Genomic DNA, 72089 nt, shown 5'->3' on the forward strand with positions numbered 1-72089 from the left:
ATAAAAAGAAATCCCATAATCAAATTATGTGGCCGCCTTTTTTTCTATATGGAAATTATTGTTGTGTTATTCTCGATTATAAAAAAATAATGTATTTTAATTTAGTATGGAAGTAATCACAAATCGGAGAATTTCATTTGTATATTTAAAACATTTTTTAATACTAAAAACACAAATGTAAAGATAGATTTTGTGTTTTAAAAATTTTAAAAAATTAAACTTCACAAATTGGAGGGTAGATTTTATATTACTTTATAAATTAGAGGATAAATTTTGTGTCAGTTCCACAAATTAAAAGGTAAATTTTACATTTTAAAAATTAAAATAAATTAAACTTTACAATTGAAGAATCAAATTTGTGATCTTCATATAAAAAACACACCAAATTTTACACATTATTAAAAAATCCTACTATAAATCTGATATCAAAATTAAAAACTAGAATTATTATATATAATAGTTTCTGGTATTTATAAACAAAACATTTAGGGATTATTTCCTTGCGACGGGAAAAACATTAAATTAAAAATTAATAAATAAAAGGGCTCAGAATTCGCTTCACTGTAGCTGCCCCTGTCTATAAAATGTTCGAGCAGCACCCTCAGTTACATTTCAAACCCTAAAGCACCACCTTCCTTCACTGCGACTGCGGGTGTTCCTCCGCCACCATGGGTATTCTCTCTCTCTCTCTCTCTCTCTCCGCTGTTGTGTTCTTAGGATTCAACGACCGTTTCGCATTGATCCCCTCGTGACGTTTTAGTCTATTCTCATTGTTAATATTGTCATGCATGATGTTTAGTTTTCATGGAAATTGTTTCCGTAGTGATGGACATTGGTATGTCATATAGCTTGAGATATTTCGGTTTCAGTTGATAACAGTCTGTTCCACTTGTTTTGTGCTTTCGATTTCCTTGACCGAAGTGTGCTTAGCATTTTACTTGTATCGTTTCTTCGTTTGTGTGAAGAGAAATTAATGGTTGTTATATGATTTGGTATTTATCTTGCGTTGTGTTGTGTTGGGTATGAATACTTGAATAGGTGCTTATAAGTATGTTTCGGAGCTCTGGCGCAAGAAGCAATCGGATGTAATGAGATTCTTGCAGAGGGTAAGGTGCTGGGAGTATCGTCAGCAGCCTTCCATTGTCCGTGTCACTAGGCCAACCCGCCCCGACAAGGCTCGTCGCTTGGGTTACAAGGCCAAACAGGTCAATTTCCGTTTATGTGATGGTTTTATTGCGTTATATTTTGGTATTGAACTATTTATGTTGTGTTTTTCTTTGGTAGAATTTATCTTGGAAGTGTGCCAACAATCAATTACCAAGTAATAAGAATGATAAATTCTTTCGTTGTGACATAGTTGTTTGGTACACTGTCTGGATTGTGATGTAATAAATCATGGTGATGTTTCTTTGATTGAGTGACCCTTTGTGTATTTTACCATGATTATGATGAGATGCTGGTTATGCGGTGTCCTGAAGCATATGCATTTCCCCCTTTTGGGTTTTTTCATGTGCAATGATTGGATGCTTCCTGAGACCAGCTATAGTGAAATAAACAGTCGGTCAATACCAGGCATTCTTTTTCCCTTAATACAGAATTTGCATTTGTCAAGATCCGACACATTTTTTGTTACTGCGATAATATATATTGTTTAGGAGATCTTGAAATAGCTTGTGGGTGAAGCGGGTGTTTTGATTCATATGCAATCTCTCTTGTAGAGTTGCATATATGCAACAATTAGACCCCTTGTGAAGCCAGCTATAGCAAACTAAGCAGCCAATCATCTGACCAAGCAAATTTCTTTATTACAAAATTTGCTTTTGTCAAGATCTGGCACAATGGCTATGCATTCAATACTATCTAATTTTGACTGTTTTGTAATATTCCAGGGATATGTGGTCTACCGTGTTCGTGTGCGAAGGGGTGGCCGCAAGAGACCTGTTCCCAAGGGTATTGTTTATGGCAAGCCCACGAACCAGGGTGTTACTCAACTGAAATTTCAGCGAAGCAAGAGGTCTGTTGCTGAGGAGAGGGCTGGACGGAAGCTAGGTGGCCTCAGGGTCCTCAATTCTTACTGGGTGAATGAGGTTTGTTAATTTCTCACATTTTTTAAGTGAAACATGATTACACACCAGTCTTGTTCATATAGTGCAATTGTTTCATGCTTACAGGACTCGACATACAAATACTTTGAGATCATTATGGTGGATGTTGCGCACACAGCTATTAGAAATGATCCAAGGATCAATTGGCTCTGCAATCCAGTCCATAAACACAGGGAACTTCGCGGCCTCACCTCTGCTGGGAAGTCTAACAGGGGTTTACGTGGCAAGGGACATCTTTACCACAAAAATCGTCCTTCCCGCAGGGCAACCTGGAAGAGAAACAATACCCTTTCCCTCCGCCGTTACCGTTGATTTCACTTGTTATTTTATGGTGCTTCATTACTTTTTGGAATGCATTATATGTTGATGGTGTTTTTATGACTTGGATATTGATGAGTTTTGAACCAGTAGGTCATCTTTCTCCGGAACCTCATTAGTAGTAAAGTAGTGGAGACCAATATTGTAAGGTTTGTTATATGCCAGAAATTTTTTCTTGTGTTGCTTTCGTAAGTTCTTTCTCATGGCAAATCTCGTGCTATGGTAATTTTGGGGTATATACTAGACTTGTAATTTTGAGTCATGGAGTTTAGATTCACGTGAGAACAAGAGATGAATGTAAACAATGAAATAAAGCGCCTTTTAAGGAATTCAGGAAAAAAGAATAATTTATCCAACTGCACTGAATGAAATTATTGCAGGTGAGCTTTCACTACTAGTAAGCCGAAGTTGATCATTTGCAAGTTTCATGATTTAGATTGATGTTAGAACTTAGAAATCTTAAAAAGTCAAATATCGTATGTAAATATGTAATTGAGAGGCCAAGTAACTCGGATTTTTGCGGATTTAAGAGCCATGTATAGACATTACTACATTAGAAGCCACAATATATCCCGGAAATTATCAAGCAATGAGAACTGAAAAAGTACCAAACTAATAACAAAAGGACTTTTTTTTTGTCTCTAGCGGCTGAGTTTTCCGCGGTTATTGATTTGGATGATCTTAATCAAGTATATTGCACAATCAATTATATTAACCTACAATTATATGAGTAAATAAAATCGAATAATATCTGTTGGCCAAAGAAGCCCACTATTTCTGAAATAATATATAGTCAATTATTAACATTTCAGTTTTCCTGAAAGTATATTGCATGAGGTACGAGCTAAATTTGGCGAAGTACTAAAACATGGCATCTGGGTGGAAGGAATGTAATATTCACAAAGTATTCAAGTACTTCTATTTACGTATTGATAGTAGACATATCAAATTTTAACCTTATCCATAACTTCCTCAATAGTAACAAATCTTCCATATTCTATGGAGAGCTGTGCTGCAACTCCCATTGCAACAGATATCAATCCATCTTGCAAATCTACAGCAGGACCCTTTTCACCTTTGGTCCTTATTGCAGTTAAGAAGTTAAGGTGTTCCACATAGCTGGACCCATGGTGCAACCCATCATATCTGTAGATGCATACAAAATACATGAATAAATGATTATATTCACAGATGATAGCTCATGATCATATACATCAGCAACAACTACAAAGTGATATCCCACTTGGATCAAACTACATTAAAGTGCTTTGTCTTAAATTATATCTTTGTTTAGCTCAATTATATTAAAAAATCTTAATTTCTTCCAAGACTTTGTTGGGTCTCCCTCTATGTATATAGCTATAGAACTATACTCCAACTGATCCATTTTAAATTCATTTAAGCAACTTAAATCTTATACTGATAATGATGAACTAGTTAACAGATAGAGAAGCCACCAACTTTATTCTGGGATCTTCAGCCTTTAAAGTCTGAACACCATCTCTCCCTGCTTGACGTGTACCAAAGCGCACGATACTTTCAGGAACATAAGCCTCTCCCTGTTAAAAATATTTTGAATTCAGATGCAAAGAATACTAATAACCATCTTGACATGAATAATGGATGAAACTTTCTTTTCTAGCCTTAAATGAACTATATCAGTGAAAGAGATCAAACTGCAGCATAATTGATTGGCTTCAAACAGTCAAATTTGTTGTTGTCTTAAACAGGTTACCATAAATTAAGTACATTAAGTGGTGAAAGGAAGAGTAATTTACCTTTCCAACATCACCAACAACAGATATTTCTTGCTCATTTTTACTTCCTTCAGCAAACATACAAAGATCAAGCATTCCTCTAGAACCATTATCAAATTCGACAATAACATAAGCATTGTCAATGATATCTGGCACCTGTCCAAAATAATTTTTTTCAAGTAATTACAATATAAAAGGACATTGCATGAAGCAAAAACCTGATGCTAATTGCAGTTTTTAAAACACAATCACATCATTCAGTTGGAAGTTAGAACTGTGACAATAAGAACTTAAGTTCTTAAATCTGAACCTGGTAAAACAAAATATATCTCAACATAGCAAAAAACCAGTCAGCAGTATTTTACCAACAAAGCAAAAACACCAGGGAACTTCAACTCTGTTTAATCAAGGCTTCATGTTAATCACATATTTAATCACTAATGTCTCTCTAACATACCTGCCATGGGTGCATAAGATTAGGATATTTCAATTTAGCATTCTCAGATTATTACATTCATTATTCAGAAAGACTTTTGCTCAGTCCTATAAAAAGGTTATCTATTATACATTTAGTTCACTATCATTTGAAAACTTTAATTTGTTCAATATATCATGGAACTTAAGTCAGCTTAGTGCAATTTCTATTTCTGCATTGAAGAATGATTTTAGATATTATAATAAGTCAGTAGTAGTAAATCATATAGGCCACTAATAATATTGTGATTAAAAGTTTGGTATCACTGTAACTAAAAATGCAGCATCAGATCTACCTTCCCATCATATATTTCATCCTTGTGATTAACATCAATAGCTCCAGAAGCCATCACACGGACAGGATTTGCACCAACAAACAGCCTCATCAAATCAAAGAAGTGGCAACACTTCTCTACTAGAGTTCCCCCAGAGTTAATATTGAACCGATTCCAATTGTTCACCTATGACCAGTATCAGCATTTCAGCTTACTAGCTATGAAAACCAAAACATGTAGTCTTAGTTCTGAAAGACTAACCTTCACCAAGAAAGGGAAACGGTGCTCACGAATTGCTACCATTCTGACCTGTCCAAGGCTTCCTTCCTTAACTATTTCTATCAATTTTGCAACAGGTGGCATGTATCTATATTCCAATCCAACTTGTACCAATATATCTGGTCTCTTTCTAGCAGCTTCAACAACCTAATCCAAAGACATAGGAAAACAGATTAGTGCATTTCCAAATAATCAAAGGAAATATAAACAGCATTATTTAACATCTGCAACTAACGCTTCAAATCATCATCAAAAGATGCATCGTACCACATTCAGAAATGATATACCCTCCTAAACTCCATCCTAATTTCTAAACAAGATAAAAAGTTAAATGTACTTAGTCTCTTGAAAACATAAAATACACTCACTATCTTCATTTTGAAACCAGGGTGACAATTTAGGAGTATGTATCATCATTTATCCAAATATTCTGCGTGTTGAATTAAGAGAGATGAGAATGCTAACTGTATTACACCTGTAACTGTAACCATGGCATCTACTCATTTGCCAAAGGAAAAATGTTTACGACATTTATGTAGCATGTTTCATTGGTTTACATACTACTACAATTTATACCAAAACTCTACTACCGATAATACTAACTTCAATGGTAAAAGTATAGTTGATATCTCCGATCTTGATTGAGAGACCAACCAAGAAGATAACAGTCTACAAAATCTTTTTTTACTAGTCTGTCCTTAATGTAAAAGTACATCAAAAGAGTAAAGCTTCATTCTGGTCTTCGAGATTCTTGCAATTGTTTGAATTGGTCATCAAGATTTTAAAAATATCAATTTGATCCCTAAAGTTACACTTTGTGATTCACTTTGATCTTTCTGTCAATGAGCATTACTAAATGTGAGAGGCGTCACTTTGTACCTTCTGTATCACAAAGTGACACATAATACCGTTAGTGAAGTACTTCAATGCAAAGACCAAATTGAATAGAGGAGTGTAACTTCAAGGACTAAATTGCTATTTCAATATCTCGAGGACCAATTTGAATCTTCGGGTCTAGGACCAGATTGAACCTTTACTCATAATCATAACCCAGTTGACCTGTTAGCAGAGACAAATCCATAGAATGAAGATCAAACCTCTTTGCAGTGAGAGACAGTGGTGCACAGTGGCTTTTCTACAAGTACATGATGGGGTTTAGGATAATTGATTATGTCCATTAGAATTCTGTAATGGGTCATGTTAGGTGTGGATACCACCAATACATCACACAGTTCACTTTCCAACAACTCCTTGTGACCTGAGAAAACCTTCACAGCTTTCAATGTCATTCACCTTATAAACAGCAAAATATGATTCATGAAGAGTTGATTTTTCCAGATAATTGCAGCAAGAAATTTTCAAACGGAACTTCATACAATAAATTTCACCATTCGAAGTAAAGATATTATTATTAATATTATCACCAGTGTCCAAGTTTATCAAAAAGAATTCCTCAGCTGGTAAGATTTTTATGCTTTGGGACCTAAACTTGTAAACCCTAAAAATGATGAATAATTCAAAAGAATGATTGATGATACCTTGAGAGGCCAACTAAAGGAATGTGCTAATTCAAGGGAGAGTTGCTGCGACGGAACATGAGGATCAGCAACCGCCACAACCGCCACGCCTTCGTCGCGAAGATGGTGTAAGTTCATCAGATGCTCCCTTCCCATCATTCCCACACCTATGATCCCATACTTCACTATAGCAGCCATGGATTCTGAATTTCTGAAACCACTAACTGTTCGGAAAACTAAAAACTCCACACCTAAGTTGTTGTTTATGGAGTGAGTAATCTGACAGTCATAAATAATCTGACAGTCATAAAGGAGACATGGAAATTGAATTCCATTTATTGGTTGTTCGGTATCCGACAATATTACAAGTCAGCATTAACCAACTGTTTGACATCTTTCACTTCTCAGCAGGGTTTACATGGCTCGGTCCCGTATGAAGACTTATTCGAAGCATTTTTTTACATGTTGGTTCGGATTTGAAGTGGCCTGAATTTAATTCGATAAAAAAAAAAAAAAAAACAATATTTTGAAGAATACTTCAACTGAATTCGGGCCATATTTCGGATCATTCGATTTGGTGAGAATACATATTCTAAAATTATTGTTTTGTGTTTAAGAATTAAGTATAAAATTTTAGACTAATATATAATATTGTGTTATTTGTACGTGATTTACATATTTGATATTATTAATATTAATTCATGATTATGCTTTAATTTTAAAATTTGGTTAGTATTTATTATATTTTTTTAAGTAAATTTTGTCATATAAAATAATTGTTGGAGATTTTGAGCTTCTCTTGTACTAGCATTCAAGAAGATAATACTTTTTGTCTTGAACTTATGTTTTCTAACTAATATTGTTTAATATTAATTATAAATTAATCTATTTATTTTTAATAAAAATAATTGTGAAACTAGGAAAGAAATACTAATGCGAAGTTTCGCAACACCACAATTCAGCAAGTACATCGTATCGTATTAAGTAATATCACGGGAGTAGGTTATCGTTCCCACGAGGATTAACAGACTGAACACGCAAGAGTTAATCGATTATTCTAATTACACAATAGCAAATTAGAGTTTTAGAAATATCCAGTAACACAACAGAGAGTAAACTGAAGGCAAATTGTAAACAGTTAAGGAAGTAGTATGAATAAAGAAACATTAAGATTTCAGAGATGCTTAAAACTTCAGGAAGAATGCTTTTCACTATCTACTTTGATTATGCAAAGATGTATCTTACGACGAACCCTAATTAATCAAATCTCAATTTCTTGGTAATCCGATTTCTCTTAACTTAACAAACCGTCAATTCCTTGATCAATTAATTATGATAAGAGGTGAAGCACATATATTGATTCAAAAACCACACAGTTCTCAATACTTAAACCTAGTTGATTTAATGTCACCTATCAAGTCAAGTTCAAAACTTAAAGAATTGAGCGAAGAGTTTTCAAGTTTAATTCTAACAAACAACTTTTTCAAGATGAATATAGAATTCAATTCAGATTTAAACTATTTCCTAATAGATTCAAACCCTTGTGATGAAGAACAAAAATTTAATTCTTAAGAAAATATCAATACGTTAATCAAAAGTAGAAAAGTAATAACATTAGCCCATAATAATAAACAAAACTTTTAACATTAACAAAGGAGATTAGTTGTTCATAGTGCAAAAACAAAAGCTCTGAATTGTGAAAACGGCCGGAAGAAGAAAGCCATGTGAGTGTCTCTCCTTTTTAAAATAATAACCCTAATTTAAGATTCAAAACAAATCAAAATTAAAAAATAATCAAATCTAAACTAATTAATATTTTTCAAATAGTTTTTCATTCTAAGTTAAGCTGTAGATAATTATTCATAAGTGTCAATCAATACTTCAAATCATGGGCCTTGTGCTCAAGTTTTAATCATCAACTCAAGTGCTTTAAAGAATTGGAGATTAAGAGAGATTTAGCAAGGAGTCACAAGCTCTGGGAGTGGCCCATGATGGTGCGTGAGGCGCATGAATCCTTAAGTGAAGCGCAAGCCCAACAAAGAGGAATTGGTGGCCTCTGTTTGGTAGTGTGAAGCGCACCAACACATGTGTGAAGCGCAAGCTTGGAGGACAGCCCCTGGAGGTGAGATTGGGGCCTGCGCGAGGCGCATAGAGGAGTACGTAAAGCGCATGGGATGATGGTGGCCCTAGGAGAGTACTTGGATGTTGCGTGAGGCGCATGTAGGGCTGGCCATGGAGGATACTTGGAGGCTTTCTGATGAACAAAACTCCTCTGCTTAGCTCCTTCTATCCATGTCTTGCTTGTTCTTCTTTTTTTTTATTTGTGCTTGATTTCTTTCAAAATCTCCTCTAACAAAAGAAATTTACACACCCAAGGTAATATGCACTAAACTATGAATTGATTACTTAAAATAACAAGAATCATTAGTTTATGGATTGAAATTAAGAAGAAAAAACTACTAAAGATGCAGATGCATCAGATATAAAGATGCATGAAATTATGATTAAAGGCCTGGTTTTTACACGGTTTTTACCGATTTTTACCCGGTATAATTGTGGCCCAAATGTGTATAAATTTCATCGGGTCTAGAATCGGGTTAGAATCTAAAAAATAGACCTGGTATATATCTAAGGCCGAATTTGAGTTAGGACAAACGCGATTTCACCTGACCCATGTGCACTCCTACTTCTTAGCTTCTAGCGTGAAACTAAAATATCATCTTTTACTTTGTATTGGAAAAAATTTATACACTAACATTAAAAATCGAATGTGATTTGCACCGCTATTGATTCACTGGTCTTGGAATTTAATTAATTTAATACTAATTCAATCAAAATAATCAAATTATAATAAAATAGTTTATACAATCATAAATAAATACATAAAAATACAAATATTTATATTAAAGAGTAAAGTATCATTTTTGTCCCTAACGTTTGGGGTAAGTCTTATTTGTGTCCCTAACGTTTAAACCGTCCTATTTGTATCCTTAACGTTTATAAAAGTGATTCAATGTTATCCTACTATCAATTATACTAACAAATCAGATTATATTTTTCAATTATTCTCACTTGGATGTATTCATTCTGAATTAGGTCTCACTTGGATGTGTTCGATTTTAATATTATACCCACTATTTGCATTTAGATTCAATTATGTCCCTAGAAAAATGAATTATGTAAATGTTGTAGGAATTAGTTTCTGTTAGAGAATCAATATAATCAATTTAGATCAATTAGCATCGTCTATATTTATATAGCATATCTGTACATTAATTGTAGGATTCTATGTCTTTATTACTTTGATTCATTTAGCACCTATAAATACCCCTTGTATATTGTACCTCAATACACAACTGAATAATACACTTTTCATATTGTTCTCTCAGTCTCTTGTTCCTAACATGGTATCAGAGCTTATGTCTTTTTTTTTTTCAATGAATATTAGTTCATAGCCCCATTATTTTTCCTTTTCGGCAGTGTTCTTTGGCCTTCTTTTTCGTTCTCTTTTCGACGCTTTGGTTCGTCACCCCCATAACCATCTTGTTCGTGTTGTCTCCGTGATTCCAAAGCAACCAGAACTGCCGCCATCCGCCGCTAGACGCGCCTCCACGCACCGCCGAAAGACGCTGTCACGACCAGGTTGCTCTTCCTTCCAGCTTCCACCCGTGCCTCTTTGCTCGCCTTTTTCGACCTGTTTCTGACGCTTTGGTTCATCACCTCCTGCACCGTTGTGATCCTCTCGTCGTCAGCTTTCCAACGCTGCCGAGATTGCCGCCAGATGCCCCCGGACGCGCCTCCACGCGCCGTTGGAAGCTCGCTGTCCACCTCCATTGATCCTCCCCCGAGATGCTTCAGTAGCCGTTGGATCTTGCTGTTGATCCCACGATCCTGAAGCCGCCACGTGTCACGCCACCAGCCTTCCCTGCGACCCGCGCACCCTCTCCTGACCCGACCCGGCCCGCGCGTTGACCCGAACGCCACCTCGACGCCAGCTCGTCCTTCTCATCCTCTCACGGGCTGCCACGTGTCTCCGTTGCCCTGACGTGGCGCTGACGTCACTGCTGACGTGGCGGTGACGTGGCTGACAAGCGGGACCCTCCCTAAGATTTTTTGGTGAGCTCTTTCCGATTCCGCGCTCCGTTTTCTCATTTTCTGCTTCAAAATTGCAGTTTTCTCTCCTCTCTTTGATTTGTGTGACTACTGTTATGGAAAAGTCAGATGTTTTTGTTGCCACAGACAGAAAGGATACATTCTGTTGAAACTGCAACCGTTTTGGGCACCTTTTCTCCGTTTGCCCCTTTGTTGAATGTCGGACATGCCACCAGAAAGGGCATATTAGCTACCATTGTTCATAGTTGCTCTGCCGTTATTGCAAGCTCTCGGGACATTTGATTACTACCTGTCCTACTCGTCCACCACGTCCTGCGCCTGCTTCTACTGTTGCTGCTACTACTGAACCTACCCCCTCTGCACCTTTCAACCCGTCTCCTGTCTCTCTATCTGATATTGCATCTCTTCTACGGCGTCTTCTCTCTGTTTCTGGTAATACTCCTGCTGCTTTATCAACCCCTCCAGGTGATTCTAAATGGTACTTTGACTCGGGTTGCTTTAATCACATATCTCCGTTGCGTAATATTTTCTCGTTCATGTCTACAACTACAAATGGACCTTCTGTCAATACTGCAAATGGCTCCCTCTTGCACGCAACACACAAGGGTTCTATATCCCAATCATCTCTTAATCTTCCAGATACTTACTACATTCCCAAATTACACTTCAATCTTATTTCTGTTGGTCAACTTGTTGATTTGGGTTTTGACGTCACCTTTTCTATTTCTGGTTGTCGTGTACAGGATCCTCGGACGGGACAAATCATCGGGACTGGACGTAAGGTCGGAAGGTTGTTTGAACTCGAAAGTCTTCATATTCCTCCTGTACCAAATCTCTGTGCTGCTTCTTCTCCCTCTACCCTTCACTTATGGCATCAACGTCTTGCCCACACCTCCTTAGGAAAACTGCGTCCTCTTGTGTCTCAAGGTGTTTTAGGTCAGGTTCCAAATGAATCTTTTGATTGCATTTCTTGCCAAACTGCCAAACAACCTGCTTTATCTTTTCACAATAATTCATCTCTTGCTTGCTCTCCTTTTGATATCATTCACTCTGATGTTTGGGGCCCCGCTCCCACTGCCTCTATGGGCGGAGCTCGATACTTTGTCGTTTTCATTGATGATTATTCCCATTTTACTTGGGTTTATTTGATGACTAATCGCCATGAGTTACCTCAGATCTATATCAACTTTGCTACTATGATTAAAACTCAGTTTTCCAAGGTCATTAAGGTTTTCCGACGTGATAATGCTATGGAATACCGTGATTCCAAACTCTTAGCCTTTCTTGCAGAACAGGGTACTCTGTCTGAGTTTTCTTGTCCTGGTACGTCTCAACAAAATGGTAGAGCTGAACGCAAACACCGTCACATTCTTGACTCCGTCCGTGCAATGCTCCTTTCTTCTTCTTCGTGTCCTGAGCGTACTTGGGGTGAAGCTGTTCTTACTGCTGTTCATGTTATCAATAGACTCCCTTCCTCTGTTCTTAGTAATGTTACTCCCTTTGAGCGTCTTTATCATACCCCCCAGATTATAGTTCTCTTCGAGTTTTTGGTTGTGTATGTTTTGTTCTTCTTCAGCCTCATGAACATAGTAAACTTGAACCTCGGGCTCGTATGTGTTGTTTTCTTGGTTATGGCACTGAACACAAGGGTTATCGTTGTTGGGATCCTCTCTCTAAACGTATTCGTATATCTCGTCATGTTGTCTTCTGGGAGTACCACATGTTTTCTCGGTTCTCATCCTTTGAGTCGATTCCTACTACTCAGTCACCTTTGTTCACTAACCCCAATGTTGATCTTTTTCCTAGTGATGATTCTACAGGTTCTATCTCGAGTGACCCTCCACAGCCTCCTGTTCCTCCGCCTTCTCCATCTCCCGATGATTCCAGACCGGATGATGATCCTGCTTCTACCGTCATGCCTCCTCCTCCCGCTCGTTCTTCTAGGGTAAGGAATCCACCTCCTCATCTTCTTGATTACCATTGCTTTTCTACTATTCTTCATCAACATGAACCTAAGACATTCAGAGAAGCCTCCTCAAACCCAAATTGGCAACAAGCAATGCAAGAAGAATTACAGGCACTTGAAAAGGCACACACCTGGGATTTGGTTGATCCTCCTTCTGATCAGGAAGTTGTGGGCAGTAGATGGATCTACAAGATCAAGACTCGCTCTAATGGCTCTATTGACCGTTATAAGGCCCGGTTGGTTGCTCAAGGTTGTACGCAAGAGTATGGTATTGATTATGAAGAGACTTTTGCCCCTGTCGCTCGTCTTACGTCTGTTAGAGCTCTTCTTGCCATCGCCGCGGTTAAAAAATGGTCTCTCAGTCAGATGGATGTGAAGAATGCATTTCTTAATGGGGATTTGAAAAAGACTGTCTATATGAAACCACCTCCGGGATATCCTTGTCCTTCTAATAAGGTTTGTCTCCTTCGCAAGGCACTTTATGGACTTAAGCAAGCTCCTCGTGAATGGTTTGACAAGTTCAGCACTACCATATGCAGTCTTGGTTTTACTTCTAGCCCTCATGAGAATGCGCTCTTCATTTGTAAAAGCGAACGTGGAGTTGTTCTTCTACTTCTGTATGTTGATGACATGATAATTACTGGGGATGATGTTGATGGTATCTCTAATCTCAAGGCCTCACTTCACCGTACCTTTGAGATGAAAGATCTTGGTTCTCTCAGCTATTTTCTTGGTCTCGAGGTCATCTCCACCGATGATGGCATCTATCTCTCTCAGGCTAAGTATGCTTCAGATCTTCTTGCTCGCGCTGGGATTACAGATAGTCGCACTGAGTCTACTCCTCTTGAGCCTAATGTTCGATTTATCCCTATGGATGGAACTGTTTTGGATAATCCGACTCTTTATCGCCAGTTAGTTGGAGGTCTCGTCTACTTGACTGTCACCCGACTAGACATTGCCTATCCGGTTCATGTCCTCAGCCAGTTCTTGTCAGCTCCTCGTACTACTCACTATGCGGCAGTTCTTCGCATTCTTCGGTATGTCAAAGGCACTCTATTTCATGGCCTTTATTTTTCTGCCCATTCCTCTTTGACCCTTCAGGCATACTCTGATGCTGATTGGGCTGGTGATCCCACTGATCGTCGTTCTACTACTGGTTACTGTTTGTTTCTTGGCGACACTCTCATCTCTTGGCGTGCTAAGAAGCAAACATTCATTGCTCGCTCAAGCACAGAAGCTGAGTACCGTGCCCTCGCTGACACCACTGCTGAGGTTATCTCGGTTTGCTGGTTTCTCAAAGATCTGGGTGCTCCTCAGTCGTCTCCTACTGATGTTTTTTGTGATAACTGCAGTGCTATTCAGATTGCCCATAATGATGTGTCTCATGAACGCACCAAACATATTGAGATTGATTGTTACTTTGTTCGACAACGTATCCTTATTGATGCTGTTCGTCTCATTGCCGTTGGGACACTGGATCAGACTGCTGATATCTTCACGAAAGCTCATCACCCGACTCGCTTTCGGACTCTGTTATCCAAACTCAAGTTGGTATCCTTAGCTCCCACTTGAGTTTGAGGGGGGATGTTAGAGAATCAATATAATCAATTTAGATCAATTAGCATCGTTTATATTTATATAGCATATCTGTACATTAATTGTAGGATTCTATGTCTTTATTACTTTGATTCATTTAGCACCTATAAATACCCCTTGTATATTGTACCTCAATACACAACTGAATAATACACTTTTCATATTGTTCTCTCAGTCTCTTGTTCCTAACAGTTTCAACATTTGATGAATTATTTTTCGGAGTAGATCATCGATTCTATCCCAAACATTTGTATTCTAACATCAAGAAGAGATTTTTAAATCTCAAACTAAAGCGTTCATGATGTGTAATTGATGGCAGGATAACATTGAATCACTTTTATAAACGTTAAGGATACAAATAGGACGATTTAAACGTTAGGGACACAAATAGGATTTACCCTAAACGTTGGGGACAAAAATAATACTTTACTCTATATTAAATTATATTTTATTATATTAAAATTAATATTAATATGTTAAATTATAATCTTTCGACTAAAATTTTTATATTAGTAGTGTACTATATAATCATTTGATTAAAATCTTTTGGTGATTTGTATTTTTTGAATTTGCAGTAGATTTATTAAGAATTTAAAAATTTTAATCATTTTAAAATTATTTTGACCTTTTGAACACAATATATTTTTAACATATTTTTTAAAATTATATGTATTATAATTTATCTATTTAGTATTTTAAATATAGTTATGACTTATGATTAAAAAAATAAATTAAATAAATGTTACCCCAAACGGAAAAAAATCTCAATAAAAAAGAGAAAAATATTTGTTGAACCTAAAAAATGACTAATTTATATTTCTATTAGTCTATTATAAGAGTAAAATATAAATTCAAATGTATCACTTCTTACTCTCTTGTATTATACTAACAACACAATACCATAAAAGATGACTAAATTTCTAAAGTAATCTCTTAAATTTATGATTTTTATTATTTTATCTTTTCAAATTCAAAATTTACAATACTGATTTCTCATATTTAATTTTGGATATTATATTACTCTTTGAACCTTTTCTAGTACCAAATCAGTAAAGGAAGAGTCACCAAATAAAAAAAAAAAAGTATTGAGTTGACTTTAACTTACCACACTAGATACGAGACTAAACAACATCATTTTGTTTTAACAGTTAAACAAAACAAAATCAAGAAAACGAAGAAGAATTTATATGATATACAAGCTATTTTATCTTTTTTTTTTTAACTTTTCTCTTTTTGTTCTTCACTTCCTAACGATCTTTTTGCTTTTTTGGTGTATACACCATTTTTATTTTGGAAAAATGTAAAATACTGTTCAGATTTTAGTTCCGATTGATTTACCAATTCTCGAATTGTTTTACAGTTCACTACTAGTTTAAGAATTGGATGATTTTGTCTAAGGTTTGAACTGGATTGGCTATCGATTTCTAGTCGAATAGTTTGACTAAACGATTCAATTCAATTTCCAAAACCATTATTAAGATATTTAATTTTTTAAAGGCAATTGCGCTCTCTGCTTGATGCCTTTATCCGAATTCATTAAAATTCACCCAAATTAATATTAAAAGAATATCTAAATTACACAAATGACTTTTAGAACTCGTTTGAGAGGTAGCAAAAGGTTTTTTTTTTTTTTTTTTTTGTACTTTTGAATTATGAAAAATCATGTATTTGATATCATTTTTGAGAAATACTTTTAATTTTTCAAAAAGTTAATTCAAAGTATTTGAAAAAATAGAAAAATATGACTTTTTTTCTTCTCAAAAGTTATTTTATCACTTTCATTAAAAAATTTTGACTTTAAAATAAAAGAGACATTTCATCTATTAAAAGTATTGTCTCTCTACCACTATTTTCACACAATGTTCCATCTGTACCAACGGTTTTTTTTTATCATTTTATCACTCTATTTGTATTATTAAATTTATATTTAACATTGTGTAGTATAGAATCTCAGTTTCATTTTTATTTTTTTCACGTGATTTTGATAATTGTTACAGCAAATTCTTGACCCGATAAAGGCAGAGAGAATTCTAGGGAAAAACCGAAAGCGCTAGAAAAATGGAACTAATAAGGGAACAAATAAAGAATCAATTGCATAATCGATTGTAATCTTAGTAATTACTAATTAGATTATGTAAAATCGACATTCAATATTGGAAGGTCTTCGTTATCATGTTTATTTTAAGCGATAAGTACTATTTTGGTCCCTAAAATTTATGGTCAAAATCAAATTCGTCCCCAACGTTATTTTGGATTTAAAATTGTCCCCAACGTTTCATTTAGTATTAAAATTGTCATTTTTAATAAAATTTTTTTTAGATGACAAAAATGCCCCTTTTTCACCAGTTCCAACAAAATTCAAAACTACAAATTCTTCTACAAATTGAGGGGGAGGGCATCGACAACCTCTCTCTCTGGGACGATTTTAATACCAAATAAAACGTTGAGAACGATTTAAGGACCAAAACAGTACTTCTCCCTTATTTTAATATCTCCATTCTCTTGTGTAAACAAATTGTATTTTTTCAGTCATTTATCCAAATGCTACAACTTTGAAACAAGTACTTATAACTAAAAATCTAAACACAAAATAACTTATTTATAAATTGTTATTAATAAAAGTCTTTATATTTTAAGAGCTTATTTAAGTTTTTACCCAAACTGAACCCTAGTCAAATACTAATAAAAAAAGATAAACAATTAATCATGTCTTATAGATAAATTATACAAGATCTAACAAATAATTCTGATTGGATGATTGTGCAAAAATTAACAATTAATCGTCTTATAGATAAATTATACAAGATCTAACGCATAATTCTGATTGGATGATTGTGCAAAAATTATTATTAATGAATCAAAATTAAACTAAAACATAATAACCTGTAATGATAATGTTTTAATTCTAATAATGTTTAAACCATTTAAAATGTGATTAAATCAAACATAATAAAATGTAATAATAATGTTTTAATGCATTCACCCTTACAATTGTTATCAAGAAACATATGATAAAGGGATAATCATGCCGTAATCAGTTCTATTCATCATTACAAATGTCCTCAAATTGTTATGTGCATGCGATGTTTTCAGCAACATTGGACAGACAATCTTTACTTTTAACCATAACTTTTACGAACTATAAATGACAACAAATGAAATTGTTGTAAATATTCTTAGAACATGCGCTAAGCATGCAAATATTCCTCCTTACCTGCCTCCAAAATCTTATTGCACATTAATGGAGTATTTAGATTTTAGATAGATCACGAGTTGATGTGCACGTGCTCCGTCCATTTATACAGCGACATTTCAAATAAAAATGTAGATTTTATCACAATATAATACTCATATGTCAGTTTATAAAATAAATGAAGTAAAATCCACCTAAATACTTCATGAAAATGCAATAATTTACCAGCCAATGCTCTACAGCCAAGAGATAGCTTTCATATTTCATTAGCTCTTCAACAACTCCTTGATGTGTATCCACATTGAAACTCATTGCAAGCAGTCCAGTTTACCAAGGAAACGATTTTTGCCCAGTTTACATGTTTTAATGCATAACATTGGTAAAACATGCTCCTAGAAATGAATTATCAGAACTTATTTATACATTGCAAAGACACTATACCATTAACTAAGACAAGTTTCCAGCTTTATTAGAGCAGAGATGTTATGTTACTAACATTTCCCATTCTCACGGTTACACAGAATAACCATTCACCCAGCTACCCTCATGAACCATGGTTCTGAACTTCTGATAACCTAAGGGTGTACTTGTGAATTGGGAATCTGGAGAGAAAGAGGGAGGGAAAAAAAGGGAATCTTAACAGTAAACAGACTTGGCTTTACTTATCAAGAAGCCATTCCCTTCCCTTCTTTTCCTCCAAGATCCCAAGGATTGGATAAAAAAGTTCCCATTTCCTAAATTTAAAAGATAACTTCCAGAGGCAAGTTCCATTGCCTAATAATGATAAATCCACAATCCTTCACGTGAAAGAACCTCAAATGATCAACTATCAAACCAGCAAGAGCTTGTGTCTTTATTCTTACTATTTTGTGAAAAGAAAATACAGAAATCATGTCCAAAAAAACCTATGCCAACCATGGTACACAAAATGTAAAAATATGAATTTAAACAGTGCCGAACTGCCGATAGATGAGTTCATAGTACGCGGAAAACAACCACTTGAGATATGGTAAGTTGGTAACTAAATGCATTTACTGATTTACATTTGAAGCAATAGTAGTGATGGTTAAATTTGCTAAAAATCTTCTAATCTAATAGTAAATAATCAATCACCTCCTCCAAGCATATCCAACAAATACAAATCCACTAAGCTAGATCAAAGAGCTCTCATATCATTATCATCACAACCATCATCATCATCAATGTCACCAATATCATACCTCTCTATATCAAAACCTTGCTCCTGAAACAGCAACAACGCACGGCACATCAAGATCTCATTATCTCTCAATATCCCTATATTTCAATCTACTACCCTACCATTTGATTAAGCATTCACACAAAACAAAAAATAAAATAATAAGAAATAAGAAAATAAAAATACAAAGAAAGTAAAAGAAATTCATCGTCTACTTGATCTTCTGAGTAGCCACCGGCATTTTAAGCAATTTAGTTACGCGATTTATGAATGTAACGAATCATTTCCAGATCCAAGTAAGCAAATAGAAATTTCGGTACAAAAAATTGAAAACTAAAAGAAGAAAAAAGAAAAAAAAAAAAAGAAAAAGAAAAGCACACCTACGTCTGTTTGGAATATGAAGAAGAGGAAGGTACGCGCTTGTTTCGGAACATCATGTAACCCACCGGAAGCACAACTCCGATCATCATCACGGCGGCTCCGATCAGGTACCTCAGTGGGCTTGGCGGCTCCACCTCCACCAACGTCCTTACCTGCACCATTATCGCAAATCACAACCCACAATCGACAATGACCACAACGTTCCGATCCCAAATAAATGAATAAGAAAGACGAAGACTGAGAAGTGAGAACAGTAAACCCTAAAGGAAAACGACATCGTTCAACTCGATCTGGTTCCCAATTAGATCGACTTACAGGCATATCGAGAAATCTGTGGAAGAGAACAAGTTCCTACTGCTCAGTGTCGTTTCCAAAAGGAAGCTTCTTCTCCTCCTTTTTTTTTTTTCTCATTTAACTGAAATCACTTGGATGAAATCAATTCTCACTTATTTTTTATTGTTTATGGCCCCTTATTTTTGTGTAAATTTCATTTTAGCCGCTTATTATTATTTTTCTTGTACACTTATTTTATTTTATTTAAATTGCCGGTGGATCTCTTTCTTTTTGGTGGGTCCATTATGTTGGATTCGGCCTTATTCACTCTAGCGCAGTTTTGAGGGGGTAATTTACCTGATCCCAAAAGAAAAAAAAACAAAAAATTTACTATTTTTTGTTATGAACTAGTGTATGAATTCGTGCTTAGTACAAAAAAAATTTATATGTTTGGATATTTCAAAAAAAAAATATAAAATAATTATTATGTTAAGAAATTTATAAAATTATTATCAAAATTAAAGTTTAACTTAAAAATAATGAGTAATAATTATTTTATATTTTTAAGTAAAATAATTTAAAATAAAATTAAAATATTTATATTAAAATCCTTTTTTTTTCAATTTACCAAAAAAAAAAATCCTAATTTTTTAAAGACTTTTCTATAAACAACATTGATGGTTGAATTTGCAGATATTCCTATGTGATTCATAAGTTAAACTTTTAAACCTCTGTTACTCTTAACTCTTGAAAGTGCCACATATAGTTGGTCATGTGTAAAAACTGGTTTGGGCAAGTACACTCCAACATGAGATAAAGTGTGTTCCTGAGACTTATTAATTGTCATGGAAAACGATACTATTATGAAAAATTGTCTTTGTTGGAATCTAACTGGGACGGTTTCATTTGTTGGTACCATATTCATTCTTGGAATCAAAGCAGTTACCCGTTAAGACTTCACATTCTATGACATGATTTTCAAGTTTCCTAACTTGTAGCCTTGTACCATTACAAAGACCACTGGATTGGTCAATATTCCTCAGTAACATCACCGGAACACCAACCTTGAGTATTAATTTATGTGAAGGCAAACCAGAGTAATTTATGCTATTCAGTAATTCAGGATCATAGAGATCTAGTTGAATCTTCATATTTCCTTCATCCATACAAATCGAATCCGAACTAAGATATAATTTTTTCCCTCCAGGAATGATAGCCATCAGATGGTTGTTGACCTCTTCAACGATGTCCAGCGTGGGAGTCAGTATAGTTCTTGCTTTGAAAAAAATCCTTTGAGGATATGTTATCCAAAATATTTGGATAAGTAAAATGAACCAACTCATCAAATGTCTGGTCCGAAAAAGGAATAACAATATCTCCTGGAAGACATATCTCAGATTCACCATCCATATTGTCACATATTAGACCTTCACAAACTTTCAATAACCACTCACTAAATTGCTCTGTCTCATCTTAATCTGAAGTAGTCGTCCCTACAGAGAGTCTCATGTTTTTTTGTTAGTTTGAGCACTTGACAAAACTTCCAAAGGTAAGACGAATTCACGGTTAAATGAATGATATCTTGTCTCGATCCTCGTGAAATGACAGAAAGAATTTGTCTAAAGTCTCCACCTAGTACAATCACTTTTTCTCCAAAGGGCAAATCTTTGTTATATATTGGAGAAAACCTCATGATATCACATAAGCATTTATCAAGCGTTTCATAGCAGTACCTACTAACCATTGGAGCCTCATCCCAAATTATAAGTTTGGCTTTCAACAGCAGCATTGCTTGAGGGGAACCAGGTTTGATGTTACATACAGAATCCTCAGTTATATTCAGCGGTATTTTGAACCTTGAGTGTTCCGTTCTTCCATTGGGAAGAAGTAAAGATGCAATACCACTTGAAACAATATTTAACACAATATCACCCCTTGAATGAATCTCAACAGACATAAAGTTCCAGAGAAATGTTTTTCCAGTACCCCCATGACCATATACAAAGAAAAAACCCCTTTATCATAATACACAGCTGTAACAATTTTATCGAATGCATATTTCTGTTCAGGTGTTGCGATGGCTACCATGTCTGAGGCATTTTTCTTTAAACATCCCTGTTAAAGTTTAGCTCTTCCCTGATAACCCTTTCGGTTAACAAAGAACTATCAACTTCAGTTGCTAAAGGCATATGAGGATAGTCTTTCAAGGTTTTACCATAGGAATGTAAGATATTGTCTATATCCATTAAGCACAACTAATTAATCTCATCATCTGACATGGTTAACTCTGTATATTATACCATACTGTAAAAATTCAATCAAACTAAAAATGATAAAAAATGAAGAACTTTTATAATTGCAATTATAAAAACTCACCCCTCATGTTCATCACGGTTCTCTGTTGATACAAAATATCATCTGAGAGTTCATGCCAACATCTATCCCAGACATGTTCTGGTCTTGAGATATTGTTGGATGTTAATAGAATGACAAATAACCTTCTAACATATGATCCTGAGGCCCATAAGCTTACTTCCTTAATTGCATCCATGAATTCTCTACCATCTTGCAAGAGTCCAAGGACGAAGCATGCAACTCTATACGTAGCATAAATTGTTCCTCCTACTGTTCTTATATCTCAAAATTTTATACATCCTCTTTGAGTATTCAAGAGAAGTCATTGGTAATATTCTTCAGTATTTGCTGCAAAAAACTTGGTTAAAATCCCACTTTTAAATCGCTAAATGGATTAGGCTACGCGATTTCAATTATTATGTAGCTACACATCCGCATAAGATTAATTTTTCTAAAAAATATAGAATAATTCTAAAATTGTATAATCTACAGATTATAACTGCTGAAAGTTATTTGAACATTTGTTTTCTAGTGTATGGATGTGGGGTACATGCTGTTAAGATTTTAAATTTAAATCATCAAATAAATAAGATCAAATTGAATATAAACTCATCATTACCAACAGGTACAAGAGTAAACCTTCCAATTGCGAAGCCTTGCTTTCGAGAAAACCACTTTGAAGCATCGTCCTTCTAAACAAACTTGGTTGGAAACTCAGCATAAGTCAAACTTCGAGCATATGGATATGACATGTTCGCCGCCATCCATCCCAAAAACATGGACTTGAGATATTGCTCTTTCGACGATATCATTTACATTAGATGTTTCACTACAAACCACAGGTTGCTCATCCTCCAAATGGAATGGAAGTCTAATCACAAATGGTTCTTTCTCTTGGATTTCGTATCCAAATAAACCAGACTGCCTCACATGCCGAAATATACCTACAATCGTAGTAATTCCTAATTTCGTCAACAACTTGTGTGGCTTCTAACGGATCACCAGCGTTGTATAGGATAGTTGTTACGCGGTTATTGCCCTTGTGTACATACTTAAACAGATACTTAATAGAACTTGTTTGGCATGTGTATTCCACATTTATGTGGCACCCGAACTTGAGCAACAATTCTGGATTATAAGGAACAATGAACTTATTGTCTAGTACACATTCCCTTTTCTTCACTATTCGACCGTTATCAGTATGCCTATATTTGGGAAATCCAACTTCATCAATTAGTGTTCGCTGTCTAAACTCTTTAGGATAAAACTTTGAATAGGATCCATTCTTCATGCAAGGTGAATTCTTGTTGTACGGACCACATGGACCATGTACCATGTAATTTTGAACAGCTCCATGTAGATTTGGCCTTTCATTTTCATCAGGAATCTCAGCTATTATATGTTTGTCTATGTCATCTGGTGTTTGTGTGCATGGAATTTAACTTCGCACAACTGAAACAGCAAGTGCACTGGGTCGTCCAAGTAATATCTGAGGTGAGTCAGGGTAGATCCCACGAGGATTGTCGGCTTGGATCAAACAGTGGTTATCTTGTAAATCTTTGTCAGGCGGATAGAAAAGTTGTGTAGTTGTTTAAATGCATAAAAGCAACTAAAGATAACGTTACTCAGTAATTGTGAATTCAATGATAAGAAGATGGTTAAGGCTTCAGAGATGCTTTGTTCTTCTGGATCAATACTTTCTTACTGTCTACTCCAACTGTGAATGATTTCTTCTATAGCAGGCTATATGTGATCAACGTTGGTTGAGAGGCCGCCAATCTTCCTCTAGGATGAACACCATGTTTAGTGCACATCCAGTCTGAATGAGGGTGAAGCTCTTGCAGTCCATCCCCTTGGTGATCCTACTCAAAACGCCATAGACAAGGTCGAATCTTCCGGATCAGAGAATACTGCGCTTTTATTCTAGCCTTTACCACAAAGACCCTAATCTCCCCATACATCAGCTAAACTGATGTCTCGAGAAGTCCCCAACGAAGTCATGGATTAGCCGTCTAAGAGATGTATCCTCAAGCTAGTGGTTCATTGATATCTGATGAAAGACGCTCGCTAAACCCATGTAGAATAGAGATAGCTTGTGATGGTTCAACTCATTCCTAAGGTTGAAGAACGAGGATACATCTTAGGAGAGAATCAAACACGAATTGAAATATAACAGTAGTGCTTTTATTAATCCATAAAACTCAGCAGAGCTCCTGACCTTAACCTAGGAGGTTTAGTGGCTCATATTGTACAATGAAACTCGAAAATATGAAAATAATGTTCTATGGTGGTCGAAGATCCTAAAACAAGAGTGATCTTCTCCTATATATACTAATCTAATAACTAAGGATTACAGAAATATGATAGGTTTAGGCTTATAGTGCAAAAATCCACTTTCGAGGCCCACTTGGTGAGTGTTTGGGCTAAGCTAAGGGTGTCCCCACGTGCTAGTAGGGCTCTTAGGCGTGGAACGCCCCCTTTGGACTCCCCTTTGGGTGTTGGACGCCAGCTGCTCCCTTTTGAATGGGGTAGATGGCTGGCGTTGAACGCCAGTTTTGAGCGTTCATCTCCAAAAACAAGTATAAAATATTATATATTGCTGGAAAGCCCTGGATGTTAGACATTGAAAAAGCTCCATTTGGATATCTGTAGCTCCAGAAATGCTTGCTTGAATGCACGGAGGTCAGATCTTGATAACATCTACTACGCTTTCCTTGCCTCTGAATCAGACTTTGTCAAAACTCTCAGATTTTAGCCAGAAAATACCTGAAATCACCATAAAATACAACAACTCATAGTAGAATCCAAAAATGTGAATTTTACACCAAAACCTAAGAAAACATAATAAAACTTAAACAAAACATGGTAAAAACTATATGAAAATGATGTCAAAAAGCATATAAAATATCCGCTCATCACAACACCAAAATTAAACTGTTGCTTGTCCCCAAGCAACTAAAAATAAAGTAGGATAAAAGGAAGAGTAAGATACAATAAATCTCAGAGTTTTCAATGAAGTTCAATTTCAATTAGATGAGCGGGACTTAGTAGCTTTTTGCATCTGAATAGTTTTGGCATCTCACTATCCATTGAAGTTCAGAAGTGTTGGCATCCTTAGGAAATTAGAATCCAGATGATATTATTGACTCTCCTAGTTTAGTTCTTTTTTATTCTTAAACACAGTTTTTAGAGTCTTGGCCGTGGCCCTAAGCACTTTGTTTTTCAGTATTACCACCGGATACATAAATGCCATAGACATTTAACTAGGTGAACCCTTTTGGATTGTGATTCAACTTTGCTAGAATCCCCAGATAGAGGTGTCCAGGTTTCTTAAGCACACTCTTTTTGCTTTGGATCACGACTTTAACTGCTCAGTCTCAACCTTTTTACTTGACACCTTCACACCACAAGCATATAGTTAGGGACACTGTTCCTTTGGAGTGCTTAGGCCAGGATTTTGTTTCTTTTAGGCCTCCTAACCATTGATGCTCAACGTCTTGGATCCTTTTGCCCTTGCCTTTTGGTTTAAAGGGTTATTGACTTTTTGCTCTTGCCTTTTGGTTTTATGAGCTATTGGCTTTTTCTGCTTTTTATTTCTTTTTCAGCTTGCTTTTTCTTTATTTTTTTTTGCATAAAAGTTTTTTCTTTTAATGCTTTTTGCTGCTTTTTCTTACTTCAAGAATCAATTTTTGGATTTTTCAAATTATCAATAATACTTCTCCTTTTTCATCATTCTTTTAAGAGCCAACATTCTTAATTCCAATTTCAAATATGCACTGTTCATTCATACATTCAGAAAACAAAAGCAATGCCACCATATCAAGATAATTGAACTATTCTTAAGGTAAAACTTGAAATTCATGCATCTTAATTTTATTTTTCAAATAAAATTTTCTTTTCAGCAAGGTGAGAGATATACGGAACATTTTATAACTTTAAGGCATAGATAGAAATGATTATGCAATAAGAACATGAGAACAGATAACAAAACATAATGAAAAACAGAAAAATGATATAAAAGCAAGGGGTGATGGAACGGGACCACCTTTGTGACGGCGGCTACCACTTCGTCTAGAGAATCCAATAGAGCGCTTGATGTCTTCAATGTCACGCCCTTGTCTCTGTTGTTCATCCCTCATAGCTCTTTGATCTTCTCTAATTTTATTGAGGATAGTGGAATGCTCTTGATGCTCCATCCTCAGCTGATTCATGTTAGAGCTTAATTCTCCCACAGAAGTATGCCTGTGATCCCAATAGCTTTGGGGAGGAAAATACACCCCTTGACGTATCTCAGGGATCTCATGTTGAGGTGGCTCCACATGCTCATGTTGTGGTTCATGTGCTGTCTCTCTAGTATGCTCCATCCTTCTTTTAGTGATGGGCTTGTCCTCCTCAATTGGAATGTCACCTTCTATGACAATTCCAGCTAAATTGGATAGGTGACAGATAAGATGAGGGAAAGCTAACTTTGCTTGGGTGGAGGGCTTGTCTGCCACTTTGTACAACTCTTGAGGTATCACCTCATGTACTTCCACCTCGTTTTCGAGCATGATGTAATGGATCATGATGGCTCAGTCTATGGTCGCTTTGGACCGGTTGCTAGTAGGGATGATAGAGCGTTGGATGAATTCCAACCATCCTCTAGCTATGGGCTTGAGGTCAAGCCTTCTTAGTTGGATAGGCTTGCCTTGGGAATCTCTTTTCCACTGTGCTCCTTCCACACAGATGTATGAGAGCACTTGATCTAGCATTTGATCAAAATTGACTCTTCTAGTGTAAGGATGTGGGTCTCCTTGCATCAGAGGCAAGTTAAATGCAAACCTCACACTTTCTGAACTAAAGTATAAGATTCTCTCTCGGACCATGGTGCTCCAATTTTTAGGATGTGGGTTCACACTAATGTCATGATTTTTCGTGACCCATGCATTAGCATAGAACTCTTGCACCATTAAGATCCCAACCTCTTAGATGGGATTGGTTAGGACTTCCCAACCTCTTCTCCGGATTTCATGTCGGATCTCTGGATACTCATTCTTCTTAGGCTTAAAAGGGATCTTAGGGATCACCTTTTTCTTTGCCACTACTTCATAGAAGTGGTCTTGGTGGACTTTAGTGATGAATCTCTCAATCTTCCAAGATTTAGAGGTGGCGGCTACGTCCTTTTCTTTCCTTTTTCTAGAGGGTTCTCTGACCTTAGGTGCCATAAGTAGGAATGAAAAGAAAAAAGTAAGGCTTTTCCAACACCAAACTTAAAACTTTGCTTGTTCTCGAGCAAAAATAAACAAAAGAGAGGAATAGAGTAGAAGGAGAAGAAAATAGATGGAGATGGAGGGGGAAGATCAATTCGTCTAAGTGAGGGCTAAAGGTGTATGAGTAGTGTGTGGGATAAGTAGAATGAGGGGGGTTATTTATAGGGAGGGTATGGTTAAGGTTTCGAATTAATGAGGGGGGGGATATGGGTGGGAAAATTTGAATTTTAGTGTGTGGGGGTTGGTGGGAGTTATGATGGTATGGGGAAGAGGTATGGATGTGATTGGTTGAGGGTTTATAGGGAAGTGTGTGTAGGAAAGTGTAAAAAGAAGAGAGAAGAAGGTGGGGTAGGTGAAGATGCTGTGGGACCTACTGGTCTTGAGAGGCTAGGGAATTCAAATTCCCTACCTCCCTTATGCGCGTTGAACGCCCAGCTTATGCTCCAAAGCTGGCGTTCAACGCCAGCTTGCTGTTCCACTCAGGGCGTTGAACGCCTAGGAGGGACCTGCTTCCTGGCGTTCAACGCTAGGTCTTCTTCTTCTTTTGGGCGTTGAATGCCCAGCCTTTGCTCCCTGGCTGGCGTTCAATGCCAGTAATGTTACCCTTTGTGGGTGTTGAACGCCCACTCTTGCCTTCTTGTCTAGCATTCAATGCCAACAAGACATGTACTCCAGGGTATTTTGTTTCCACTTCTGAACGTTTCTATCTCTGTTCTGACATGATCATGAACCTAAAGAAAATAACTAAGAAAAACAAATTCAAAGAAAAACACAAATAATAACTATGGTTGGATTGTCTCTCAACAAGCGCTTCTTTAACGTCACTTGCTTGACGGTTAGCTCCTTACGGAGATGGATATGGGCTCAGATTTTTGCCCCTTACAGTGAACTTTCCTCTTGTCTTCTCATGGACAAGCTCTACAAGCTTTAGAGACAGGATACGACTAACTGTATGTGGTATGACTGATTTCTTGGTGAAGACAACTCTCATGCCAGGTGAGAGGCCTTCAGTGGGGATCTTTTTGTTCCTCCTGCCTTTAAGTACTTTCTTCTTAGTACCTTTGGTCTCAGCACTTGTTGATGGCTGGCTAACACCAAACCTAGAATTGGAGTCTGGGGGCTTAGTAAAGCTCTGCACTGAGAGAGATGGTTGGAACACTAAGTGTTGCACCTTTATCTCTTTTTTCTCAGAGGGAGAGTTGGGGTGAGGCATCTTGAACAAGATGTGCTCCTTCCCTAGTTGTAAAATCAATTCTCCCTTTGCTACATCAATGATAGCATTGGTAGTGGCTAGAAAATATCTTCCAAGGATGATGGATTCATCCTCATCTTCTCCAGTATCTAAGATTATGAAGTTTGCAGGGATGTAAAGGTCTTCAATCTTCACCAAGACATTCTCTACTAAGCCATATGCTTTTTTCATTGACTTGTCTGCCATCTCCAGTAAGATATTTGTAGCTTGTACCTCAAAGATTCCCAACCTCTCCATCACAGAGAGTGGCATGAGATTTTATACTTGATCGTAGGTCACATAGAGCTTTCTCAAAGGTCATGGTGCCTATGGTGCAAGGAATTAGGAAGCGTCCGGGATCTGGAAGCTTTTGAGGCAGCTTCTGCTGAACCAAAGCATCGAGTTCTTTGGTAAGCACTAGAGGTTCTTCCTCCAATGTCCTTACTCCGAGTAACTTGGCGTTTAGCTTCATAATAGCTCTTAGGTATCGAGAAATTTGCTCTTTCCTAGTTTCCTCATCCTCATCAGAGGATGAGTATTCATCAGAACTTACGCATTGTAAGAGTGCATGCAAGGGGACCTCTATGGTCTCTACATGAGCCTTGACTTCCTTTAATTCTTGGATAGAGACTTCATCAGTGGGTGTTGAATAGTCAGTAAGAACACCCTTACTGGCGTTCAACTGCATCTCTTGTGGCTTTTTGGGTGTTGAACGCTCAATGGGGACATCTTTACTGGCATTCAATGCCAACTTCTCTGCCAATTTAGGTGTTGAACGCCTAGTAAGGTCCTCCGTACTGGCGTTCAATGCCAGCTCTTATGCCAGTTTGGGCGTTGAACGCCCAATAAGGTCTTCCTTACTGGCGTTCAACGCCATTAAAGGTGTAGCATTGGGCGTTGAACACCCAGTAAGGACTTCCTTGCTGGTGTTCAACGCCAGAAATGGCATATCATTGGGCGTTAAACACCCATTAGGGATCTCATCATTGGTGTTCAACACCAGATTACTCCCTTCAGATTAGGCGTCAGCTTCAGTAGTGATTGCCTTGAACTCTTCTCTTGAGTTTACTTCAGTGTTACTAGGAAGAGTGTTAGGAAGAGTCTCAGGGATTCTCTTGCTCAGTTGACCAACTTGTACCTCCAAATTTCTGATGGAAGATCTTGTTTCAGTTATGAAACTATGAGTGGTCTTAGAGAGGTTGGAGACTATAGTGACTAAGTCAGAAAGGCTTTGCCTAGGGGTCTCCATATGTTCCTGAGAAGATGGGAATGGTGGCCTGTTGTTGAACCTATTCTGGGTTCTTCCACCTTGATTATTATTGAAGCCTTGCTGATGCTTTTGTTGATCCTTCTATGAAAGGTTAAGATGATTCCTCCATGAGGGGTAGTAGGTATTTCCATAGGATTCTCCCATGTAATTCACCTCCTCCATCATGGGTTGGTCAGGATCATAAGCTTCTACTTTAGAGGAAGCTTCTTGGGTGCTACCACCTGCAGCTTGCATTCCTGTCAAATGCTGAGAGATCATATTGACCTGTTGGGTCAAGATCTTGTTCTGAGCCAATATAGTATTCAAAGTGTCTACTTCAAGAACTCCTTTCTTCTAAGCAGCCCTATTATTCACAGGGTTTCTCTCAGAGGTGTACATGAATTAGTTGTTTGCAACCATCTCAATGAGTTCTTTTGCCTTTTCATGCATTTTTTTCAAGTAGAGTGATCCACCTGCAGAGCTATCCAACAATATTTTGGACATCTCAGAAAAACCATCATAGAATATACCTAGGATAGACCATTCTGAGAGCATGTCAGGAGGACATCTCGTGATCAGTTGCTGTATCTTTCCCAGGCTTCCTAGAGGGATTCACCTTCTTTTTGTCTGAAGATTTAAACTTTCACTCTGATTTTGCTCATCTTCTGAGGTGGAAAGAACTTGGCCAAGAAAGCATTGACCAATTTTCCCCAAGACTCTAGGCTTTCCTTAGGTTGAGAGTCCAACCATATGCTAGCTCTGTCTCTAACCGCAAAGGGAAAGAGCATAAGTCTGTAGACCTCAGGATCCACTCCATTGGTCTTAACAGTGTCACAGATTTGCAAGAATTCAGATAGAAACTGAAGTGGATCTTCCAGTGGAAGTCCATGGAATTTGCAATTCTGTTGCATTAGAGACACTAATTGAGACTTAAGCTCAAAGTTGTTTGCTCTAATGGCAGGTATGGAGATACTTCTTCCATAGAATTCATAAGTTGGTATGGTGTATTCACCAAGAACCTTTTTTGCATCTCCTTCATTATTAGGCTCGGCTGCCATATTTTTAGCTTCTTGTTCGAAAATCTCTGTGAGGTTTCTTCCGGAGTGTTGTGCTTTAGCTTGTTGTAAATGCCTCCTTAGAGTCCTCTCAGATTCAGGATCAGGATTTAAGAGGGGTTCTTTATCCCGGTTCCTACTCATAAACAAGAAAAAAAAAGCAAAGAAAGAAAGAAGAATGTGAGCTCTATGTTTAAGAACAGAGAACTCCCTGTGAGATGTGAAGAAGAAAGAAGAATGGAGATAGAGAAAGGAGAAGAAGAATTCAGCTATGAGGAGTAGAGATTTCGAAAATTAAGAAGAGAAAGGAAGTTATAATTAAGATATTTTTGTTTTTATTTTTATTTATTAATTAAATTTGAAAATAGAAGCTTAATTAATTAAAAAGATTTGAAAATTGAATGATGAATTTCGAAAAAGAGGAGAGAGAAGAATTAGTTAGGAAGTTTTGAAAAAGAAGAAAGAGAAAACAAGTAACTACTTAAGAAAAATTTAAAATTAAGATAAGATAGAAGATTAGAAAAGATTTGAATTTAAAATTTAAAATTAGAAAAGATAAGATAGAAATTGAAAAGATTTGCAAAAGATTTGATTTTGAAATTTGAAATTAGAAAAGATAAGATAAGATTTTGAAAAGATTTGAAAGAGATACGGTTTGAAATTTGATTTTTGAAAAGATTTGATTTTGAAACTTGAAATTTGAAGTTTTAAATTTTAAATTTTGAAATTGAATTTTAAAATTTGAATAAGATAAGATAAAATTTTTGAATTTTAAGGAAAGATAAAAAGATAAGATAGTGATTTGTAAAAGATATGATTTTTGAAAAGATTTGAAATTAAGATAAGATAAGATAATAATTTTGAAATTAAAATTTGAAATTTTTGTTGCAATTTTCGAAAATTAAAGTAAAAAGATAGAAAAGAAATTTTTTATTTTTTTGAATTAATGAAGAAAGAGAAAAATAACTAAATGACACCAAACTTAAAATTTTTAGATCTAAGATACTAAGTTTCGAAAATCTTAGAGAAAAACACTTAAAGACACCAAACTTAAAATTTTAAAGATCAAAACAAGAAGAAAAACAAGAACAACTTGAAGACTAAGAAGAACACTAAGAACAAACTCGAAAAATTCAAAGTAATTAAAGAACATGCAATGGACACCAAACTTAAGATTTGACACTAGACTCAAACAAAAGACACTATTTTTGAAAATTTTTGGAAAAAGACTCAAGAAAGTTTGAACTCTAACAAGAACAAGAACAAAAGACTCAAACAAAAGATAAAGATTATTAAAGAAGGGAAAATATTTTTGAAATTTTTTTTATTTTTTTGATTTTTTTCGAAAAAGAAAATAAAAGACTCAAATAAAGTTAAAAATAATACCTAATCTAAGCAACAAGATAATCCATTAGTTTGTTCAAACTCGAACAATCCCCGGCAACGGCGCCAAAAACTTGGTGTGCAAAATTTAACTTTGCACAACTGAACCAACAAGTGCATTGGGTCGTCCAAGTAATACCTGAGGTGAGTCAGGGTCGATCCCACGAGGATTGTTGGCTTGGATCAAATAGTGGTTATCTTGTAAATCTTAGTCAGGGGAAAAGAAAAGTTGTGTAGTTGTTTAAACGCATAAAAGAAAAATAAAGATAACGTTACTCAGTAATTATGAATTCAATGATAAGAAGATGGTTAAGGCTTCGGAGATGTTTTGTTCTTTTGGATCAATACTTTCTTACTGTCTACTCCAACTGTGAATAATTTCTTCTATAGCAGGTTGTATGTGATCAACGCCGATTGAGAGGCCGCCAATCTTCCTCTTGGCTGAATACTAGGTTTAGTGCGCATCCAGTCTGAATGAGGGTGAAGCTCCTGTAGTCCATCCCCTTGGTGATCCTACTCAAAACGCCACAGACAAGGTCGAATCTTTCGGATAAGAGAATGCTGCACCTTGATTCTAGCCTTTACCACAAAGACCCTAATCTCCCCAAACCTCAGCTGAACTGATGTCTCGAGAAGTCCCCAACGAAGTCATGGATTAGCCGTCTAAGAGATGTATCAAGCTAGTAGTTCATTGATATCTGATGAAAGACACTTGCTGAACCCTTGTAGAATAGAGATAACTTGTGACGGTTCAACTCATTCATAAGGTTGAAGAACGAGGATACATCTTAGGAGAGAATCAAACACGAATTGAAATAGAATAGTAATGCTTTTATTAATCCATAAAACTTAGCAGAGCTTCTAACCTTAACCTAAGAGGTTTAGTGGCTCATATTATACAATAAAACTCAAAAATATGAAAATAATGTTCTATGGTGGTCGAAGATCCTAAAACAAGAGTGATCTTCTCCTATATAAACTAATCTAATAACTAAGGATTACAGAAATATGATAGGTTTAGGCTTGTAGTGCAAAAATCTACTTTCGGGGCCCACTTGGTGAGTGTTTGGGCTGAGCTAAGGGTGTCTCCACGTGCTATTAAGGCTCTTGGGCATTGAACGCCCCCTTTGGACTCCCCTTTGGGCGTTGGATGTTAGCTGCTTCCTTTTGGGCGTCCAACGCCAGGAAGGGGGTAGATGGCTGGCGTTGAACACCAGTTTTGGGCCTTCATCTTCAAAAACAAGTATAGACTATTATATATTGCTGGAAAGCCCTGGATGTTAGCTTTCCATATCCATTGAGAATGCTCCATTTGAATATCTATAGATCCAGAAATGCTTTCTTGAATGCACAGAGGTCAGATTCTGGCAACATCTGCTACGCTTTCCTTGCTTCTGAATCAGACTTTGTCAAAACTCTCAGATTTCAGCCAAAAAATATTTGAAATCACCATAAAACATAGCAACTCATATTAGAATCCAAAAATGTGAATTTTATACCAAAACCTATGAAAACATAATAAAATTTAAACAAAACATGCTAAAAACTATATGAAAATGATGTCAAAAAGCATATAAAATATCCGCTCATCAAGCTTGAACTCGTTAATCATGAATAAAACAATATGTGCATGTGGAAGCCCTCTCTTTTGAAACTTTAGAGTGCAAACATCTGAAAATTGGAAAAGACAAATGAGCAAAACATTACAACATAAAATTTTAATAAGGTGTTGCATAAACACAGACTTACATCCCAAAATTTTGCCAAAGATTTTTCTCCCTTTTAGGTCATCAATCAAACCATTAAGTTTGATCTTGAAAACTTGACACAATATATCAGGGAGGTCTTCGGCCTTCAATCCAATGGGAGTCACTTTTGTTTTTATCTCATCCCATTCAGGATTACAAGTCATAGTGATAAAATTGGTAAGATATCCTGCATATCTGCAAATTGTAAATGCATCTTTACAATTATTCATCATGTACTTAGGTCCACCAGTAAAAGTACTAGGAAGAATGATTCTTTTGCCAAGCCTTGCAGCATCTACATCCCCGTTTATAAGACTTTCATGCAGACATTTGTATTTATCAACCCTCAACTGTGGTTGTTTACACCTAAAGAATTTTAACCTCTTTGATTTCACCATTGTGTAGGCATCTACCAGAAACTGTTGGAATAATCTCTTTGATCTCAGAATTAACGGAGATTCACCCGTCCTTTTCTGTACGTAGTTGAAAAGCAAAAAATTATCGCAAAGTGATTGTTTTATTTTTCTTTGTAGGCCTAGTGGAGATAAAATCTGATGTTGCAATACCCAAATGAAATCCATCCTCCCCATACAGAAATAACAATGGATATTGCAAGGCTAAATAAGATGGGTAAAAAACATCAATCTGTTGGAGCTTTCTAATTTGACTCTCTATAATAATATCTCTATCTTTGCTTAGTTGTTCGACATCGCCAACAATCAATGCAGCCACTTCAGATGCAGATGGCAAGTTGTATGTCTTGCCATCTGTAGTCTTTTTACTAATCAACTTAAGCTTTATGTTTGTGCAATTTTCCTATTGGTACCCACCTCTTGCATAGTGAAAACTCTTTGCCAAACTATTATATTTGTCTAGCATGTTTCTTAGTATTGCACAATTTTCTTATCCTGCTCATTTATAGCTTCATTGGAACTGCACAAAAAAAAACACAATAAATTTTATGTTATTTTCTCTCATAGATAAAAATAACTAAAATATTTGACTGGTTGCATGAAAATTACCGAAGTGTGCCTATCCGATTATCAATCTCATTTTTTTGTGTCATAGATATATAGCTAGAAAAATGTTGGTCGCAGACTATCTAGAGGAAGTAAGCTACCAATGCTTTGGTAGTTTTGACCTCTAGGCATGGTTCTGAAAACCGGACCGAACTGGCCGGTCAAACCGGTCAAACCGTGAACTGGCAGTATTAACGATCTGGTTAACAATGTAAAACCGCTAATAAAAAAACCGCTAGCAAACTGTTGAACCGGCTGAGAACCGGTCGGTCAGACCAGAACTGGAACCGGCCGGTTTGGATGAAACTGTGTCGTTTTGGTTCCCGCACAGATGACCTCTCTTCCCTTTGCCTTCAGTCTTCATTCCAAACCCCTAATCTAACAGCTTCTCCCCAAATCAAAAGAGGAAGTTGAAATAGGAAACCCTAGCTTCTCCACCACCGCCGCAAGGACTGCCGCCGTCTGTCGCGCTCAGGCACTACCATCGTCGTCTGGTCGTCCGTGGTTCTTCCTCCTTCAAGAATCGCAGCTTCTTCTTCCTCGAGCTTGGTGCGTCAGTCCCTGGTATTCATCTGCTCCGTCGCGCTCCTGCCGCCGTCCATCGTGCTCCTGCCGCCGTCCATCGCGCGCTCAGGCACCATCATCTTCGTCTGGTCGCCACAGGTTCTTTCAACCCACCACCATCTTCTGAGTTGTGTTCATTGCCTGGCCTCTGTCTCCGTCACGATTCTGCCCTTCTTCTCAGACTTCTCAGAAGAAAAACCCTTCTCCATTCCAATTTCCTTCTTTTGAGTTTAGAGAGAAGAAACTTAACAAAGAAAAAAACCCTAGGCTTCGAAGGTCAGTTCACTACTAACTTCTTCTGCGTTTTTTATTTATGCCATGTTCAATGATTATTTGATTACTGATTATTTGAATGTTTCCTGTTTTAGTTTTTTATTGAATGATTATTTGATTACTAATGAGCTCTAGTTCTGTTGTGTTGCTATTTTTTTGTGTTGTGATTTTTTATTGAATGAGCTCTGATTCTGCAGTATTGCTGTTTTGTGTGTTGCTGTGATGCTGTTTTGTGTCTTCTTTATTTTGTATTGACATGTATCTGAGTGATATCACCACTGTAAGTTAACTACTTGCTCTGTTGATCTATTTTTGATTTCTGAATGTCATGTCACTTGTTATGTTGCTGCTGCTGTTTTAGTATTTTTTAACTTTTGAATCTGCTGCTTTTTGAATTTTTGTTGATAGATTTATTGATTTTAGGATTTAGGGTGATTATTTGTTACTTTTTTTTAATTTTAGTTGCTGATTATTATAGGTTTTTGGCTTTGTTTAGTATGTTGTACTGATTGTTCTTTATTTCTGGCTCTATGAGTGTTGTTATGTTTTTGGTCTGTATTTGATCTTGTTCAAATTTCATGATTTTGTTATTGGCTCCTAAAAGTTAGGTTTCTTTTTCTAATGTGCTTAACATCAGAAAGATTTGGAAAATTTTGTTACTCTTTGTTAAGAATATGCTGAAACTTTATTAACATTTGGCTGAAACTTTGTTAGATAGATGGGATATGCCAAACTGAAACTTGAACTGTGAAGGATAACCTGTATTCTAATGCTACTTTACTTTATATATTATTGTTTCTCATTCTTGGTGTTTTTGAAGTCCCTTATACCCTTGAAGCCACTTCCTCCATCATGGACATCTGAGGTGAGGTTGATCTCCCTCTTGTTCTGTGAAGACTTGTCTGTGAAATCAATCCCCAAGCTGTTCAACAAGTTTTGGATTCTTCATCTGATTCAATGATGACTTGGTATCTTGCCCTTGAGACTGGACAATTTCTAGTTACATTATTGGCTGCTGGTGATGCAGAATAGTCATGTTGGATTTATGTTGTCATGCTATTAGTAGATGACCAAATATTTGTTATTGATTTGGTTAATTCAATGTTTTTATTTTGTAACTATCTTAATGAGTTCAATAGTGATATAATGACTAATGAATGATAAATTATTAATAATGATGAAATTAAAGGTTATATTAGATTTTGGTTGATGAGGTATTTTATATTTGGAAGATATTTTAAATTTTATGTTAGACTATATTTATTTATAATTTATTTATTATTTTATTATAAAACGGTTTTTCCGGTTAGACCACGGTTAAACTGGTTAGACTAGTAAACCAGTGAACCAGTGATTAAAACGGTTCAATGACCGGTCCGGTTTTTAAAACCTTGCCTCTAGTCTTAAAAATTGGAGGAGTAGTTCCATTGTTCACCCCATGGTCAATTTTTTTGGCCATTGATGTAAAACAAAACATTGAATTAAATGCCATTATATTTTTTAGAAAATGAATACTTCTTTGATCTCCTCCAGTATGAAGCTGAATGAGCTCATCAGGAGGCACAGAGAGTAGAGGAAGCTCGATCTTTCCTTCCATACAATATAATGAAAACTTTGGTTGGGACGACTGTTTGAATTTAGCAAGCCTTTCTTCAGACCACATCTATGCTTTACAGTGTTGATATTGATAAATAGGATTTTCTATATCCCACACATCTACCGAATGAACTCTCTTTAGATACTCAGTTGTCATACTAATACAATTTAGTCCATGATGTACACAAAGATGTAAATAATCATACAGATAAAATTTTTACGTACCGTCTAAAGTTTCTGAGGATAGTATAAAATTATCTTCTATATTCACATCCAACATTGAATCATCATAACCATTCAAATGGTTTCAACAGCAGAAACCACATATATTCAACTCTTTTACCATCTCAGTACAGGTCCATCCGAATAGAGTTGTGGCCTCCTTATGGAACACAACAAAAGTTGTTGTAGCAGTACCATCAAAAACCAACAAATTCAACCTATACCTGCTTTTTTTATTCAAAAATATCAATTAACACTTGGCCTGTCACCCTTTAGTTACAATAAAATCATAAAAATTATATTCAACATAATTTAAATGCTCAAATACTTTGGTATAAAATTGTTGTAGGTATATAAATTTTTTCTATGCACTCTATCTTATTTTGCCAATTTTTTGTGTGGATAGACAATATTTTCGTCCATCAAATCAGTTTTTGTTTTTAATAAATTGTTCTCTTATTGTCTACTAATTGTTGGTATTAAGCTAGATATAGCTAAATAAATTAAAAAGAGACATAATCAATTACATAACTATATTGCTTTTTTATGAAAAGATTGCACAAATAAGTCCAATTAGAGTCGTACCTATCAACCACATTATTCACATCCCTATTACAGCCATCGCAGAAGTATGTATTCGCATTAGCTTCTACCTTCACGCTGCAAATACAAGATTTATACCACCAACTTAGAATGGGTTCAACATCAAGAACAGTAGCCAGAACAACATAGAATCCAACCTACATAGGAACAGTTTGAAAGTCAAAAAAATAAACAATGAACCAAACATAAAAAAGTATTTTTCTATACGGCACTCACATCCGCAGCCGCACGTAACTCCTTTATTGTCTTCCTCTTAGTGGAATATAAAACTTCATCTTCATTAACATACGCCGGTTTGCCAGAAAAGCACAGACAGACACTACGATATCTCTCTATAGTAAACGCTACTTATCAATCATAACGCCATAAAGATATAGTCAATATGCACAACTATAAATAATTTACAATGTTGGTACAATACCTTTTTCGAAGCATCACAGCCTCAGGAACATCTGAATTTATCAAGAGTCTGGTACCATACATAATGTTCTGTAAAATATTGGTACCTATGTACAATAATCATTGCTTAAATGAGTTATACAATTATATATGACAGAAAAATTATCAAATGGAAAGTAACTAAAAGTGTCCTTAGATTTAAAAAAAACAACTATAATCTACTGTGAACCTAATTAATTAGTAAAATTTTTTATTTTAGCAATGAGCTATACAAAAAATATTTATTGCAAATATAAAATAATAAAAAGTATTATATGATAACAAAAATATAGCTTGAAATTATATATTGATTAATTAATTGTTGAGTAATTCAACATTGAATTTACAATAAAATAAATAAAAAACTCGTAATACAATTTATCCACGTGTATATAATAATATTTTTTATCACTTCAAATTTTAATTTCTAGAACGCCAGTCATTTGCCAGAATTGTTATTACTGTTTTCTATAATTTCACTTGTAATTTCACATGATCAAAAGTATTAAAACACAAAACACAATATTTATAATTTTGCTTCCATGACATGTAGTATCACACTCTAAAATTTAAAAATAAAAAAATTACTATTATATATATGATAAACCGCTATTTTACGGTTTATTTTGTATTGAATTGAGTAGATTTTATCCATTATTCTCACATTTATGCATATAATTCGCATGTTTTACATTTTGCCTTCCTAATTTTGTGCTATAATTGAAAACATGCTTCTTTGGCCTTAAATTTGCTAATTTTAATCCCTTCTTCTTACCATTCGATGCCATGATATGTTTGTTAAGGGTTTTCATGGTTTATAGGGTAGGAATGACTTAGAGGATGGAAAGGAAGCATGCAAAAGTGGAAGGAACACAAGAAATTGAAGTTTTGAGAAGCTGGCAGCGACGCGTACGCGTGACTGGTGCAGCAGACATATGACGCGCACGCGTGGCCGACACATACACGTGGCCCTATGTAAAGTCCAGCAACGCGTACGCATGGCTGATGCGTACGCGTGACGAGCGTCATGTGCTGCAATTTACAGAAAATGCTGTGGACGATTTTTGGGCTGCTTTTGACCCAGTTTCAGGCCCGAAAATACTGATTAGAGGCTGCAAAGTGAAGCTGGAAGGGGGAGGAATCATTGATACTTTCATTCATACACTTTAGGTTTAGATGTAGGTTTGGTTTAGGATTTCTTCTTTCAATTTCTCTTTAGGTTCAGGTTCAATCTTCCTTTAATTTAGTTTTTGTCTTACTTTTATTTGTTTAAGCACTTTAGTTCATCTTTTTCTCTTGTTAATTTCCCTTTTTTGCCATTTTTATGTTTATGAGCTCTTATTACATTTGATTTCTGTTAATGTAATTTATGTTTTTCATGTTTATTGTTACTCTCTTTAATTGTTAGTGATTGATGCTTATAATTGGTTGTTTAGATTTAATATTCTTTATTAATTTTATCATGCTTTTATTTTGTGCCTACCAAGTATTTGATAAAATACATGGGTGGATTTTAATTTAGTTTTTTACGTTCTTGACTTGAATTGATTATTTAGAGACTCTTGAGTTATCAAAAGTCTTTTGTTAATTGGTGATTGAAGATTGCCGGTTAGCTTGAACTTCACCAAAGCTAGTCTCTCACTATGAGTTGACTAGGACTTGTGAACTCAAGTTGGTTGTATGCACTTGACCTTCCTCCATTGGTTAGAGGTTAACTAAGTGAAGGCAATTCACATTTACCATCATAATTGACAATGATAATAAGGATAGGACTTCTAATTCTCTTCCCTTGCTAAGAGCTTTTGTAGTTATTACATAATTCTCTTGCCATTTTTACTTTTGTGTCTCGTATTTCAAAAACCCTGAAAATATATTTTTCCCATAACCAATAGTAAGTACACTTTCCTGCAATTCCTTGAGAGACGACCCGAGGTTTGAATACTTTGGTTAATTTTATTGGGTTTGTATTTTGTGACAAACAATCTAAACGTTGATTGAGGTTTAATTGTCGATTTAGAACTATACTTACAACGAGATTTCATTGAGAAAATCTTTACCAACATTTTTCCTCCGTCAATATAACATCACACCATAAAATTTTAAAACAAAAAATATCTATTGAATCACATCCTAATAATTAGTAGAAATAGCTACAATAAGATATAACCATTTGATAATGGTCAAATCCTCACATACCTCGAAAATTATTTACTCTTACAACTTGAAAAATAACTACTGGTAGCTGTTGCTCACCCGCTGCCACAAGACCATTGATCCGGTCCACCATCTCTCCAAGAACAGCAATATTAAGCTTTAAACTGCAGAAAAAATGTAAATTATTTAGAAAATAAAAAATTGCTTATATAAACATATTAAGTGCTGAGTAAGGGCATCGAAAAAATGCACCTGTTATTCTCAATATGAATGACCAATATGTCAATAAGTTTATCATCATTCATATATTTTCTCTCACCCTCTACACCGGTCATAACTCCAGCAATGTCTAAAATAAATATCAAACAGAAGATTGTGCAGAAATCACCCGTCTTAGTGATATTTTGTCATAAAAACAAAAGAAAAATCAACTTATGTACTTGCCATAAATCATACACTTACCAACCAAGAAAGGATGTTGAGGAGAGTATCCCATAATTTTCCTAAAAGGAACCAACTTAATACCATATAATGGTATTGCATCATAGAAAGAGGGTAAGACAGTAGTTCTTTTTTGAAAAAAAAATCAAAAATGATGTGATGTTGTGCGGTACAACCCACAGTTGTTGCTAACTCTAAAGTATGTAAAAACATACACAACCCCCTCCGATATCAATGATTCAAACACAGATATCAGATCCTTACCTATAGAAGCATGCATAGTTGTTCCCTATTTTTTCACAAAGTAAAATATTTTATTATTCACTTTCTACACATAGTACCAATAAGGTCCAACTAAATAAACAAACAAAATTTATATAAAATATTTCTTTCAACAAAAATAACTGAATAAATTAAAAATATGATTTAATTCCAAAATTTTAAGTATTAAGTATTAACTAACGGATTTAATTCACCCAAAAGGAAGAATATACATATAATGGATTCAAATATTTAATACTTTAATGTATACTATCATTATATTTTACACAAAAATTTAATTATATATTAACACAATAATTAAAATATTTAATTTAAAATGACTAATTTTATTGTTTAGTGACTTTCACTTGAATATAAAATTTTTGTACTTGACTTTTTTTTCACGTAACTTATGAAAAACAGGTTGAAAAAATATTAACCATAGGTATTAAAAATAAAAAAAATTGTGATGACAATCATGCATGAAAATTAAGTGTTATGTAGAAGAGGGTTAAGATTAACGACAATCATTCATATGCGTTAGTCATGCTCTTATTATTTTTCTCTCTTTTTTTCCCTCCATATGTATCTTTGTTTAATGTGATTGATTTAGTCTAAAATTTTGAATGTTAAATCAGTGGAGGCTATACTGCTTGGTTCCCAACAGTCAACATTACTTGGAGATACTTGGCACAAAATTTTCTAATACAAACCTTTCTTGTTAGTTGTCATCCATACGGGAGGAGGAAATTTAAGTCTTCAAGATGAGAATAATAAACAAAGAAGTAAGGAATAATCTGATTCTCAATTTTGTTGTGATGTGCTTATTATTTGTTATCAAAGATATACATTATGCTTTTTTAGGATGTGAAAGCAAGAGTGACTCAAATTTTGTTGTTTTTGGTCGGCATAAACTCTTATATCCAATCTACATTATTTAGTGATTATGTATCTTGGCATTAGTGCATGTCTCTGCAAGTTAAAATTTATAATTTTATATAATTATTTATGAAAATCTTGCTAAAAGTCCCCAATCTCTCTCTTTATTGGCCGAATACAACATGAGCTATATATTAAATTTGTTTTTGACTGTAGAATTTTTTTTATGATGAAAAGCTTATGTTTTCTTGCAGGGAAACACAGAACTGAGTTTTGTTCTTGTTCTGTTTTTGAATGAATAGTCCCAAGAAAAGCAGAAACTGCTGAGGTTAAAATTATGACAATTATGAGGTGAGGATCATACAAAAATGGGACAAAGTGTATGAAAACAGAAAAATAATTATGTGTATGAATACAATTAGAAGTACCTGCTCATCCATCAATAGCATTTCAATGGAGCTAATGAATTTGGAGTTTTTAAATCTCGGTAAAGACCAAAGTCTGATTACTCTGATATGAATTTTTCAACATTCTTTTGGCGGTGCAATCATCTCCAACAAATCATATCGCCTAACCATTTTTTCTCTAGTAAAAAAAAAAGAGCAAACGTAAATTCTAGCAAGTACGTATGGTAAGATTGTAGGACCATACCTCTTAGGCTTTTATAGCAACTAAGAAGAGGTATATTTTCGAGTAAATCATTTTCAAATCAAAGTGCATCTAAAATCACATATCTTCCATAATCCAAAAGAAGAAAAAATATGTCTTGATGATTTAAAAAATGAAAAAAATTTGAATTGAAAATAAAACACTTATTCTACATCATAAGTACTGGTAAATCAAAATGTACTGAGTAAAAAAAGGGGTATGAAAATAAGATCTGAATCCATGCCTTCCTTGCAGTAGCTCACCTCCATCAATTACAGAGAGGGAGTGTCCCGGTGCGACAGCAATCTGAACAATAACAACATCAGTGAAAGTCTCCTCTTGCCAGTCCGCTATCTAACCTCTCAGGTCACATTAGGATCTCCGATCGTCGTCGACCTCTTTGCCGGCACAACCCCGTCATCATCCTGTCGCCGTATGAGCAACCAGTCTTCTCATCTTCGCCGTTCTGAAGTTGCCAGTGCTAAGACGCCGTTCTCCATTGCTGGCATATATGCTTGCTTGCTGGGAGAGAGAAGACCCAAAAAGACTAAAAGAGGACTTTGGGTGTGGTTAAAATTAATTGTATGAGATCCGGATAGGTTTTCTATCTGCCCAGTTTGGAATTGGGATTAGTCTCCGTAGGCGCATGTTTTGTTAAGATGCAATGGAGACAAGCAAGCCAACATAGTGTGGGACCTACTTTTTTATTCCCTTTTTATCACAATTCACAAGTTATATGCTTTGTTTGATTGCTGTATAAATCATGGTTCTACATTGGGCTGCCTAGGAAATTAATTTATTTTGCTTACATTTTAGAATGAGTTTAATTAATAATTTGTTATATAAAATTACTTTATATTTTTAATAAATCAAATCTAATGATATTAGTTAATAATACATAGAATAATTCTATTTAGAATGAAGAAAATTTTGTCTTATATTACTTTTGCTTACGGAAATATAAAACTTAACTTAACAATTCACAAAATATAAAAAGATAAGGAAATAAGGTGATTTATAAATTATCTTTAATTTATATATAATATAATTAAATTTAATGAATTCAATTAGAATAAATAATAAATTATTTATTTTATTTCAGGCTTTATAAATGAATAGACCAATTAACTAATATAAGAAATTACAATTAATGTAGTAAAATTAATCAAGTATTATATACTATAATAAATTACATTGACATTTAAATATTTAATCAAATTAATTAGCTAATATAATTAAGTCATATTAAAATACTTAAAAATACACCGTTCTTAATTAAATACTATCTATACTATATAAACCACATTTAAATCTATTTTTCTGTGCGTATATAATTTAAAGTAATTTACAATTTATTTAATTAAACATTATAATATAAAATAATTTATAAATTAACGTTAATTCATATATAATATATAATTAAATTTAATAAATTTAATTAGAATAAATAATAAATTATTTATTTTATTTTAGACTTCATAAATGAAAAAACTAATTCACTAATATAACGAATTACAATTAATGTATTATAATTTATTAAGTAATATAAATTATAATAAATTATATTGATATTTAAATATTTAATCAAATCAATTAGTTGAAATAATTAAATCATTGCAATAAATTGTATTGAATGAGTTAAAATAATTAAATCGAAAAAATTCTTCGGAGCATGCCACGTCAGCTCCATCATTAAGTGCAGAAACCCAATTTTTATGTAATAGAATAGATTACAGAGGTGTATAATCTAATAATATAAAAAATTTTAGTTTTTTTCTTAATAAAAAGTTTTCTTTTAATTATAATTAAACAAATTATTGGGTGCGATTTGATATATTGCACAATTAAAAATTTTGAAAAAGAAAATCTGATTAGTTTAATTCATGAAAATTGAAATTTAAAATTTGAGTTATAAATTGGAGGGGTTTAATTTGTTTGTTTTATTATATTTAAAATTACAAACTCTCAAATCATATGGTTTGATTTATGTAATTAATTTTTTAATTTAAAAAAATAAATCGATCAATCTGATTTGTATTATGTATATTTTAATATAAAATTTTATGGGTATAATTTAGAAAAGGTTAATTTAAACACATTGCCTTTTTCATTTGTGTATTCTTCTTTTTCTTTGTCTTTGTTCTTTCTTTCAGTAAAAGCTCGGCAAAAGAAAGCAAGTGACACTGAGTGAAATAACTTCCATTACTTGTAGTAGGGAATTTGACAGCCTCCAAAAGTTATCCACATGTTTTACATCATGCATATATCATCCAGCTTTTTGAGGTGGTTCAAAATATCGTATTTGTTAAAGTTTATCATCAACATAAGTAAATAATATATTATAGTTTGTGATTGTTAGCATTCCCAAATGATGCGGTTTGATACACATTATTTTTTTTATCTATTCTATTTTGATTTCTTTTCCACAAGATATTCTAGCAGAGTGCACGAACACAACATGCGTTACTAACATTTATTTAACGGATTAAGGTTTACACTCATTGGATGGATGAGATCTGCGTGCATAGTATATTTTGGCATTTGATGATGGACATGAATGAGGTCATACGACCATAAATCTAGTTAAGTGTATCAATTTGATTTTGAAAGGGGAGCGCAATCTTCCTGCCCCTGCACTTGTTAAGGTAACTTTTTACAGGTTAAATGAGTTATTCACAAAAAAGGGATACGGTTAAGGCTCAAATTAATACTAGACAAGTATTCTCTAAGCTTGTTACCTCAAATTTGAAAGCAAATCAATGGAAAATGAGAAACCTTTAACATGGCCTGTGTATCACAGACCACAATCACAACTCCAGAATTCTCCAATGGCCTAAATCCGGAGTTGTGATTGTGGTGAATTCTATGTCTGATGGGGTATGCCAGTTTCGGCTACGGTACACAAGGTCAACTCTAAGATTGTATCCCTTGCCTCGAGTAACTGGATTTAAGGCACCACCTATAATTTTACTTATAACACTTGCTTTAAATTGAATTTAACATGTTAGTCCAAATAATCAGGTAAAAATATCGAACACTAACAACAAATAAATCAACTAACTAATAAAATACCATATAATTAAACTTAAACTTTAAAATAAACACAATTACAGCACTAAGCTCAGGCTCGTCATCATTGTCGTCATCTGTAAATCCCGTAAAAATTAATAATTATTCAAAGAAATTAGGGAATTAAATTTTATAATCTAGTGCAGTAAAAATATTAAAAATACAAATTTTGATACTAATTTAAAAGAATTTAGTCCAAAACTGGGTCAACGGACTATACCGATTGAACCGGATCCAAACCGGACCCAAGGCCTAAAAGCCAAACACTTACCTTCTTTTCTCCAAAATGAAATGCAATCATGTTGAAGAAGAGGGCAAGGCTTGAACACAAAACACTTACCTTCTTACATATCTCTCAATCCAAAAACTCCGATCACCGCACTGTCTGTGGTCACGCGATCACCATGTCGAGCTCTTTGAAACCATACAAGAATTTTGGTAAGGAATTAGTTATTTCTCATCCAGCCTCTTCTCCCTTCAATTTCAAAAATTTTGTTCATGGGTAGTGAGGACTTTGATGTTTTGATGTGTTAGGATCATGCTAGCTTGTGGAAATTGTGGTGTTTTGTTCAAAACAGATGTGGGTAACGACAAAGAATTCAAAACCTTGTGAAATTGTTGAAATAACAAACCGTATTGTTAATTATGATGATGTTGTGTGCAATTAGATTAAATTATGTGAATTAGAACCAAATTGATGAAGTTGGAGGCTTGAGTTGAATTTTGGATGCTGAAAATCCATTTGGTAGAGGCTTGGAGCTTGTGAATTATGGATATTTGAGGTGTTCTGAGCTTAGAGAGGAATCGTCCAATGTATGGTTTTAGTTTCTCGTAGATAATGTATAATATAACGTGAAAACGTAGGCTAGAATACCATAGGATAAGTTGAACATTGTGAATTTGATAAGATTTAATAATTTTGGTGGAAATGTTGAGTTTATTATGATAACATGTTGATTATTGATGATTGATGATGGCAATGAATTGTGATGATGATAGATTGATTTTTAATGAATAATGTGGTTTTGATTGTGGAATAATTGGAATGAAAGTAGTAAAATTGAGTATGGGCTTGTTGTGGAAAGGATATGGCATTACTTTGAATATAATTGGTGTATGTTGTTTTGGGGTGTGAAATTTTGGTTTAGAATTGAGGTTTTGATACAAATAGAGATTTGGTACTTTTGGTAAAAACTTGATTTTTGACCAAATTCGGCAGGTCATAATTTGGCTTCCGAACCCTTAAATTTTGTCAAACTTGTCTTAATTGAAAATTAGATCCGTGAAGTTTATGCCGTTCAAAGAATGGACTAAAAATTATTTTTAACGAAAAATTTATGCGCGTTTGAAGTTTGGTGTGCAAAATTAATTCCTGCAGACTTAACAGCTTTTCTGAAAAATACAGGGCATGCATAAGCGGGCACATGCATGCGTACGCGAGAATTCCTTCTGTTTTCAATACTCGCATATGCATGGAGTGGATGCGTATGTGAGATTGTCAAAATTTTCAAACATGCGTACACATGAGGCATGCGTAGGCGAGAATAACCAGTTTTTCAATGCGTGTGTACACGGCGATATGTATGCGTACGCGAGCAACACCATATGTTTTTCTCCGGGTGGTAAGCATATAGAATTCTCACTAAGGCACCAAGCAATCCTCCTAGATCCATCCAATTGAGCACTACACCAATCCATGCTCCTCATGGTTGAGCTTCCAACCATAATGAGCCTAGATTTACACCGCTAACCATTAAACATCCTCCTCTTACGCTTAATTCCACAACACGCCCTAAGTTGGCCATCTGTTTCAAGCAAACCAAATTCGAGTGGGATAATAAAGCTAAGAGTTAGAAGTTTTACCCACTCAAATGAAGGATTAGATGGCAACCTAGGTAGAGGAATTTCCAACGGTTTTGATAAAGCATCTTCCACTCCCGTTCATCCTCTTCTAAGGGCTTCCACCACTTGACAAGGTTCTTCAAGCTCTACCTCTTGCCAAGCTTCCTCAAGTTCAAGCTCTTTGATGAGCGGATAATTTATACGCTTTTTGGCATTGTTTTTAGGTAGTTTTTAGTATATTTTAGTTACTTTTTATTATATTTTCATTAGTTTTTAAATAAAAATCACATTTCTGGATTTTACTATGAGTTTGTGTGTTTTTCTATGATTTCAAGTATTTTTTTGGCTGAAATTGAGGGACCTGAGTAAAAATCTGATTAAGAGGCTGAGAAAGGACTACAGGTGATGTTGGATTCTAACCTCCCTGCACTCGAAGTGGATTTTCTGGGGCTATAGAAGCCCAATTGGTGCACTCTCATTTGAGTTGGAAATTAGACATCCTGGGCTTTTCATCAATATATAATAGTCCATACTTTGCCCGTATTTTGATAACGCAAACTGGCGTTTAAACGCCAACTTTCTACCCTATTCTGGCATTAAATGCCAGACCTGGCATAAAAGCTGGAGTTAAACGCCCAAACTGGCACCAAAGTTGACGTTTAACTCCAAGAAAAGTCTCTACATGTGAAAGCTTCAATGCTTAGCCCAAGCACACACCAAGTGGGCCCGCAAGTAGATTTCTGCATCATTTACTTATTTCTGTAAACCCTAGGTTACTAGTTCATTATAAATAGGACCTCTTGCTATTGTATTTTTATCTTTTAATCATCTTTTAATCATGTTTTGATGATTGAACCCTCTTTGGGAGGCTGGCCATTCGGCCATGCCTAGACCTTCTTTTACTTATGTATTTTCCACGGTGGAGTTTCTACACCCCATAGATTAAGGTGTGGAGCTCTGCTGTTCTTCATGAATCAATGCAAAGTACTACTATTTTTCTATTCAATTCATACTTATTCTTATTCTAAGATATCCATTCGCACTTCAACATGATGAATGTGATGAACTAGTGACACTCATCACCATTCTCACCTATGAACGTGTGCCTAACAACCACTTCCGTTCTACATGAAAATGAGCTTGAATGCATATCTCTTGGATTTCTAATCTAAGATTAGAACCTTCGTGGTATAGGCTAGAATTATTGGCGGCCATTCCTGAGATCCGGAAAGTCTAAACCTTGTCTGTGGTATTCCGAGTAGGATCTGGGAAGGGATGACTGTGACGAGCTTCAAACTCGCGAGTGTTGGGCGTAGTGACAGACGCAAAAGGATCAATGGATCCTATTCCAACATGAGTGAGAACCGTGATAAACCACTATTTCATGGTTTATCTTGTGCTCAATTGGGTGGTTTTTATCAGCTTTTTACCCACTTATTCATATGATTTGCATGGTTTTACATTTGCCTTCCTAATTATGTGCTTTGATTGAAAACATGCTTCTTTGGCCTTAAGTTCCCTATGTTTTAATCCTCTCTTATTACCATTAGATCCCTTGATATGTGTGTTAAGTGATTTCAGAGATTACAGGGCAGGCATGGCTCAGAGGATAGAAAGGAAGCATGCAAAAGTGGAAGGAATACAAGAAGTTGGAGAAATTGCTAAGCTGTCCAGCCTGACCTCTTCGCACTCAAACGGCTATAACTTTAGCTACAGAGATCCAAATTATGCAGTTTCATTTGCATTGGAAAGCTAACGTCCGGGGCTTCGATTTGATATGTAATATGTTATAGTTGCCTTGACGCTAGGCGACGCGACCGCGTGCTCCATGCGGCCGCATCGCAGTGACAAAAAACCAGCGTGGCAGATTTCTTCACCAGCGAATTCTGGGCTGTTTCTGACCCAGTTTGCGGCCCAAAAAACACAGATTAGAGGCTATAAAGTGGGGAAATGCATCCATTCATGAGGAGGCTTTCATAATTCACAATTTTAGTTTTAGATGTAGTTTTTAGAGAGAGAGGTTCTCTCCTCTCTCTGAGGATTATGATTTAGGACTTCTCTTAGTTTTAGGAGTGACTCTCAATCCCAGGTTCAATGTTCTTTTTATTTATTTTCCTAATTTAATTTATGAATGTCCATGTCAGATTTAAGTTCTTTTGTGAATGCAATTCGAGGTATTTTCAGATTTAATTTTGCTTTGCTTCATTTATAAATGTTTTTAATTTAATTTATATATTTTCCCTTTTGGCTTTGGTTAAATAATTGGAGACTCTTGAGTTATCAAACTCATTGTTGATTGAAAATTGGAATTCTTCAAGAATTAATTCGAGTTCCACTAACTCTAACTTTTCCTAAGGAAAGACTAGGACTTGAGGAATCAGAATTAATTCATCCACTTAACTTACCTTCATAGTTAGAGGTTAACAAAGTGAGAGAAAAATCCAATTCTCATCACAATTGATAAGGATAACTAGGATAGGACTTCTGAATTTTCGTACTTTGCCAAGAGTTTATTTTATAGTTATTATTATTTTATTTTACTTGTCATTCAACTAACTTTTTACCTTAATCCAAAGCCCCAAAACACACTTTTTCATAACCAATAATAAGAACACCTCCCTGCAATTCCTTGAGAAGACGACCCGAGGTTTAAATACTCGGTTATCAATTTTAAGGGGTTTGTTACTTGTGACAACCAAAACGTTTGTACGAAAGGACTTTTGAAGGTTTAGAAACTATACTTGCAACGAGGATTTATCCGCAAATTTCTAAACCACGCAAAAGTTCTCTCGTCAAAATGGCGCCGTTGCCGGGGAATTGCAAACGTGTGCCTTATTATTGGTTATTGTAAATATTTTTTTGCTTTTTGCTTGTTTATTTGTTTTTATTTTTTATTTTATTTTTTTTCGTAAATTAAGAGGTTATTGGTTTTTATTTAGTTATTAAATTTTTTTTTTTAAAATTTGTTCTTAGTGTTCATCTTGATCTTCAAGTTGTTCTTCGCGTTCATCTTGACCTTCAAGCTGTTCTTAGTTGTTTTCTTCGTTTTGATCTAAAAAATTTTAAGTTTGATGTCATTTTATTGTTTTTCTCTTTCCTCATTAAATTCAAAAATTCAAAATTTCAAATTTCAATTTTCAAAATTCAAATTTAAAAAAATTTAAAATTCAAATTTCAAAATTCAAAATTTAAAATTTCAAAAATTTAAATTTCAAAATTTAAATCTTTTTCAAAAAAAAAAATCATATCTTTTTCAAAATCTTATCTTATCTTATTTCAAAAATCAAATTTCAATATTTAAATTTCAAATTTCAAATTTCAAATATCAAAATTCAAAATTCAAAAAATTAAAATTCAAAATTTCAAATTTCAGATTTCAAAATTTAATTTTCAAAATTTCAAAATTTAATTTTCAAATTTAAATTTCAATAACCTTTTAATTTCAATTTGTTTTTATTTTCGTTTTTTTATTTTTATTTGCTATCATGAGTTCTCACCCCATCGCTATGAGTCTGGTTATAATTATGTTGTAGGAAGAAGAAATTACAATGAGAACATGCATCAAGGTTGGAAGAATCAAACCTGGGAGGAGCCACAAGGATTTGATCAACCCTCATGGTAACAACCACCTCCAATGGACTGTCAACAACCATTCTGTGATGCATATCAAGGCAATGGCTATGGTGAGCGCTCTTTTGATTATCAACAACCACCACCATACGCCTATGAACCCTCTCCTCAACATAACTTTGGACCACCAAACTCACAAGCCCCTTTTCGCCATTCACCTCCATATGACCCTAACCCTCAACCACCATACCAACCACCTTATGAGCCATATGAACCATATATAGAACCACCCCAATTCCAACCCAATTACTCACAAGAACCACCACTTCAATATTCACCATCCCCATATCCATCAATCCAAGAGCACTATGATCCTATTTATGACAGCCGAGCGCATCAAGAGACAAAGGATCGTTTCAAGGAAACAGTGGATCGATTTCAGGCAACCCTTCATCAATTGGAGCAAGCGATAAATCAATTAGCTTCCCGACGTTCGGACACTCAAGGAACCCCCATGGCTTCATGTGGACAATCTAATGAAGAAAGTAGCATGAAGGAGACATTAGAAACTTCAGTGAACAGTATGGAGCATGACTTTGTACTGGAACAAGTGGAGGAAGCCGGAATTATTGAAGAAGAAGAAGTGGTTGAAGACTTAGGAGATGCAGAACCTCCATGGGAAAGTCCAGTCATAGAACCCCCTTCCAAGACGTTTGAAATTGATGCTGAGGAGGGTGTACAACCTCCAAGGCATATCACAGTTAAAGACTTGGAAGAGGTTGATCAAGAGATGGAGATTCAAGAAGAAGAAGCACAACCTCCCATGCCCTTGGAAAGCAATGAAGAGGAGATTAAACTGGAAGAAAGCTACCAAGAGGAAAAGGTTGAAATTGAAGAAGCTTGCAAAGAGGTGGTAATTATCAGAGAAGAGCACAAGGGAGTGGAGCTTGCAATTTCATTAAAAATACCTCCCCCTAAGTTGCCATCATCCTTCACAACATTCAAGTGGGTAAAATTCATATCCCTTAGCTTTCTAATTCCACTTGAATATGGGCTACTAGAGACGGATGGTCAACTTAGAGCTCTTTGTAACATTAAGAGTAAGAGGAAGATGGCCAGTGGTAATAATTGTCCTGTAAGGTTCATCATGGTTGGATGCTTTAAGTTTAAACGTAGAGGTTGGTATAGAGCTCAATTGAATGGGTCTAGGAAGTTGTTTGAACACTTTAATGAGAATTTAGATTGTTTGCTACCCGAAAGGAATCATGATGATCAACACAAAGACGGGTGCAAAAGCAAGGTTTGGGACCCCGGAATTCCTTCTGGCAATCAACACTCTTGGGGCCTTGTCACTTACTTTAACTTGCTTGAAGGCTTTCTGCGCCTATTTTGGGATCCCAGAGGTTACTGGAAGTACAAACACTGGTGGGGATTCCTGGATGAATACAAGCATAAGCCACCATAACAGGGAGCTCACCAAATGTCCAACTTAAGGACTCTAACTAAAAGTGCTAGGTGGGAGACAACCCACCATGGTATAATCGTTCCTTTTTCATTTTTATTTAGTTTTGTTTGTTTTTGAGTTTTATTTTATTTTATTGAACCTGGAGTTTTGCATCAAATTCATATTAACACTGCATTCTGCATATTTTAAAAAAAAAAGCACGCACGCGACGCGGTAGCGTCGCTGACGCGTCCGCGTCACTAGTGCGTTGGGAAGAAAAGAATTGAACAGAGAGTCACGCAAGAGCGTGGTTGGAGGCATGCCAGTGGCACAAATCGCTCCACGCGACCGTGTCACCGACGCGTCTGCGCCACATGGGAACCTTGGCCTCCCACGCGACCGCGTCACCCACGCGGCCGCATGCCATGAAAATCGACGTCAAAAGGGTGCATGGCCGAAAGATGAGCTGGAGTGATGCTGGACTGGCGCTAGACGCACAGACCTTACCATGCGAACGCGTGCTCCACGCGTCTGCGTCATATCCCAATATTGGTCCGCCACGCGATCGCGTCGACCATGCGATCGCGTCACCCAAAATTTGGCACAATAAGATTTGAACAGAGAGTTGTGCGGGTGCGAGGCTGCCCTTGCGCCACTAGCACAAAAACGAGTCACGCGACCGCGTGACTGACGCGAGCGCGTCGAATCATTAAAGCGCAAGTCACGCGACCGCGTGCCCCACGTGTCCGCGTCGCCTGCGTCGCACAACTTATCCAGATTAGTGCCAGTTATCTTATCTTTTCTTCTCTACTCCTAATTTCTTCTATCTTTTCTTCTTTCTCTCTCCTTTCTCACTTTCTTTTTCTTCTTCTCATCATTTTTCACTTTTATTTTATTTTATTTTATTTATTCGCATACTTTCATTCATTACATATTTTTTATTTTTATTTTACCATTGGTGTTCAAATGTTCTTATTCAACTGTTACATCTTTTCTGGTATTTTCTTGGTGCTTAGTGACTTGTTTAATTCTGATTGAGTAATATTATCAATGCCAATCTTTTATATCTGTATTACTTTTGCATTGACATGAATTTATATTATCTCTCCCTCCCCACTCTCTTCCCCATTGTTGTACATTTTGTACCACTGGCATGCCATGGCTTCTATTGTTTTCTCACTTGCATGTTGTAGCTACCATGTAATTGAGACCCTTATCAATTGGTATTAACCTACCCATACTTCATTTATTTTCTTATCTTTATTTCTGGGTTACTTTTCTTCCCTTTTCTTTCAGGATGGCCACCTGGAAGGGAAGCGGAAGACGTTTACATGGGGAGACAAACAAGTCCATCTGCACAATCCTTGAAGAAAGGCATCAGTTGGAACAACCCGTCCACCTGCACATCTTAGCATGCACCGAGGACGGTGCAATCTTTAGGTGTGGGGAGGTCGATACCGATCTCCATGGGTTAGTTACTCTTCTATCTCAACACCAATGGTTTTTTATTTTTCTTGTTAGTTGTTGTATTTTCATATTTAATTGCATGTTTATTTGATTTTATGCATTTAGTTACCACTTGGTTGAAGTAACATTTTCTTTTTCAAGAAACCTTTTAAGAGCATTTCACTAATTTGAATAAAATTTAATATTACACTTGTTTGAAGAAATATTATACTGGAACATGGTTTAAAGCTCGAACACACAAAACCTATGAGATTTTTTGAGCCTATTTGAATTGGTTGCATTTTATCAACCAATATTTTATTTTGGTGTGTATTTTTCTCTCTAAAATTGTGATCTTTGTCTTGCTTAATTCTATATTTCCATGGTTTTATGTATGCATACACTTACATGATTGAGGCCTTTGTTTCATTGAGCTTACATACCCATATGGCCTTACCCATTCATTATTCTTTGCAAACCAATGTGGAGCCTATTATACCTCTTTGTTCCTTACTTTAGCACATCATTAACTCTAAGCGGAAAACAATAATGTCCTTAATTTGAATCCTTAGTTAGCTTATACTAGTGAGAGTGCTCATAAATTAAGTGTGGGGAAGTGAATTTGGAAACATTTGGTTTGAGAATTGAGTATGTTAGAATTTTCTGAAAATGTGAAAAAAATGTTTAGGACATGATTCATGCATCCAATAATTTAATCATATGCATTGAAAAAAAAAAGAAAAAAAAGGGAAAAAGAGCAAATAAGAAAAAGGGGACAAAATGCCCCAAAGTAAATGTTGAAAACAATGCATATGTACTGTACTCGAAATTAGAATGCATGAATATGTGGAAAACATGGTTAATGGATGGTTAGATATTGTATTATAATTACATGGATTGTCTAAAGTTAGGTGGAAAGTTTAAGTTAATTAAGGATTCAGATTTTAGTCCACTTGGCCAAATACAATCCTACCTTGACCCTAACCCCATTACAACCCTTAAAAGACCTCTTGATATGTGTATCTGTGCATTAAATTTATGTTGATTATTAGATGAAGAGCAAGCCTTAGAAAGCAAGGTTAGTGGAGAATTGAGAGAATCGAACCTAAAACACTTGAGTAATTAGAGTGCATACACTTCCAGTGAGGGTTCGATGCTCGATTCTTTGTTCCCGGCTGTCATGAGCTATTTTCTTCTACAAGTCTATTTGTACTTCATTTTTATGATTTGAATTAGTGAAATCCAGTTCATATTTATTCTTGGAGAACTTATTTACTCTTAACCAAGTAAGTAAAAGCATTTAGCATGTAGTTGCATTCATAGGTTGCATTTCATACATTCTATCATTCCTCTTCATTCTTTATAGCTTCTCTTGAGCTTAGCATGAGGACATGCTAATGTTTAAGTGTGGGGAGGTTGATAAACCACTATTTTATGGTTTATCTTGTGCTCAATTGGGTGGTTTTTATCAGCTTTTCACCCACTTATTCATATGATTTGCATGGTTTTACATTTGCCTTCCTAATTATGTACTTTGATTGAAAACATGCTTCTTTGGCCTTAAGTTCCCTATGTTTTAATCCTCTCTTATTACCATTAGATGCCTTGATATGTGTGTTAAGTGATTTCAGAGATTACAGGGCAGGAATGGCTCAGAGGATAGAAAGGAAGCATGCAAAAGTGGAAGGAATACAAGAAGTTGGAGAAATTGCTAAGCTGTCCAGCCTGACCTCTTCGCACTCAAACAGCTATAACTTTAGCTACAAAGGTCCAAATGATGCTGTTTCAGTTGCGTTGGAAAGCTAACGTCCGGGGCTTCGATCTGATATATAATATGTTATAGTTGCCCTGACGCTAGGTGACGCAACCGCGTGCTCCATGCGGCCGCATCGTAGTGACAAAAAACCAGCGTGGCAGATTTCTTCACCAGCGAATTCTGGGCTGTTTCTGACCCAGTTTGTGACCCAGAAAACACAAATTAGAGGCTATAAAGTGGGAGAATGTATCCATTCATGAGGAGGCTTTCATAATTCACAATTTTAGTTTTAGATGTAGTTTTTAGAGAGAGAGGTTCTCTCCTCTCTCTTAGGATTAGGATTTAGGACTTCTCTTAGTTTTAGGAGTGACTCTCAATCCCAGGTTCAATGTTCTTTTTATTTATTTTCCTAATTTAATTTATGAATGTCCATGTCAGATTTAAGTTCTTTTGTGAATGCAATTCGAGGTATTTTCAGATTTAATTTTGCTTTGCTTCATTTATAAATGTTTTTAATTTAATTTAGATATTTTCCCTTTTGGCTTTGGTTAAATAATTGGAGACTCTTGAGTTATCAAACTCATTGTTGATTAAAAATTGGAATTCTTCAATAATTAATTCGAGTTCCACTAACTCTAACTTTTCATAAGGAAAGACTAGGACTTGAGGAATCAGAATTAATTCATCCACTTAACTTACCTTCATAGTTAGTGGTTAACAAAGTGAGAGAAAAATCCAATTCTCATCACAATTGATAAGGATAACTAGGATAGGACTTCCGAATTTTCGTACTTTGCCAAGAGTTTATTTTATAGTTATTATTGTTTTATTTTACTTGTCATTCAACTAACTTTTTACCTTAATCCAAAGCCCCAAAACACACTTTTTCATAACCAATAATAAGAACACCTCCCTGCAATTCCTTGAGAAGACGACCTGAGGTTTAAATACTCGGTTATCAATTTTAAGGGGTTTGTTACTTGTGACAACCAAAATGTTTGTACGAAAGGACTTTTGAAGGTTTAGAAACTATACTTGCAACGAGGATTTATCCGCAAATTTCTAGACCACGCAAAAGTTCTCTCAAACCGACAGATGATTAGCCGTGCGGTGACAGCGCATTTGGACCATTTTCACTGAGAGGACGGACGGTAGCCATTGACAACGGTGATCCCCCAACATACAGCTTGCCATGGAAGGGAGTATGAATGATTGGATGAAGGCAATAGGAAAGCAGAGGTCCAGAAGGAACAAAGCATCTTCATACGCTTATCTGAAATGCCACCAATGAATTACATAAGTACTTCTATCTTATTTTCTGTTCTAATTATATTTTAATTATCAAAATCCCATAACCATTTGAATTTGCCTAACTGAGATTTACAAGGATGACCATAGCTTGCTTCAAGCTGACAATCTCCGTGGGATCGACCCTTACTCATGTAAGGTATTACTTGGACGACCCAGTGCACTTGTTGGTCAGCTGCACGGAGTTGTGTGAAAAGTGTGCGATCACGATTTCGTGTACCAAGTTTTTGGCGCCGTTGCCGGGGATTGTTTGAGTTTGGACAACTGACGGTTCATCTTGTTGCTCAGATTAGGTAATTTTATTTTAATTTTAAGCTTTTTGTTTTTATTTTCAAAAAAAATTCAAAAAAAATAAATTATTCTATGTCTTCAAAATTTCTAAGAATGAATTCTAGAGTTTCATGATGATTTGTTGAAGTCTGGCTAGTTGTGAAACCATGTCTAAACTTTTGGACCGAGGTTTCAACTTATCATCACAAGAGTTTGTTGATTTCTATCAATCTTGCTGTTGAAGGTAATAATCTGCTAAAGCGTGGCTGGCCATTGGCCATGTCTAGTGTTTTGGACCGGAGCTTTCACTGAAAGCTTGGCTGGCTAGTAAGCCATGTCTAATTCCTGGACCGGAGTTTTAGACTAACATTGCATGATTCCTGGAATTCTCATTAAAAATTTTGAATTCCTTATTTTCTCTTGTTCTAATTAATTTTTGAAAAATTATAAAATTTTTTTAATAAAATCATAAAAATAAAAAATAATGTGTGTTTCTTGTTTGAGTCTGTGTCTATTTTTAAGTTTGGTGTCCTGCATATTTTTAATTTTCTTGCATTTTTTGAATATATGCATTATGTTCTTCAATGATCTTCAAGTAGTTCTTGATGATTTTATCGGGTCTAATCTTTAAATTCTCTTGTTTTGTGTTGTTTCTCATGTGCATTCTCAATTTGTTAGTGTCTCTAATATGAAAATTTCTAAGTTTGGTGTCTTGCATGCATTGTTTATCTGATCTTAGTTTTCATAATTAGTTTCATTTTGTTGTTTTTCATCATTAAAAATTCAAAAAAAAATTTTAAAATTTTGTCTTTTCAAGTCAATAATACAAAGAATTGAAGATTCAGAACAGACAGCAGAGGAATCATAGAGAAAAAGCTGGGCGTTCAAAACGCCCAGAAGGATAGTATTTTGGGTGTTAAACGCCAGAATGGATACCATTCTGGGCGTTTAACACCAGGAAAATACAAGGGAGGTAAGTTAGTTTTTAATTCAAATCTTTTTCAAATTTTCATAATTTTTCAAAATCAAATCTTTTCCAAATCATATTTTTTTATCATATCTTTTTCAAAATCAAATCCTTTCCATTTTTCTCTCACTATTTTCGAAAATCCTTGCCTACCAATTAGTGATTTGATTCAAAAATTTCAAGTTTGTTACTTCTTTGTTAAGAAAAGTTCAATATTTGAATTTTAGAATCATATCTTTTAAATTTCTTGTTAACTAAGTCATTAATTTTAAAAAAATTAAATTTTTTAAGTTGTTTTTCAATCATATCTTCTCAATCACATCTTTTTCAACATGATTTTCAATCATATCTTTTTTATTGGTAATTTCAAAATCCTTTTCAAAATCACTTAACCACTTTCTCACTTTTAATTTTCAAAAACCATCAACCATTTTTTTAAATTTCTTTTAATTAATTTAAAATTTTTCTTTTAATTTTGTTTTCGAAAATTATTCTCCCTCCTCACCTTTTTCTATTTAAGACTAACACTTCTCCTCCATTAGCAATTCGGACTCACTCCCTCTCTATAAGTTCGAATTTTCCTCTCTACCTCACCCTTCTATTCTTCTTTTCCTCTGACACCTCAAGGAATCTCTATACTGTGACATAGAGGATTCCATACTTTCTTGTTCTCTTCTCTATCATATGAGCAGGAACAAAGATAAATGCATTCTTGTTGAAGCTGATCTTGAACCTGAAAGGACTCTGAAGAGGAAGCTAAGAGCAGCTAAAGCACAAAACTCTGAAGAGGACCTAACAGAAATTTTCAAAAGGGAAGCAGACACAACAAACATGGCCGAACCCAACAACAATGGTGGAGATGCAAGGAAGATGCTTGGTGACTTCATTGCACCTTCTTCTGACTTCTGTGGAAGAAGCATCTCAATTCCTGCAATAGGAGCAAACAACTTTGAGCTTAAGCCTCAATTAGTTTCTCTAATGCAACAGAATTGCAAGTATCATGGACTTCCATTGGAAGATCCTCATCAGTTTTTAGTTGAGTTTCTACAAATCTGTGACACTGTTAAGACCCATGGGGTTGACCCTGAGGTCTACAGACTTATGCTCTTCCCTTTTGCTGTAAGAGACAGAGCAAGGACTTGGTTGGACTCACAACCTAAAGAAAGCCTGAACTCTTGGAAAAAGCTGGTCAATGCCTTCTTGGAAAAGTTCTTTCCACCTCAAAAATTGAGTAAGCTTAAAGTGGAAGTCCAGACCTTCAAACAGAAGGAAGGCAAATCCCTCTATGAAGCTTGGGAAAGATACAAGCAACTGATCAGAAGGTGTCTTTTTGGCATGCTTTCAGAATGGGGCATCATATGCATATTCTATGATGGTCTGTCTGAACTGTCCAAGATGTCATTGGACAACTCTGCTGGTGGATCTCTTCATCTGAAGAAGACGCCTGAAGAAGCCCAGGAACTCATTGAAATGGTTGTAAATAACCGGTTCATGTACACTTCTGAAAGAAATCCTGTGAACAATGGAACAACTCAAAAGAAAGGAGTTCTTCAGATTGATACTCTGAATGCCATATTGGCTCAGAATAAAATATTGACTCAGCAAGTCAATATGATTTCTCAGAGTCTGTCTGGAATACAAGCAGCAACAGGCAGTACTAAAGAAGCATCTTCTGAAGAAGAAGCTTATGATCCTGAGAACCCTGCAATGGAAGAGGTGAATTACATGGGAGAACCCTATGGAAACACCTATAATCCTTCATGAAGAAATCATCCAAATCTCTCATGGAAGGACCAACAGAAGCCTCAACAAGGCTTCAACAACAATAATGGTGGAAGAAATTGGTTTAACAATAGCAAACCTTTCCCATCATCTTCTCAGCAAAAAACAGAGAACTCTGAGCAGAGTCATTCTGACTTAGCAAACATAGTCTCTGATCTATCTAAGGCCACTCTCAGTTTTATGACTGAAACAAGGTCCTCCATTAGAAATTTGGAGGCACAAGTGGGTCATCTGAGTAAGAAAGTTACTGAACACCCTCCTAGTGCTCTCCCAAGCAATACAGAAGAGAATCCCTGATAAACCCCGATTTTGTGATTTATCTTGTGCTTATTTTGGGGGATTTTACCACCTTTTCCCACATTTATTCAATAAAATAGCATGGTTTTGTGATTCTCCCTTGAATTTTGCTTAAGTGTAAAAACATACTTTTTAGGCCCTAAATTGGTAATTTTGATTCACTTTACTTCCATTCGATGCCTTGATGTGTGTGTTGAGTGATTTCAGGTTTATAAGGCAAGTATTGGATGGAAGAAATGAGTAGAAAAGCATACAAAGGGGAGAATGCATGAAGAAACAAAGATTGGGAATGCATCAAAGGACACGCACGCGCACAAGGCGTGCACGCGCAAAAGTGGTTTCGCCCATAGACGCGCACGCGTACATGCCGCTTCTGCGTGGATGGAGAATTTGCCAATCGACGCGCACGTGCACATGGCGCGCACGCGCCAATACTCTCACATGGCCCACTTAAAGGCAAAACGCTGGGGCAATTTCTGATCTGCCCAGGCCCAAATCCAACTTGTTTCTGAGTGTATTTCATGCAGAATTGAAGTCCAAGCAAAGAGAGAGCAATTAGTTTAGCCAACATGAGCCTTTAGTTAGTTTTCTAGAGAGAGAAGCTCCCTCTTCTATCTAGAATTAGGTTAGAATTAGGCTAGATTGTCTTAGATTCATGTTTAATTACTTGATCTCATCTTGTTTCTCCTATAATTTCTCATTTCTACATATTGATTATCTTATTTGTGATGTTAATTTCTCATTTTGCTCTCTTTTGTGATGATGAACTCATGTTAGATTTGGTTTACATTTAATGAAATTTTGATGTTGATGTTTCTTTAATTGATGAATTGAGGTATGATCCTACTTTTCTTGCAATTAGTAGTTGGTAGATTTTATTATTCTTGCAATTTATGATGTTTACTTTTATTATACTCTATGTGTTTGATGAAATGTTTTCTTTAGTTTTTGAGTAGTTTTGTCAACTCTTGGTCTAAGCTAAGGGAATTAGGTAAACTTAAGTTATTGGGTATGATGGATTTGGTGATTTGAGAACCCATGGTGATCAATTTGATACCCATTGATGCTAACCCACTACTAAGTTAATTAGTAGGTAGGTTAGGACTTAAGGGTTGATGTGATCAAACCTATTTGATGTACTTCAAGCTTAGGAGTAAATGTTATGTACTTAAAGCTTTTGGGAAGTAGACTTAATAGGTTGGCCTCTTATAATTACTAATATTCGGTTTGTTGACAAGGATGGTGATCTCAATTACCTAAGTCTTAGCCAAGAGTTCTTTATCTTGTTTCCTTTAACTACTTGCCTAATTTACTTTTCTTGCCCTTTCATGAACCAAAACCCCCCTTTACCCCTTCATAGCCAATAATTAAGCACTACATTGTTTCCTAGGGAGACGACCCGGAGTTTAAATACTTCGGTTAATTCTTATTAGGGGTTTGTACATGTGACAAAACCAATATTTTTGATTGGGAGGATTGTTTGTTGGTGTAGAACTATACTTGCAACGAGAATTTATTTGAGAAATTCTATACCAACAAGATCACATCCTAAATCAAAATGGCGCCGTTGCCGAGGAAACACAATTGTGCTATGTTATTGGCTATTGTATATATTGTAAATAGTTTGAATTTTGGTTTGTTTGCTACTTTTTGCTAGTTCAGGATTTTATCTTCTTTGTTTCTTATTAATCTTTGTTTTTATTTTCTCTTTCACTATGAATTCTCATCCTTTTGGCTATGAGTGTAGTTCAAACTATGTTGTAGGAAATGGAAGCTCCAATGAGGATATACATCAAGGATTTGAAAATCAAGGATGGGGGGGAACCTCAAACTTATGAACAACCTTCATGGCAACAACCTCCTATGAACTCTTATAGGTATAATCCTGATCCTAATGTGTATCAATCCAATGTGTGTGATGACCCTCATTGTGGTTGTCAACCACAATCATCATATGCATATGATCCCACTCCTCAATATAGCCATACACCATACTCACACCACCATTCAGCTCCATATGACCATAACTCATACACACCATATCAACCACCATATGAACCACATCTAGAACAACCACCATTCCAACACCAATACTCCCAAGAACCACAAATTCCACATACACCACCTCAAGAATTCCACCAATATGAACCACCTTCCAACATTAACAATCTTCCCTTAAATAATGAATCAAAACTTCCACCACCACCTCCCGATGAAGCCTTCATATTAGAACTGAGAGACCTTGAATCTTGTATCTTAAGGCGACAAGAGGAGGATGAAACTAAGTTTAAGGAGCTAAGAGCAAGGATAGCTAGCATGGTAGAAGCCGTGAATCACCTAACATCCCACCTAAGCTCATGCACCCTAAGTACCTCCATTGTTGAATATGGGAAAACAACCAAGGATCTTAGTAAAGGAATGAACTTGAAGCTCCATGGTGAGGAAGAAGAGTTGAAGCGAGAAGTGCAACAAGAGGAGAAGATGGAGATTACGAACAAAAGGAAGTAGTGGGTGGATGTTTAGGATATTTTGAGCACATTAAGGAATCTCGAGTTGAAGAACCGTTCTCCACGAAGCATGGAAGAGATATTAAAGAGGAGAGTAAGGTTGCGGAAGTAAACGGAGAGTTGAAGGAAATTGATCAAGAAGTGGATTCCATCACTAGTGATTTTTTGCCCACAATGATCAACCCCTTTGACGATCTTGTTGAGCCATTTTCCGGTGGACTAGAATGCAAGGTTGAGGAGGGTGTGCTGTAACGACCCAATTTTCAGTACGCCTAGGACATACCAGAAATCGAGTGCTACCAATTTGTCATTCTAATTATTATCTATTATTTATTATATGAGCCTGATTCGTTGTTAAAAGCGTAGTTAGTTAGTGAGGTACTTTTTTTTGAAAACATTTGAATTAACAAACAGAATCATTCATAATCAATTCACAAATAAAAACAGATAAAACAGTTATAAACAATCACACATAAATACATCACAAGCAGCTAACAACATTCAGTGATCCAACCTTTATTAGAGTATAGACTTTTAGTTAGAACACCCCTAGATATAGCTAGATAATAACTATATACATATACATACATACAACATCCCAGGTCCTGACCTGTTCAAGAGGTCCCTAAGCTGGCACCTAGGCTAGCCTAGACTCTATACTTGCCTAGTCCCTCTAAACTACTAAAGCGAGGGAAAGTACGTTCTAGGTCTTCAAAACTCAAGTCAGGTGGAACGTCACCAAAAGGTAGAACATCATCTACTACTCCTCTGCATGATCAGACAATGCCATAGGACGTCTCTCTGGTACCTCATCAAGTAGCCACACAACAGGAGTTTCGTACACATTATTTAAGTTAAAGTTCACATACAAACGGGGTGCAGACATTGGCTGGTCTCACAGTATATACATATAAACAGAGAATGGGATTCACCCTAGACTCAGAAGACTACCTAGAGTGGAATCCTTTTTACAAACGGTCGTCAGTAGATTACGGAAGGGTACTCCTGCTTCCATCTGAAGGGGGAAGGGAGAGAGAAGGGGTAAGAACTGGGGAGTTCTTAGTAGGGTCGGGGTTATTAGTTAAGTTCATTAATTTATGTCGCTTAGCAGACATATAGCAGAATATAGAGATGCAGTAAACAGAAGATACAGATAAATAGAGAAAATAGAAAAAATAGAAGGCAGAACGCAAACAAAAGAATACAAGAAAATAAAACACAAATACAAAGAATAGAATACAAACAAACAAAGCATACATTCATTCAACAATCATAACAGAGGAAATGCACAACCAAGTATGATGCATGTCTGTCCTATGCAGGCCATGAGCTCACGTGTCGGTTTACACTCTGCAGCCTGACATTATCTAGGAACTAGTCCTAGATATGGCTTTATCTCTGTAGGTGAACTTCGGCCTACAGAAACAGCACTCCCATAAGTGAACTTCAGCTTACAGGAATAGTCTAATCATAATACAACAACTTTCTGTAGGTGAACTTCGGCCTACAGAAATAACACCTCTGTAAGTGAACTTCGGCTTACAGAAAAAGTCTAATTACAGCACAACAACTTTTTGTAGGAGAACTTCGGCCTACAAAAATGATACCTCTGTAAGTGAACTTCGGCTTACAGGAATCACAACTCTCTGTAGGTGAACTTCGGCCTACAGGAGCAACACCCTGAGATACACAATTGATATTCACTGTAGGTGAACTTCAGCCTACAGGAATAACAACTCATTGTAGGTGAACTTGGGCCTACAGGACCTCTAGGGCCAACAGAAAAGCAGCAAATGAATATACAAATATCTCTGGAGTTGCCTTAACGCAACAAATGACCTTTCAACAGGCCCTCTGCTTGTTCTCTATTCTCTTTATCATATTACTCTTTTCACTTTGTCTTTTTACTCTGCTCTGATTACTCTGTTCTCTGTATCTCTTTACTTTTTTCTGATTACTCTTTCCTCTGTATCTATATTACTCTTTTTCTCTTTATCTTTTTACTTTACTTTGGTTGCCCTGTTCTCTGTGTTTCTTTACTCTGCTTTGATTTCTCTTCATAACATATGTATTTAAAGCTTATGTAAATTTCGGTATGAATAGTTAGCCTGTCCCAAGTATAGGTTCATTAAGTCTATACTGAAACAGTTTAACTTTTCATATAATACCTAACCCTAGTTGCAACTCAAGGACTAACTATGTTGCCCTAGTTCGTTCACTAATCTCTGTTTGCTTTTCTGTCATTAAAAATTTACAGACTTTTTCTTTGATTTTTATCTTTTCTTTAACTTCTTATCTTTCCTTTATCTTTGCCTCACTAATATGTTATTACCACTCCCTAAGTGTTTTATGAAAGTAATTATGAGATTCTGTGCTTAAAGTTGTCTTTCTAAAGCTTTTACAGAAAACTGCCTTTTCTGCATTATTTTATTATTTTTATTAAAATATTATTTTTAATTAAATATTATTATTTAATATTTTATTATTATTTATTATTTTATTAATATATTTTTGAAAATTAACTTACTTTTACTTTTAACCTTTAAAATTCACTTTTTACCACCCGTAACTTTTAATATTTCTACTTTTACCACCCTAACTTCCAGAAATTACCATATAACCCCTCAAACACCAAATTAATTACTTCCTTGCCCTTTTATGAATCAAAAAGGTGTTCTTCATTGTTCTTCACCACACTCAAGGTATTCTTCATGTTCTTCATAAATTCTTCAGATTCTTTCTCTGTTTTTACCCGTTTTTCAGTCTTTTCAGCAACTAATTTTTACCATAATTCATAATAAATTAGCAGCCACTAAAACCCCATCTTTTCTACATGATTTTAACACAAATTCAACCTCAATTTAAGCTTAGGGTTTCGTTTTTCCAGCTGCCCAAGAACATGAACTTTAAAGCTTGAATTTCATCAAATTTCATCAAAATTTCACCAAATTTTCACCAAGAATCAATCATATATGCAACCAATTTTTAGCACAGCCAAATCATAAAACATTTACACAACTCAAACACAAATAATCAAGATTAATTTCGTGACACCCTACCTTGATTTGCTGCTCCAAATTCGGTTAGACTTTCAGGTGGTCCTTAAGCACCTTTTCCTCCTAAAACACATCAAGAACAACTTTAAATCCACAAACTCTCAACTGACCAAATCTCCCTCAGCAAGTTAGGAAGAGATATCTCACCTTAGACTTGCTGGAAATTCACGTTTCTTGGCCCTCAAGTCAAGTTAAGCATGATTCCTAAGGAAAAACATCAAGAAAACACATGTTTTGCATGGTTTTCCTTGAAAACCAAATTGAAGAGGGAGGGAGACAGCCATCTCACCTTATTTCCATCCTTGATAAGTCACATGGTTATGTAGAGGAAGAAGAGAGGATCATTTTGGTGAAATCGGAGTTTTGATTTGAGTTTTGGTTCAGAAGAAATCAAGCTTTGAAGATTAAGTGTTCATGAAGTTTTCTCTCTTTTCTCTCCTTTCAATTTCGGCCAAAGGGAGTAAATGAACATCCTTGGAGTGTCTTGGGGGCGTAGGGTGTGTTGTGATTGGTTGGCTTGGAGGTGGGTTAAAATAATATTAAAATATCTCAGGTGTATAGCTACTAAAACTAGATGTATCGGAACACTTGTAAAAACATCTCTAAAAATTATTTTCTGAGCTACTAGCATAAATGACACTAGTAACATATTTATTATGAGAATAAAACATGTATGATGAGGCCTTAGCATTGCTAAAGTCATCAGAGAGTGCTGGTGCTAAGCTGCACCAGTAAACTGTGAACCCGGTTAAACCGATTTTCTGTTTTTAACTAAAATAGACCAGGTAATCTTATAATATCATTCAAGCATCTTCTAATACTAATATAATGATAATATTATCCTATTATCTCTCTTCTCTCATGAATCGAGTCCGGTTCGTCAAACTGAGACTATTTACGAAAAACAGAATCAAAACTCTTAACCGATACGGTTCAAAAACTGGGTTTTTCGTGATTGCGTTATCGAGCTTGCCTCAGAAGAGGTTCTAGCTTAAGGATGACATAATGATAATGAGGATCGAGATACTTGTTGATATAGAAGAGGTGTTCTCTTTACTGATCTTCCAGAGAAATCCGTGCCTTTAGAAAAGATCTCGCGTACTCGAAAATCAAGATTGTTACATGTGCAACCTCCAAAACCCATTGTAAATGAAGAATTGGAAGAAGTGTTCCAAGCAACAAGCCCTCCTATCTATGATGATTCCGCATCAACATAGGATCCTTTCGAGTTTGAAGAGTCTTTCCCCAAAATACTTAGACTTGATGATGAGGTAGACTTCACTAGACCTCCTATCTATGACGAGAGTGATGGGGAGGAGATAGAAGAAATTGGTGAAGAAGAATGTGAACTTGAGGAAGCTTGGCAAGTGGAGAAACTTGAAAGACCTTGCCAAGTGGTGGAAACCTCTAGAAGAGGATGGACGAGAGTAGAGCATGTTTTATCAAGACCTTTGGAAACTCCTCCACCTAGTTCGCCATTCAATCCTTCGCTTGAGTGGGTAAAACTTCTAACTCTCAGCTTTATTATCCCACTTGAGTATGGCTCGCTTGAGACGGATGGCCAACTTAGGGTGCTTTGTGGACTTAAGCGAAAGAGGAGGATGTTTAGTGGTTGGCGTTGTAAATCTAGATTCATTATAGTTGGAAGCTCAAAATTGAAGAGCATGGATTGGTGTAATGCTCAATTAAATGGGTCTAGGAGAGTAGTTTGGTACTTTCACGAGAATTCTGCTTTCTCGTCACCCGGACAAAGTCAAGGCAATCAATTAGAAGATGGATGCGAGGACAAGATATAGGATCCTGGATTACCCTATGAGAGTCAATTTTGGGAGCTCATGTCTTGGAGAGGACCTCACTCAAGCTTAGTGAAGAAGGTTGGAACTTCTAACAACCGATTGAAGGACAAGCACTCTTGGAAGTTAAAGGATGGATACAAGCATAAGCCACCTTGACAAGAAGCCTCTCAATGTCCAATTTAAGGACTTAAACTAAAAGTGCTTGGTGGAAGACACCCCACCATGGTAAACTCTTTCCATTCTCTTGTGGATATAATGAATGAATGAATTGAGTTCCGTTGTACATAATTTCTTTACTTCTTAGTATATTTTGCTTGCTTGCTAAGGTGTTTATACATTCTATGCTTTAATTAAGGATGATTCTTTGAATTTGAGTTTTTGCTTGGATTGCAAATTTTCTCAAACTATTTGAAAAATTCCCAATATTTCAAAAGTGTGTTTAATTTTGCATCTTAGCTAGTTTTAGAGTCTTAGAGAAGGATGGGAAGGTTATGAGCTCTTTTTGATGCTCATCCAAAAAAAAAAAAAAATTCCAGCCACGCGCAAGCGCATAGTGCGCGCGCATCGACTGCGTAGTCTAGCTTTCTGGGCCAAAGACCAGAGAGTTGTGCCACTTTTGGGCCAACTCTGTGCCTCAACCCACGCGTTGGCACACTTAGCGCCTCCGTGCTCATTCAATAAGCTCAAGCCATCCACGCGAACGCGCACAGTGCGCGCGCGCGTCGATGCATCTTGGCATCACCCAGGCCAAAGGACCCGAGAGTTATGCCAACTCTGGGCCTCTTTTGTGCCTCTGGCCCAGCACACCCGCGCGGATGCGCACTGTACGCGTCCGCACCGACCCCCAATTCTCCCATCTACGCGTAGGCACGTATGGCGCTTCCGCGCCACTTCCTTATTTTCTCACCCACGCGGACGCGCACGGTGCGCGCACGCGTGGATTTAGATTTTCACTTACCCCAGGGACGCGAAGCCCTAGCGCATTCATGCAACCCCCTTCGTCCCTCACCCAACATCTCTTCTCTTTCTCCCTTCATTGCCAACCACCACCTCTCCATAACCAGTGACCTCCGGCATACACCATCGCTGTCACCGTGCACCCCAACGCCCCCTTCCTCGCTCTCTCTCTCTCTCTCCCACTCAACCCTCTCTTCTCTGTTCTCTCACAGTGCCCCTCCTCTGCCACAAGCATAGCTATGACTCCATTGTCGTCGGCGCGAGCTCCACTGTGACATCAGACCATCGCTCTGCTCTGGCCAACTCACTCATCTCCGCTCTCCCTTCCTTTCGTTTGCCCCATTTAGTCTCTATCTCACAGGTTTCTGCCCTCCCCTGTTCTGCTTCCCTTTACTGCTTTCTGTTAATTTCATTAATTAGTTAGCTTAGTTAGTTAGTTTAGTTCACTTAGGTGGTTAGCGAATCTGGGCTGAGTAGTGGATTTAAGTTTATCTGAATTTTTGCTGCTGTGTGAAATTGCTCTGTTTCCTTGATTTGTTCTGAGCTCATTTGATATGTGATGCTGTGTTCTAAACCATGATTTTTGGTCTCTGTTCCAAGAAAGAATGGTATCTATTGCTGGCTGAATTAATCTATATTGCTTACTGCTGTTTATGCTGCTTGTTGGCTTACATACCCCTTTTCATATGAATTCATTTCTGGCTTCTGTTTGTGATTGTCACTAAGTTTATATGAAATTAACTTGATTATCTAATTTTGGAAAATAGCCAATTTGCTGCTGAAATACTGCCGGATTTTTTCTAACCATGTCCCATGAATTAACAATGCTTTAATTGATGCAATAAGCTTCTATTTGATGACTTCTGTATCAAAAGACTTTTGTTTCTTAATTGGTTTTGGAAAACCCTCAAGAACAAGTTTTGGTCGTGCTTATCACCTTCTTTGCTTGTTATGCATGATGATTTGCTATATGCATTGTATGAATGAATAAATTTTCAGATTGACCATAAACTTGATTTTTATTTAGAGTTAAGCCCAACTTGCTTGCTTTCACAAGATTGATGATTTCTTCTACCTATGTGGCCACTGTGATTCAATTTCTCTACACCCTCTATGCCCTTGGTCACATGGTGCATGAATTTTTCAAATCTCATCTCAATTTTTGTGACTTGCATGCATTGTTGGAATTGGTGTTAAATGTGCTTAAATTACTTGTTTCTCAAGGTTTTGCTTTCACCAACACCAATTCACATAACTCCAGCAATTCTTGCATTGATTGATGGTCTGTTTCATATTAGTTGCTTTCTAGCTATATCATATTTCATCATCAATGACTTGATGCATTTCATGAGTGTGAATGTGCTTACATTCCTACCTTGTACATTCCCTTTTGAATTGAGCTAGTAACCACCATATCACTGATTTTCAAACTGATTTCTAACTCTAACTTGTTTAACCAACTAACTTCTTTTGGTTTTTAACTTAACTCTTTTGATCATTCTTTTGGATATGGTATTTCCTAGGCTTAGTAAACAAGTAATGTGCAAATGTGGTCTGAATTCTTGGTTTAAAGTTTGATTTGAATTCTGAATTCTGTTGCTTGCGTTCTAAGAAATCTCTTTTCTTTATTCACTTCATGAATATGCTTTGCTTTGAGTGCTGTACTTCTGCTTGGTTAGCTGCTTATATTGTATCATCTCCATTTTTCAGGATGTCAGACAAAGAAAAAGCCATAGCCACTACTTCTAAAAAGAGGAAGCACTTTAAGACCTCTACCCCCTCACCATATGCTAACTATGCCAAGAATACACTAAATGAAGAAGACAAAGAAAATAAGCTGCTGCCACCCACTGACCTGATCAAATTCCCAAACCTCTACTGCGAGCTATGCTTCTCCAGTTATAAGAAGAAAATCTGAACATTGAGAAGAAGCTGAACCTTTCCAATGAAGTGAGGCATGCCATAAACACCCGCATCTCAGAGTTGGGATTAGATTTTGTTGATAGGGACTTAGGAAGGATTAACATCTCATGGGTTAAGGAGTTTTATTGTAACTTCTTCAGAGCGAACTTGGATTCAGTGCACTTAAGGGGTAGAGAGATTATGGTCACTGAGGCCGCCATAGGGGATGCATTGCTTTACAGAGTTGGTACTCCTGACACTTGTACCTACCAGCAGACAGAGGTAGCTCTCCTCTCCATGACTTTTGACTATGAGGCGCTTAAGCGCGTGATTGCCACACCGGACGCCCCTTGGGTGATGGATTCGAACAACAAGAAGTCCAAGGGGATGCTATCTATATACCTGTCTAAGGAGGCTAGGACCTGGCAGCAGATATTTGCCCACTATATCTTGCCTACCACTCACTTCTCAGAGATTCCGATGGATATTCTAGTTCTGATTAGGTGTGTCATGGAGGGGAAAGAGGTGTATTTCCCTCGGCTGATCAGGCATAGCATGTGGAGAGCACATATTCGCGGCTTGCTACCATTTCCTACATTGGTCACTAGTTTGGTTGAGCTGGCTGATGTCCCGTGGGAGGACGATGATGTGACACCACCACCCCCAAAGGACGACGACAAGGAGGTTACCATTCCATGGGGTGGATGGGTGCACGAGAAGCCCCCGACCAGCCGCCACTCTCGAGCAAGAGCGGTGGTTGAGGCAGCTAGACCCTCATCCTCCATGGCAGTAGGACCCGCCTCCTCCCCAGCAGCCGCAGCATCCTTACCACCACCACCACCAGCACCTGAGCTGACTTATCTTTTGGTGCAGCACCTGCTTCACTTCATGGAGTGCTTCGAGCATCGTGTCATGCGACGTCTCGACCGCATCGACCAGGTGTTTGTATCTCAGGGCATCGAGCTACTGTCGCTCCCAGATTCTCCCGCTTCCGACGAGCAGGATCAGGAGGAGGAGCTGGCTGAAGAGCCGACTCATCAGGATGCACCTCCAGAGACACAGGCCACCACTGAGGTCCAGCAGCCTCCTGAGGATCCACAACCACATCCAGAGCCACAGCCAGTCCTAGTCCCACAGCCTGAGCCTGAGCCACAGCCCGGCGCGATTGTTGACCCCCATCCCGAACTTCAACAGTAGCATCGAGGACGATGCTTGATTCTAAAGTGTGGGGAGGTCACCGTTCGTGACCCGTGTTTACATCTATGTGGTGAACTTTCGGACATCTATCTTTAGTTTCTGCTACTTTA

General features: G+C 36.1%; 4 protein-coding genes across 7 annotated transcripts; 1 reads left to right on the plus strand and 3 right to left on the minus strand.

Annotated features, from left to right (window-relative positions):
* The first annotated feature begins 478 nt into the window (after nucleotides 1-478).
* Nucleotides 479-2615, plus strand: LOC112720792 (large ribosomal subunit protein eL15z). Its single transcript, XM_029290199.2, has 4 exons — nucleotides 479-672; nucleotides 1039-1205; nucleotides 1890-2087; nucleotides 2172-2615. The coding sequence occupies exons 1-4, from the start codon at nucleotides 669-671 to the stop codon at nucleotides 2415-2417; spliced, it is 615 nt and encodes a 204-aa protein (XP_029146032.1). The 5' UTR covers nucleotides 479-668; the 3' UTR covers nucleotides 2418-2615.
* Nucleotides 2616-3173: 558 nt separating this feature from the next.
* On the minus strand, nucleotides 3174-7227 carry LOC112720791 (uncharacterized). The gene is made up of 7 exons (XM_025771879.3): nucleotides 6747-7227; nucleotides 6306-6476; nucleotides 5191-5355; nucleotides 4951-5115; nucleotides 4202-4336; nucleotides 3885-3982; nucleotides 3174-3569 (listed from the first exon to the last, which is right to left on the minus strand). The coding sequence occupies exons 1-7, from the start codon at nucleotides 6921-6923 to the stop codon at nucleotides 3368-3370; spliced, it is 1113 nt and encodes a 370-aa protein (XP_025627664.1). The 5' UTR covers nucleotides 6924-7227; the 3' UTR covers nucleotides 3174-3367.
* An 11185-nt stretch (nucleotides 7228-18412) lies between these two features.
* Nucleotides 18413-19680, minus strand: LOC112720794 (uncharacterized). 4 transcript variants are annotated; one of them, XM_025771882.3, is made up of 3 exons: nucleotides 19488-19680; nucleotides 19176-19324; nucleotides 18413-18836 (listed from the first exon to the last, which is right to left on the minus strand). In XM_025771882.3, exons 1-3 carry the CDS (start codon nucleotides 19491-19493, stop codon nucleotides 18818-18820), a joined length of 174 nt encoding a protein of 57 aa, XP_025627667.1. In that variant the 5' UTR covers nucleotides 19494-19680; the 3' UTR covers nucleotides 18413-18817. The 4 variants fall into 4 exon arrangements, with proteins under 4 accessions (XP_025627667.1, XP_025627668.1, XP_072062906.1 ...); XM_025771883.3 differs by having other exon boundaries at nucleotides 19172-19324; nucleotides 19488-19634; XM_072206805.1 differs by having other exon boundaries at nucleotides 19432-19564.
* A 667-nt stretch (nucleotides 19681-20347) lies between these two features.
* Nucleotides 20348-21533, minus strand: LOC140176104 (uncharacterized). The gene is made up of 3 exons (XM_072205979.1): nucleotides 21475-21533; nucleotides 21134-21379; nucleotides 20348-20735 (listed from the first exon to the last, which is right to left on the minus strand). Exons 1-3 carry the CDS (start codon nucleotides 21531-21533, stop codon nucleotides 20348-20350), a joined length of 693 nt encoding a protein of 230 aa, XP_072062080.1.
* Nucleotides 21534-72089: the final 50556 nt, after the last annotated feature.

Source organism: Arachis hypogaea, chromosome 11 (assembly GCF_003086295.3).
Source record: "Arachis hypogaea cultivar Tifrunner chromosome 11, arahy.Tifrunner.gnm2.J5K5, whole genome shotgun sequence".
NCBI classification, from domain to species: Eukaryota; Viridiplantae; Streptophyta; class Magnoliopsida; order Fabales; family Fabaceae; genus Arachis; species Arachis hypogaea.

What these genes read in the sequence shown, in the direction of transcription:
- LOC112720792 (XM_029290199.2), top strand. An exon ending in TGGGTTACAAGGCCAAACAG is followed by an intron (nt 1,206 to 1,889) that starts GTCAATTTCCGT and finishes GTAATATTCCAG; the next exon opens with GGATATGTGGTCTACCGTGT. An exon ending in ATTCTTACTGGGTGAATGAG is followed by an intron (nt 2,088 to 2,171) that starts GTTTGTTAATTT and finishes TCATGCTTACAG; the next exon opens with GACTCGACATACAAATACTT.
- LOC112720791 (XM_025771879.3), bottom strand. Translation starts at nt 6,923, where the DNA reads ATGGCTGCTATAGTGAAGTATGGGATCATAGGTGTGGGAATGATGGGA. An exon ending in CTGTCTCTCACTGCAAAGAG is followed by an intron (nt 5,356 to 6,305) that starts GTTTGATCTTCA and finishes TCTTTGGATTAG; the next exon opens with GTTGTTGAAGCTGCTAGAAA. An exon ending in GCTGAAGATCCCAGAATAAA is followed by an intron (nt 3,570 to 3,884) that starts GTTGGTGGCTTC and finishes ATGCATCTACAG; the next exon opens with ATATGATGGGTTGCACCATG.
- LOC140176104 (XM_072205979.1), bottom strand. Translation starts at nt 21,533, where the DNA reads ATGGTAGCCATCGCAACACCTGAACAGAAATATGCATTCGATAAAATT. An exon ending in GATAAAATTGTTACAGCTGT is followed by an intron (nt 21,380 to 21,474) that starts GTATTATGATAA and finishes GATTCATTCAAG; the next exon opens with GGGTGATATTGTGTTAAATA. An exon ending in TGCTTATGTGATATCATGAG is followed by an intron (nt 20,736 to 21,133) that starts GTTTTCTCCAAT and finishes ATATCCTCAAAG; the next exon opens with GATTTTTTTCAAAGCAAGAA.